The sequence below is a fragment of the Chamaea fasciata genome, unplaced genomic scaffold (genome assembly GCF_029207755.1).
Source record: "Chamaea fasciata isolate MVZ Bird 193981 ecotype frontalis unplaced genomic scaffold, bChaFas1.0.hap1 SCAF_6, whole genome shotgun sequence".
Classification (NCBI taxonomy): domain Eukaryota; kingdom Metazoa; phylum Chordata; class Aves; order Passeriformes; family Sylviidae; genus Chamaea; species Chamaea fasciata.
In genome coordinates, this window is record NW_027094091.1 from 7,996,820 (window position 1) to 8,060,121 (window position 63,302).

At 47.2% G+C, this 63,302-nt stretch overlaps 1 protein-coding gene and 1 long non-coding RNA gene across 2 annotated transcripts; one reads left to right on the plus strand and one right to left on the minus strand.

Moving 5' to 3' along the window:
• Window positions 1-13,241: 13,241 nt before the first annotated feature.
• Window positions 13,242-16,734, minus strand: FOXI3 (forkhead box I3). Its single transcript, XM_066184928.1, has 2 exons — window positions 15,951-16,734; window positions 13,242-14,756 (listed from the first exon to the last, which is right to left on the minus strand). The coding sequence occupies exons 1-2, from the start codon at window positions 16,651-16,653 to the stop codon at window positions 14,167-14,169; spliced, it is 1,293 nt and encodes a 430-aa protein (XP_066041025.1). The 5' UTR covers window positions 16,654-16,734; the 3' UTR covers window positions 13,242-14,166.
• Window positions 16,735-19,192: 2,458 nt separating this feature from the next.
• On the plus strand, window positions 19,193-20,680 carry LOC136290520 (uncharacterized). Its single transcript, XR_010721171.1, has 3 exons — window positions 19,193-19,274; window positions 20,044-20,183; window positions 20,547-20,680. It is a non-coding gene; the product is annotated as an uncharacterized lncRNA (long non-coding RNA).
• Window positions 20,681-63,302: the final 42,622 nt, after the last annotated feature.

Consider the following 63,302-nt stretch of genomic DNA (forward strand, 5'->3'; position numbering starts at 1 on the left):
ACTAACCATTTAATTGAGTGATAGAAAAAGCCCACATGTATCAATTCTGCCTCCATGTATTATGATTACTGGGGCTTTGCAAGGATTGTGCTCCCTCGGTCATAAAGCAGAGCTTAAATTCAAGCCCATGAAGTGGTTTCAGAAGAACTGATTGAGCATGAGCTGGGGATTATCTGTGTTTATGGTGGCAGGACATGGGAGAAGGGGAAGATGTGGGTACCCAGCCACTGTGGCGCATGTTCAGGTTATGTCCAGGTTATGTCACATGTCCCTGTGGAAATTGACAGTGGCCAGGTGTTATCCAGCCACAGGACATTTGGGATGCTGATGGCACTACATTGCCACCTTGCCATGACCTCAGACCACAGCTAACTGGGATATTCCACAATAAGGACTACGCCTAATATGAATAGGACAGAGTCACTATTCAGGGAACCCACCAAAAAGAAATGTCCCAGATGAATTTCAGTTAAATTGAGAGAGAGTCTAGAGGTAGCAGTGGCTCCTCTAGCAGTCTTGCGAAAGGCAGGTCCTGCTTGAATAACCTGATGTCCTTCTCTGACAAGGTGACACACTAAGGATGAGGAGAAGGCTGTGAATGTTGTCTATCTGGACTTTAGGAAAGCCTTTGACACCCTTTCCCACCATGTTCTCCTGGAGAAACTGGCTGCTCATGCCTTGGATGGGTGCAGAGTTTGCTGGGTGAAAAACTGGCTGGATGGCCAGACCCAGGGAGCAGTGGGGACTGGAGTCACATCCGGCTGGTGGAGTGTCACAGCTGCTGTTCTCCTGGGGAACAGTTCTGGGGCCAGTTCTTCATTGTTAATCTGGATGAGGGGGGGAAGGTACCCTCAGTCAGTTTGGAGATGACACCAAGCTGGGTGGGAGTGTTGATCTGCCAGAGGGCAGGAAGGCTCTGCAAGGATCTGGACAGGGATCTGGATGGATGGACCAAGGCCCATGGTCTGAGGTTCAACAAGGGCAAGTGCTGGATCTGCACTTTGGCCACAACAACCCCCTGCAGAACTCCAGGCCAGGGGCTGAGTGGGTGGAAAGAAGCCCAAAGGAAAGGGACCTGAGGGTGCTGGTCAAGGGCAGCCAATCTTTCCCATGAAGGCCAGTGGCACCTGGCTTGTGCCAGCAATAGTGTGGCCAGCAGGACCAGAGCAGTGATTGTCCCCCTGTGCTGGGCACTGCGGAGGCCAAACTCTGACTGCTGTGTCCAGCTCTGGGCCCCTCAATTCAGGAAGAACTTGGAGGTGCTGGAACCACTCCAGCTGATGAAGACACGACCCTACAGGATCCCTGCCAGTAATTTCAATGCAAGTCCTTCTTGCTTCCTCAAGAATTTACCCCTTTAATGTAGAGGGGAAATATTGTCCTTCCCCATAGTCTGAAGAGCCCTGATAAAGCCAGAAAAACACTTGGTGAGACAAATGGGTCAATAATCATGAAGCACATTACCAGGCTTTAGCAGACACACCAATTTGGTGGAGAAAGGACTCCTGTGCTCACTGTGAGTGCAGCAGAGGAGAGTGAAACAGCCACAGACCCTCAGAAAGCTGGAGACACATGGCAGGCTGTTTGTCACTGAGGTGGTGTCGAATGCCAAATGATTAGGAGAGGTAGGAGCAGGTGCAGAAACCACTCTTCCTCAGAAACCTTCGGTGTTCTCCCAGTGGGCCATTTTGTGTCTAGCAAATACTGTCTTTAAAGTTATCACAAATAGTGGCAATGGAGGAGCTGGAGAGCAATCATTCTACTTCAGATGATTGTATTTATTTGTATTTATTTTCATAGCTACTAACACAATCCCCTGTATTTCATCCCTGTCCTTTGACTCTTCACACCTCTAGGTATTGGTCATGTTTCTGGCTTGTCTGCCATGCTATTCACACTGAATCACTCTCTCTGTGTCTCACTCACTCCCTGATCTTTTTTAATGGAGTTCAATGATTTTTTTCTTACAGCTGTCCATGTCTTTTCCATGCCCAAGTAAGCCAGTCCAACCTGCAGGAGAAGGAGAGACTGAAGAAGCACTGATCTCTGGGTGTTCTCCAAGGGTGGTGGTGGTACCTGTGGCCACAGGAACCAAAATTTGGTTCCTCCATTGGCAAATGAACAGCCCACGAAACAGCACAGAAGAAGCTTCAACTGGGAACCTGTTCAAAGGAAAGCTTGAAGGCACTACACAGACCAGACCTAGGACAGGTTGCTCCAGATACCACACCTGTGGTCAGATGGGGCTGGGTGACCTCTTCATGCCTTGGGAACAGACATGACCCTTCCTGCTTTCCCTGCTATAGATACTGCCCATAAAGTGACCCTCTACAGGCAGGGGCTTTTACCTCTCTTCTACTTAAAATCTGAAATTCTTTACTGTGAGCGTGGTGGGACGCACTAGGAATGGATTGCCCAGAGAAGCTGTGGCTGCCCCATCCCTGGAAGTGTTCCAGGCCAGGCTGGATGGGGCTCTGATCAACCTGGTCTAGTGGAAGATGTCTCTGTCTATGACAGGGGCTGGAACTGGATAATCTTTAAGGTCCCTTCCAACCCAAACCATTCTGTGATTCCTTGATCCATTCCCAGCGTGGACATGCCATGTAAAGAGCATTCCAAGGTTTGCTGCTCCCAGCCTTTCCTCCTCTGAGCTGCTGGCTCCTCCATCACGGGGCAAGTGCCCAGAAGTCCTGTGGGAGACCTTATTGAGACAGGGTTGTGCTTTCCCTGGAGATGTCTGCAGTAGGGCAGCTTGCCTGACTGGGCTAGGTGTCCCTGTGAGCTCCTGGAGGTGAGAACTGAGCTAATAAATGACCAGGCATAGAGAAGGGCAGCAGAAAAGAGGCCTGAAGTGCTGTTTCCATCTAGTGACATTCAAAACATTTTGTGAGGAAACTATTCAGTGTTTGTAACACTACAGTGACACAGAGGAAGGATTTGCTTAGATCCCAGTGAGTGCAGCAGTGACAATCCTGCAGCCTGCCTGCCAGCTCAGGGAGCGCATGCTCCTCACACCTGAGTCATCTTTGTGAGTCCCTAACATACAGCAAGGTCCTCTGCTTTATGTAATCAGTCACTGCATAACTCCCATTCATTTGCATTTGGGAAGACAAAAGGCTGCAGATTAAGGTGCTCTTTAATTCTGTCGTCGTAGGAATAGAGACAACACAGGCAGTTCCAAGGTGCTCCTCAGAGAGTGTATCCTGTGTATTTTTTCACAGGCAAAATCCTGGCTATGGTGATGTTTCATCCTCAGCTGGAGCCAGAATATGCTTTGAGGCATGAACTCTCTACAGGCAGTGCCATCACGTTCACCTTTATTTTGGAGGAGGCTACAGATTTCATGCCCTGTGGGGATGGCAGCCTGCTGGAGGACTGATCCTGCCAGCCCTGCTTACAACAGGTATTGCCTTACCCTGCCTGCTGGCTCCCGCAGAGCACTGACAGAGCAGGATGCCCTTCAAGGTGAAGGTGTGCGTGGGGGGATCAGCCCTCGATGGAAGAGTTTTAATGTGAAATAAGATCAAACATCACTGCCACACCTCTACCTCCAGCAGTTTCAGCCTACACAAGAAAGGGGAACGTGCAGAGGAGCAGAGTCCAGGTACCGGTGTAACTTCTGTAAAGGATTAGAGAGGGAAGGAAAGGAAAGGAATATGAAGGAGAAAAAAGATGAAGATGAAAGAAAAACGACAGAAAAAAAAAATGAAAAAAAAGGAAAAAATTAAAATATAAAAATAAAGAAAAAAAAAGAAAGAGAAATAAGGAAAATAATGTCTGGAGCTGAAAATTAAATTTGGCTCTCTACTAACATCCATGGACCTAATTGGATTTATTACCTGAGTTCAGGAGAAGTGGAAAAAGAAAATATTTTGATTAACGCATACAGTACATTTCAATAGAGGTGTCAGGACTAGAAATGCAGTTAAGATTTGGAAATCTTTGTAAACGCAGAAGAGTTTTAAGTCCAAACGTGATTTGGTAGGCCCAGTCCTGATTTTTCTGCCCCAGGCAGGTTTTGAAAATGTAATGTGACGGGATAGTTTGGGAGAGTCTTCTTCCCCTTGATTGAAAACCTCGAGGAGAGTGGAGGAAAACACAGAGTTTCCCCACTGGCCCCTGGCACGGAAGAAGGGGGATTTTCCCTTCACTTCTTTGGACTGGTGTTAACAGACTCCAAGCAGCAATGCCAGTGGAAAACCCGCACTGGGCAAATTTGCCTGCATCCTTCCAGTGTAAAACAACCAGAGCAACTCACTGGTTAGGAGGGTCCATGTGGGCTGTTCCTCTTCACTGCTTGAGCAGCATTTCACAATCAGAGCCATTGAATTCCATTTCTCGGTGTCACTCAGTCACCCTGGGCCCAGCGTGGCTCCCTGTGCTGCTTTCAGAGAAAATGAAGTTGTCCATACCGTGAATGGCAGGATGCATCCCAAGGAATTTGCATCAGAAGAGGGACTTGGCCTCATTCCTTCAACAATTGGAGAAACACAGTGGCTCCTGTAGGTGTTGGAGCCAAGGGAAAAAAGGACCTTTTCCATGGACAGTGAAATGAATGAATGGTTCCTGATGAGTTTGTCTTATCCTGTTTAACCCCTCCTTCCCTCCACCCCTCCCAGCTTGCAGCAGCGCGGTCTGAAGTCTGAAGGCCAGGCCTGGTGAAGTACAGCTGTTTCCCGGCCCTTCATGCCCTTGATTACTTTAATCACACTTATGTCACTATGGAGAGGGAACTGAGCCAACTAAAGGAAATGTCTCCATTGGCAGTAGGGATCTAGGGACAAATAAATCCATTCCTGAAGAAAACCTAAAAAAAAAAAAAAAACAACTAAAAAAATAAAAGCAGGTGCATCACCCCAATTTCTCTAGCAGTTCAAAGGGTGGTTAGCTCAGTTGTAGACATCTGACATTCTGTGCTGGAAACACCTGAAACTGGTGAAACCAATCCCACTGTTAGAAAGAGTTGGGGAGTTTTGGTGAGGATCTGAGAGCCAGGCATGTAGGTGGGCAGGGAGGGCAGGATGCAGCTTGCAGGTAAGACACTGGATCACACATGTCTGCAGGTGGGTGTCTACATCAGAGGTGGCCAGGCCCTGTCAGCAGCAGGGGAAATGGGCTGTGCACAGTCAGGGGAGCTCAGGAAGTGAGACACACCTGAATGTCAGACATGAAGGGAGCTGGGGCAGTTCCTCTGCTGAAAATTGAAATCCTTTCCTAGATTTGTTGAGCCAACACCTCCTAGCAGCTGAGGATACAGTCACGGTGACTTGGCCAGGAAAAGAGATCAGCTCATCCTTCCTCCTGCTTCCAGCACCCTCCTCACAAAAACTCTGGGCATCCTTTTACTTCTAGCAGAAACAGACTGCTAGTGGCAAGGAGGAATGCAGCGTTCCTGCATCCAAAGCATTTCACCAGAGTCCAGGAGCTCATCTGTCCACCAGAAACTGAGGGAAAAATATTCCTCCACCCTCGGGAACAGGAAGAATTGATGGTCTTAGAGCATTGCAGTGTCTTCATGGAGCTGCACAAGTGCATGCAAGGCTGGTGCTTGAAGAGAACTCCAACTGGGTGGAATCAGATTGGTATCACTCCTGGATGCAAAGAGGTTCACACTGGGGGTAGAGAAGGGACCCGAACTGCTGTAATTAGATTATCAGATCTCCAGAGCAGGATTCAGCTCATAAGGCTTTTTAACCCTTTCTTCTAATATTGTGGTGTGCAAACTAAATGTTCTCACTGCAAAACCTGGGAAGATTTGTAATGCGTGGAAAGGGATCACAAGTTTCTGGTCACTGCAGCTCATAGCTACTGGTGTTATTTTGTGGCAGGTTTAGCACTTTTCCAGTTGTCCTGTGGTTAAGATCAGGTCTTACATCCTATGAGAATCCCTTGGGAGAGAACCAGTGCCTGGATGTGCAGGCCACCTGTGAGGTTTAGAGGGAGGAAGATTAAATGCTGCAGGATTTCCTAGGCAGGACCAATGTTTCCCCAGAAGCACCCATGCCTCTGTGTAAAGCTGCAACAGATAAGATTTAGGCAAGAAATATTGGGATTCGTTGTGCTTTCCTGTAACAGCACAAAAGAGGGATGGTTTTGGAGCCATGCCAGAGGGTTTCAGGCTGACTCAGCAGGGGCAGTTTAGTGATGGAGGCATTGCAAAGTCTGGACGTGACACCCAACTCTGCCACAGCACTGTGTGACCTTTAACAAATCAATTTCCCGTGATGTCCCTTGACCCCTTGCAGTAAAACAGGGCCTGTATCACTTCCTCAGTCATACTTGTCTCTTCAGATTGTCACCTTTTCAGGGTAGGGAATGAGGTTTCACACTGTGACAAGCAGCTGCTGTCTGGAATAAAACAACATTCTGAGTTATGCTAAATGACCTTAACATTCATGACATGTTCATTGCTGTGGTTTTCCCACTGCTCACATATTCCCTGCCCGGGACAGTGAAAATAAATATTGTCCCTTGTTCCATTTTGATAAACACATTCCCTGACTCCTTGAAGGGTCTTCTTGGTTTCTTGTCAGGTCTGCTCCCCCACCATGCTGCCATGGATAAGGGACACATGTTGGAGAGGAGGAAGACAATAATTTTTTCTCTACCAAAGTATGACAGCTCTTACTATCTTTTGACAACCTCTGCCCACGTTTAGTCACACACTGCCTCAGCTACAGAGCCCAGCTGCTCCCCATCAGCTCACATGAGTTTATGTTCAAGCAAGGACAAAGACCCACCCCCCACACACACACACATTTTCCATGAGCTGAGAGCTCTGTTTGAAGAGACTGAAGAGATTGTGGTTTATTTTCACTTTGCTTGTGAAAGCCACAAACTCACATTGTCTTAACCAGAATGTAAATCTGTTTCACTGAACTTGAATATGATGTCTGGTCCAAATGGGGGCCCTAATGAAGCTTCAGCAGTACAAGGCTGGGGCATCTCACCACAGCTCTCAAGAGTCTTCCTCTCCTGTTGCCCACCAAAGGTTATCCAACCTTCTGCCACTGAGACATCTGATGATTTTTATGCTACTGACCACATAATGATTTGAGCTCAGTTTCAAAACTGCTCCTCCAGGTGCTGCGGACAGTGGAGCTCCAAATTTCAGTGCACCACAGCTCTCACCTCCTGCCATCTCCAGCCAGGCTGCCCTTCACAAACAACTTGTTCTAGGACAATAGGAGAGCAGACTGGATAAATAAGAAACAGTATTTTCCTGAAAACACAGTCACAGAAACAATTAGGTTGGAAAAGACCTCTGAGATCATCAAGCTATGACTGAACACCACCATATGAACCAGACCATGGCACAGGGTGCCACATCCAGTCTTTCCTTAAACACCTCCAGGGACAGTGACTCTGCCACCTCCCTGGGCACCTGACCAAGCCGTGGGCTGTCAGATTTTCCAGGAATGTGCTGTGGAGACTGTGTCACAGGCTTTTCTCAAGCCCAGGTAGACACATCCACAGCCTTTCCCTCATCCACTACGCAGGTCACCTGGCCATAAAAAGAGATCAGGTTGGTCAGGCAGGACCTGTCTTTCCAAAACCTTTGCTGGCTGGGTCTGATCCCTTGCCTGTCCTGTGTGTACTGTGTGATCACACTCAAGATGACCTGTTCCATAACCTTCCTGGGCACTGAGGTCAGGCTGACAGGCCTGTACTTCCCTGGATCCTCCTTCCAGCCCTTTTTGTGGATTGGTGTCACTTTGGCACCTCCAGCTGGGACCTCTCCAGTTAGCCAGGATTGATGATAAATGATGGAGAGGGGCTTGGTGAGCTCTTCCGCGAGCTTCCTCAGTACCCTTGGATGAATCCCATTCCATCCCATCAACTTCTGAGCATCCAAGTGGCTCAGCAGGTCACTAAATGCAAAAGCTTTACACTTCATGAGCAGTTCTAGCAGCAGGCAACAGAGAACACACTGATCATGTTGCATTGCTGGAAGGTGCTTCCACAGTTTACAGCAGTGCATAAACAGGAATAAAGTAAGTAGAACAAAAAAGCTCATCAAAACTTCCTATCCCACCTCAAAAAAAAAATCCCTGGCAGGAGCTTTCTTCTCCCATGAGAAAGGATGCTCATCTATGGATTAGGGCTGTGTCTTGCTTTGAAACCTCCATCTCTGGTGGTCATGGTAGTATTTGCAACCAGATACACAACCCCACATGACAAATGTCCCATATCTGCAGATATCCATGAATTACTGCCCTGGGGGAGTCTAGAAGCTTGGCCTAAATTAGCTCTTCCAGCACCTACACCTGCAGAGAGCAACTTGTCTGTCCTTACTTAGCCAGCTTTTTTTTTAGGATGAGACCAAATCTCCTGAAACAAGGAGATCCCAGGGTATCTCCATCACGTGTAAGACACCTCCTCCTCTGCTCTGCTTTGAACTCACTGCCCGACAGCTTCATTAGATGTCCATTGTCTAGACTAGAACACTTACAGGAGTGTAAATGCCTTTTCCACACATGGGGAATGTAATTTATCCCCATTTGAGTATCATTCACTCTGCTGAAGGAAGGCCAAGCTTGGTTCTGCTCCGTGTTCACTTTGACTCCCTGCACTGTTTTGGATTTGAGGCACTACCCCGTGTCTTCTAGGATCACACTTTGTGGTGGCCCTGAAGTGGTGGGGTGAGGTGTGAGTTCTGTCACCCTCCAAACTGGCCTAGGAGGGAAATGGCCCAGCTCAGCTCTGCTACTTGTTTTAATTAGATATAAAATCAGCACCCCCTCAAGGTTTTGAAGGCAGGTTACCTATCAGTCCTGACCTGATTTGTCACTGTTAGTGAAAACATGGATCAGCTGCACGGCAAGAGCTTTGCTTTGTCAATAAATCCCAGACACAATGGGCTGCAGGAAAGGGGAAATGATCCAAGGAGCTGGGGCAGATGGGGAGACAGCTTCTGCTCTCCTAGGGCAACCAATTGCCTGGATCAGGCCTACAGCTTTCATTTCACAAATGTGCAATCTTTAGCTCCTTTTACGTGTCCCCGGGCAGTCTCATAGACACCACCTGAAGTATATGAGAGCCTGGCTGATTATGGGTCTGCTCCAAAGCCCTCTGAAGTCAGTGGGAGTCTTTCCCCTGACTTCACTGTGTTTGGGGCAGGACGTGGATGACTATCCCTCAGGTTAGACAGTTTAATCATCCATTCAGCAGTACACAAAGCAGATCACATACACTTTCAGCCTGCATTGTATGGTGTTATGAAACGAGATGATTATTTGATATGATTCAGAGATAGCTCAGGTATAAGGTTAAAAAAAATAACACCTTTGATGTTTTACATTACACTTCAGTTATTCCTTGAGGGGCAAATTCTCGTCACCTTACCCAGGTGAATATTGCGCTCAGTAATTTTGGTCAAAAACATTCCATCAACCTTCTTTTTAATAGAAAATGTTGAGGGGGAGAACAGGGGCGGAAATTCAGCTTGGTGGAGATTTCTGCCAAACAGGACAAAAAAGAAAAGGCAAATCCATGTTTTCATTCTTTCAGCAATCAGAAGAAAAAAAAAAGAAAAAAATAATTTGGAACAAAAATTAGTTTTGAAGGGATTTTCTAACAGGGCAATAAAACTAGTCTTTTTACTCTCTAAAAGCTAAGGAGAAATAACAATTTCCCAATGACTGCAGTCTCCATCTGGCACAACTATTTCTAGCTGAGGTGTCAGCCACCCATGGACTATCAGCCAAGCCTGAATCTCATCTTGACTCTCTTTGGTCAAGCTACAAAATGAGCCTTTGTCCTTCTTATTTTGTGTGCTACCAGAACCAGACTGACAGGACCAGCTTCCATTTTTGAGCTGGGCAGAATTCAGGTACATCACACTCAGAGTCAGGTGAGATCTGCAGGGTCTGTAGAGCCTTTTCTCAAGAAGTCTGATGAAGAATTTTTTTTATCTCTAAAAATACAGAGAGGGGAAGGGCAGGGATACTTGTAGTTTCCTAGAACACTGTTGTATCATTTGAACTGTTCCCAAAAGTTTTTTGGGAAAAAACACCCTTCATCAGCATTTAAAAAAAAAAAAAAAAAAAAAAAAGAAAAAAAGGCAATAAAACCTTCTGTACAGGCACAACACAGTGTGGCCGAATTCCACGGACTTGGTGAGCGACAGGGCAAATCAAAGCCTCCACCTTCAGAGGAGAAGCAAACCACAACCCATGGCCAGTGGCAGTAATTGAAGCCCCACTTCTAAAGGAGTTGGCGGGCGATGAAACCCAGCGCGGATGGCTCAGTTCTGCCTCTGGAATCCCCTCCCACCGCCCCGCAACACCGCTGCTGCTGCTGGGGGTGGGGGGTTCGACTTCACTGGCACAAGAGTTCCCTTTGTTGATGGGAGCTGGGTCTCCTCTAGGGGACTGGGCTGATCCAGCTGTACTGGCAGAGCCTTTGTACTGCGGAGCAGCTCAAGTGCAGACCTGCCGTGGGTGCCTGCCCGAACCTTTGCTGGCAGGTCGATAAGGCCAGCGCCGAGCAGAGTTAAACGACCCCGTGCTGGAGAAATGCCACACGTAGGAGCCAGCAAGCATCTGTGTTACTGATCCAACGCATCTCTCGAAATGCTTCTGGACTGTGCTTCTTTTCAAGCAGGGAATGCCCTTTTTCAGGAGGTGTGTGTGCTGGGAGTGTTGCAGAGGTACCAGGCAGCTGTATTTGCAGTCATCAGCACAACCGTGGTTTCAAAGCGAGTACCACAGTTGGGGAGGCACCTCTCTGGACGCCTAAAATGAGTTGAGAATTCTCAACTAAATGAGTGAGAGAAAACTAAAGAAAGACTAAAAGAGTGGAGAAGGCAAAGATGAGACTTCTTGTGATGCATAACTTTAGTGACCAGCAGCTGGGATCCGTGGGCCACCAGCTAATCTGCATGAAATCACTGATCCCCTAAAGCCAGAAGTCCTGTGAAGGACATATTTTACGGGGTGATCCCCAGAGCTGCCATGGCAGAGAGAATGAAGGCGTGAAGTTTGAGCCTTTTTTCCTAAGGAAGGACAATTCTCGGCTGACTTCCCTGGGTCTGGGCTATGTCCTGGGCTTCTGGACCATCACCTGACCCGGGTTGGGGGAGGCTCATTGTCATGGAGAGCTGCCCAACCCAGGCATGGCCTTGGCATTTATAGGGGAGTGGGGACTCTCAGGGTGGGACAGCAGGCTAATTGCCTTTGTCTTCCCCCTCCTTCAATCGGGGAGCCTCGTAAATCCCTAAACGCATGACAAAAGCCCTGCTGCTTTTGAGTGCCTTTCATTAAACTCAATCCTCTTGCCCTCCCTCTTCCAAGATTTGCTGAAAAGAAGTCTCTTTCAAAGGCAAAAGGAAACCTAAAAGACTGCCATTAGCTCATTCACTGTCTCCTCTGCAGACTGGGTGCCTATTTGCTGAAATCTCCTCCCAAGTGTCCCTTGAGCGCACCGGGGGTAGCTCCTCTGTAGGAGGGGCCACATTCCCTGGTTCCAGCTAAGGATGTATTTTCCCTGGAAGAAGCAGGGTTTGGTGCTTATGGCTGGACAGGTGCACTGGGGACACCAGACCTGCCAAAGTCTCTCTTGAGCCCACCACCATCCCTCAGGACCAGGGCTGGAACACTGTGGTGGGTGAATCCTTATCTGATTCTGCTCTGGCAGGTTCTGGCTATGCCCCTGCCAATTGAAGTGGCACAAACCCTGTTGAAAGCCATGGCATATTGCTGAGGGCATACTGCCAGGTGCAGGCCACCCTGCAATACAAATCTGTCAGATTTGGGATCCTCAGGAGCAAAAGTTTATGGGTACTGTGCAGAAACATACCGCGGATGAAAGTGGCAACTTTGAATTCGCCATTGGTTCTGCATCCTGAAACATTTATGGGTGATGTCTGCAGAGACACAGCTGATGGAAGAGGGTAAATTTAAAAAATCTGAGTGGAAGAACATAAGCTGGACAGACACAAGTGTCCTGCATTGGCTCAAAGCTTGCTAAGGTCTGAGAGCAGGCTGGCAGAGTGGAGAAGGGGTGCAATGGTCACTTAGATACACAAGTATGCAGTTCCTGGCTTACTTAGGACTGGATCTTTATCTTTCAGAGGTGTTGGGAATCCCTCCACTGCTCTTAGATCAAACTCAGCAGCCCAAACTCCATATAAAGCCATTCCACACCTGGCGGGATTGGAGCAGGACAAGACTGACCACCTTGTCCTTTTCCTGGTGTTAGCCTGCCCTTTCCCTCCCATTATCGCTGCCACTGCGTCACCTGAGATGGAATTAAAACCAGGAGGAATTACCCCTAAAGCCAGGAAGATGGTATCTGTGCTGGGAAGGGGCCAGGGGGAGGGGGGAGAGGCAGGTTGCCACCCACCCTCTGGTCACAGTTGCACAAAGGGCGGCTGGCCAGTGCCAGGGCAAGTACTTGGTCCCAATCCCAAGCACATGGAAGTCATCTGATGTTTCATCATGGCTTCATTATATTTTGGATCAGGCCAGCGGTTTGTCTTGCATCACTGCCCTGTATGTTCTGCAGGTAGCCCAGTGCAGAGGCTGCCAACTATTTTGTTTTCTGAATAGCCTGCAGGGATGGCCTTAAATCACAGCAGAATGCCTGTATGTTAAACAGCTGCAATTTCATGCTTAACTTCATTGTGGATGCTACATTCCTCATGAAGACACTTACATTTATGCTCTAGCTGCACATAGCCCCCAACAAACAGCTCGTGGAAACGGCAGGAATTAGGGGTTTTTTTAGCATAATGGATACTGGATGATGCATTCTCCTTTCCCAGCAGCAGGAAATCAGGAAGGATTCCCAGAAGCGCTGTGTGGCCCTCTGGCTGACTGGTCCCAACTCTTCACTGTCCAACAGTGCAAGCAGGTGCAATCCCATTAGAGAAACTGATTTGCAAAACGGACTGAGCCTCCTGCTAGCTGGCACCGTGCTGGAACCAGTCCCGCCTCTTTTACTGTTGCAGGTTTTTATTTTTTTTACTAAACTGGGCAGACAAGGACAGTTGAGATTCAGACCATTGAGAAAAACAAAACCGTAAGAGTGCCCACACTGCACAGCGAGACTCCAAGAAACTGCAAACCAGCTCAGATGCTTCTCCTTTGGGAGCAAAGCAGGTTTCTTTCTACCCTACTATGCAGATGAAATTGTTCATAAATTTTTACACCTTTTATCCCAAATGGTGTGAAAGAAAAACCTGCCTCCCATAGAGTTTTAAAATACTTCAAATATACTAATGAACAACAAGGCCAGTATCTAACAATTGTTACTATTTTATTCCCAACAGCTGTTCAGCCTGAAAAGTTTCAGTAATACACTAAAAACAAAAATGAAACCAACAAAAAATTCAAAACAAATAAAACAACAAAAAGGGGGGGAACAAAGTAAAATAAACTTTAACAAAGTTTAAAACACATTATAAATAAGTACAGCTCCAGAGCATAATTTACAAATATAAAACCACATAGAAATGTATGTACAGAAGAGTTACATTACGTACAAATATGTATAAAAATACCCCAGTGTTTATTCTTGTGCTAAAGCTGCGTGGCTAAAGTTATCTTTGGTACTAAGCTCAGGGAAAGAAGATGGTTTTACAAGACAGGGCCCTGCTGTACAATATGCCAGACACAGGAAGACCCTCTGTGGGTTTGAGGAGGTTTTGGGTGGGTGTTTATAAAGGGTATTCCCCTGTGCATTGCATATTGCAGGATCAGGGCATCAAGCAAGGGCATACAGAGGCAATTGCTGGCAGAAGAGTCCTTTTAATACATTGTACAAGGCACTTCATAAGAAATCTCTTCATTTATTTTTTCCTGTTCTCTTCTAAGACTCACTGGATGTCTACATTTGGCTCTTGCCAATACCACTTTATGGCTATGGTTTTTAAACTTCTTGTTCTACATTCAGGATTAGAAACCTCTGAAAACATTAATTCAGTTCATGCCTGCAGAATTTAGATGGCAAACCATCTACATCACCTAAAATTTTCCTGGATGGGAAAAAAAACTTTGCATCTGCCTTCTGCTGGTGCTCAAGGGGTGTCCTTATTTTGAAAGGTGAGAAGATCAGTCTTCCTTGGAAGAACTCCTGGGAAGTGCCCACGTTGAAATGCTGTTTGCAAAAGCGCATGGTCCAACTCCCATTCCCTTTGCAGCACTGGCTGGCTGCCCCAGCACCCTACACCTCTGTCCCATCCCGTGTGTAGATGAGGCTGTTGACTGTGAAGTTGTAGTAGTGGTTGTACTGGGCTCCCTGGCTGCCGCTGCTGGGGTGGAAGGAGCTGTAGTAGGCAGGGGAAGGTCCCGCGACCCGCTGCAGCTGTTCTGGGGAAGGCACCTCCTGAGAAGAGCTGCTGGAAGGGGTGAAAGTGCCACTGCTCAGCTGTCCTGCAGAGAAGTTCCTGTGATGCAGGTCACTGCTGAGACCCCCTGCCAGCCGGCTGCCCCCGCCGCTCAGGGAGCTCATGCCGCTGAAGAAGGTGCTGAGACAGCTAGGGGTGGATGAAATGATACTGGAGGGAGAGGAGCTTTTGGGATGGTCCCTGGCAGAGGGTGAGGGCTCCAGCTCTGGGGGTGGGCTGTTTCCACATGGTTTGCCTGTGGCTGGGATGGGTCTCTCTTCCTCAGCCTTCAGGCCCCCCAGAGAGGAGGCCGCAGAGGCAGTGGCGGGGGCGTTGGGCTCAGAGCGCCGCTTGCGTTTGCGACGGAAGTTCCCGTTGTCAAACATCTTCTCACAGTTGGGATCTAAGGTCCAGTAGTTTCCCTTGCCTGGTGGAAAACAGGAGACACAAGAGAGAAAGTCAACTTAAGTCACCTTCTGTAAAAATCAAGCCCTGCTGCTGACAGAAAAGCAGCATCCCTGTCTTATTCAACTAGCACAGAATCCACATCTCTCCTGCACCTGTTCCTCCTCCCTCTATTGTCCAGTACATGGGATCCAAAACCTGTGTCCAGGACATTTCCACCTCCCTCCCTCCAGTGCCCTAGTGAACCTTAAAGGTATAGGATAGGAGATAGAGGAGGAGAACCTCCACATCCCAAAGCAGAAACAGATCTGCACCTCTGCCTCAGACTTGGCCAAAGAGAATGTGAAGAGGGGCTCCCCTTGCTCTGGCTGCCTCACAGAGGCTGGAGCACTTACAGCCATCTCAGCAGTGGGTGACAAGGCAGTGTCCGGGCCATGGCTCACAGAAAAGCTGATGGAGAGGTGGGCTGGCACACTCAGGCACACCGAGGGGACGGCAGGTTAGCAGCACTGAGCTGCGGGGGCTGCAGACAAGCTGCCTCTCGCACAAGCCGCGGTGCAAAGTGCTGTGCTGGCATCAGCTGTCCCCACTCGCCTCCTCCCCACGGCCGGGACGGGCGCAGTGACCCCACAACGTCCCGAGAGGTTCCAGCCCGGCACGTCTCGGCCCCGCCGAGCCGGACCAGCGCTGTCCGGGCGTGCCTCCGCCCACTCCCGGGCACCGGCTGTGCCCCGGGGCCGGTCCGGACAGCGGCGGGCAGGGAGGGGAGCCGTGAATCACGGGCCGAAGGAGCTGGGCCTTGCACAACCGGCGCCCCCGGGCTGCTCGGGGAGAGGGAGAGGGCTGGGACCGGCCCCCGCCTACACCTCCCGCGGGGCAGCGCCGGGCCGGGCTGGGGCCAAAGGGGATGGTCACACCGCAGCGCCCAGGACGGGGGACGGGGGAACGCGGTCACCTCACTGCCCCGACCCCGAGCGGACGGGGAGCGCGCTCTCATCACAGCATCCGACTAGAAGGGAAGGAGAAACCCGGTCCCAACATAGCGCTAGCCCCGAGGGGACGGGGAGCGCGGTGTCGGGACAGCGCCCGACCGTAAGAGGACAGGGGACCCGCCGGCCACGGGGACGGTGCCGCCCCTCTCTCACGGTAGTGCCGGTGCCCGCACCCGCCGTTCCCCCCTGCCCAGCCACCCCTCCCGCCCGGCGCGGCACCTCACCAGGGTCGTCCTCGTCGCGGGGCACCTTGCGGAAGCAGTCGTTGAGGCTGAGGTTGTGGCGGATGCTATTCTGCCACCCGGCCTTGCTGCGCTTGTAGAAGGGGAAGTTCTCGGCCACGTACTGGTAGATGTGGCTGAGGGTGAGCTTCCTCTCGGGCGCACTCTGGATGGCCATGGCGATCAGCGCCGAGTACGAGTAGGGCGGCCGCACCAGCTTCAGCAGCTCCTCCTGGCTGGCCAGGCTCAGCCAGCTCAGCTCCGCGCCCCCCGCCGACGGCGAGCCGGGCGCCGGGGGCGAGCCCACCAGCTGCCCGCCCCGGGAGCAGCCGTACGAGGCGGGCGGCAGGAAGGGAGCGGCGGCGGCGGCCGCGGCGGCGCCGGGCGGGCCCTGCAGGTAGGGCGCGGGGCTGTTCATGCCCCACAGGTACCCGGCGTTGGCGGGCGCTCCGTAGTCCCCCAGCGCGTACCCGCCCGCCCGCTGCCCCGAGGAGGCGGCGGCGGCGGCAGCGGCGGCGGCGGCCGCGGCGGCGGCGGCGGCGGCGCCGGGCGGGTGAAGGCTGGGCTGGGGGTAGACGCTGAAGTTCTCGCTGCAGTACACGGCCATGTCGGGGGCTTCCTGGGCGCTGCGGGGCTGCGGGGGCGCGGGGGCGGCCGCCGGCGCCGAGGCTCTGGGCTGCGCCTGCTGCAACTCACCGGCGCTCATAATCCCTGGCCATGCAGGGCGGCCGGCGCTCCCCCCCGCTCCCGTCCTCTCCCGGCGACACCCCCCGCCCCGCGGCCCCGGTGGCCCTAGACCAAAAACTCCCGGGGGGCTGCGGCGCGGCGCCCTTATAGGCGCTGCCGTGCGCCCGGACTCCCCGCCCGCGGCCGGGGCCGGGGCTGGGCGGGCGGCGGCGGCGCGCAGGGAGCAGCCAGTAGCGCGGCTCGGCGGCGGGCAGGGAGGCGGAGGGGGGCAAGGCCGGGCCCCGAGAGCGGCGATGGGGGAGGGACCGGCGGGGGAGCTGCGGGAGGCGCCAGGGATTTGGCTCCCGGCAGCGCGGGGGCAGCATCCCCGAGCCGGACCCACCCCCCGTGCTGTGCCCGTCCCCCCCCTCCCCGACCTGGGGGTCTCTCCCGGGGCTGCCCGGTCGCCCCCGCAGCGGCCGCCCCCCTCCCCCCCCCCCCCCCTCCGGAGCTGTCCGCGCCGCCGGGATGGTCGGGGATGCCATCCGGCTTTCCCACGGATGCGATCGCCCCCGATCCCTTCGGCCGCGACGCTGAGATCGGAGGGGGATGAGCATCCCTGCGGCTCCCCCGACGGGAACGCCAAGGGAGGAATTCTCTTCAACTCTGTTCTTGAAGTGTAGTTTTGCCGCCCGTCTCCCAACAGCCGGGACTGAGATCGCAGTTCGTTAGCTTTGGATAAGGAATTTCTTTGGATAAGGAATTGCCCGAAATTAAACAAACACCACCGGCGTCTTAGCTCGTTCCGAGGCCGGAATGAGTTGGAGGGCGCGGGGCGAGATTTAGTGAATAAAAGTTATTTTCGCCTTAGTGCTCCGGGGCAGCCTGACGGAAAGAGCATCCTTTTGCAGAGGAAAAGCTCTCGGTATTCCTAACGATCCCGACACCCGGGATCGACACAGGGGCCAGCTCCGGCAAATCTTCTGGTCTAGGGCAAAGCACACGTGTAACAACAAAAATACGGTCAATGCTGCGGGAGGATTTAGAGACTTTTTCTAATTACCACATACATGAGATGCACATTTCATCCCCCGTTCTTAAATGGAGTTGTTATTCAGTTTTCTGCTGGTAAAAATGACCCAAAAATGCCCTTTCCTGGTGTATACACGAAGCACTCTCTGCAAGTGCCGAGTGTCTTGGTCTGACAATAGGATTTGGGGCAGAGAGGAGCGTTTGGGAAAAGTCTTTGCATTTTATGCCTTCCATAAAACAGTTATAAAAGTGCGTGTAAACCAGTGAAGCTTTCCCGAGCTGACTCCAATCCGAAATTTTCATCCCCTGTGTGATTTGAGCAGGTATATAATAGCTGAAGGATTTTCAACTTTGTATTTCGTTTTAAAACAAGTGAATAAACATTTTTTGAGACAGAAAATAACTTTAAAGTGACTGGATTACAGAATTAGGATTTGGGGCTTTCTCTTTTAATCATGAAGAGAGGTGTTTAGGGAGGTTGTTGGGGTTTGTTTTTTTTTGTTTTCTTGGGGTTTTGTGTGCATGTGCGTATGTGTTTTTTTCTTTTTCTGTTGTTATTTTGTTGCCGTCACTGTTGCTGTTGCTGATTTTATTTTGCATCCCTTGGGGAAAGAGCTTCCCGTGTATGTTTGGATACGCAGAGCAGCAGGACAAAAGTTTACATTACGTTTCACAAGGTGCCTTTTCCCTTCTCAGCTTCCTTCTCTTTAAGATCTATAACAGCTCCTCATCTTTTTTATAGTAGGGTCGTGCTGGAAAATGCCGGTTTGAAGTCTGACGGGACAACAGGCAGTTTACGGGGAAATCACAGCTAGAAAGGACATTTAAAAGACAAGAAACAGGTAGACTTTTAAAAAGCAATTTCTGTCGGAGTCTGAAGAGCTAAGCCGAAAATGTTACTCTTTACAATTACAACACATCTGTGTTTATCCGTTTGGCCAAAACCCCCGCGATCGTTGCAGGAGGGAGAGGAGCAGTCAGTGGTATCGCCGTATCGCTCGAAACTGAGGTTTTTGCTCCAGGGATTTGATGTTTTTGGGCAAAGGCAGAGCCATCTAGAGGAACAGCCCGGCTATGGCCAGGCGGGGAAGGCAGTTTCCCTCACAGGCATGTGGTGCTGCCTTCGAGCTTCCCTTACCTGATTTCTCTGCCTCCAACAAAGGAAGCGGGTTAGAAAATAGTGCTGAATTAGCTCTAATAAAAATGCGTGTCCTCAGAAAACTCCAGCTTGCTTTACCAAATAGTAAGGAATGTGAAACAAAAATAGCTTTAGAGAGGTTATTACATAGCTGGGATGTCATGGATATGCAAACCAACACTTAATTTAAAGAGTGGAGGGAATAAAGCTTTGATGGTGTGACGGCTGTAAAAACATTTAATTTTCTTAATGCATTTATCTTTCAAGTAGCATGCAGTGTTGCCTCGAAACATCATCAGCTCTCAGTACAAACCTGTTGCTGCTCCCTTCTGCCAAGGCATGAGGAGAGCATGAAGAGATCCAGCACTCTGCCTCTCTGCTTTCTAAATGCTGCTCTTTTTCCAGAGACCTCTGGGAGACGTTTGCCTTGCAGAAACGCACCGGGGAGCTGGCAAGAGATGACGAAACACAAAACTGAAATCAGTTTCAAGGTAAGAGTCTGAGGCTACTGTCCATAACTGGGAGCAGATTTGGGGCTGGGTTTCAGCAGCAGCTTTGTTGACTCTGTGAGTGGGCAGTGAGGTGTGCTGGGTAGAGGAGCCTGTGGCACCTCGAGGTGGGCTGAGCTGTATCCCCAGCCAGCTGGGATTAAGTGCAAACCACTCCAGCCAGCTGCCTTGGGAAGTGTTTCAGGGCTTCCCAAGTGCTGCAGGAGAGCAAGATCCTCCCCGTCCTTGCCTGGTGCTGTCCCCACTGTTGGCTTGGGTGCTGTGCCTGTCCTTGTCGTGCACGCAGCAGACACCTTTTCCCTGCAGGAAGACACTGGCTGTGCCTCTGAGGCCCTGCTCCTCTGAACATGTAGGTACAGGCTCCCCTTTCCTGGTGTGGATCTCAGGTGTGTGTGCAGCTGAGCACAGAAGCCTGAAAATGCTTCAGACCTGAGCACCCAGCCCAGCAGTGGGAACAGATACCTGCACCCCCTGGACCTCTCTCCATTTTCCAAGGATGCTGAGCTCTAGGCACAGGGTATGTGTTGGGGGACAGAACACAATAGCCCATATTGGCTTCTGTTGGCTTTACCAGGAGGATAAAGAAACCAGGATCCCTTCAATGGCTCCAGATTTCTGCAGGTTTGTTTTGTTTTGGCTGCGTTTGCAATCTAAGTCTTGCTTTTTCCCCAGGGTTGGCAAGGAGCAAGGTGCTAGCTCCATGGTCCACATAAAATCTGCTCAGTAAAGAGTCTTTTATATCTTTCTCCAGAGTGATCAGTGAAATTTGGAATGAGTTCTTCATCCTCAGAGGCAAGATGGGAAAATTATCTTTTCTCTTGAAGTACTCCAGTGTCTCCACCCTCAAGAACAATATGGAATTGACTAAGAGCAGCTCAAATTAAATTTAAGGTATAGTATCCCTCCCTTCCTTAGATCCAAGCATATTCCTCTCTTTTCCTCCCTATTAATATGCTATAAGAACATCTCTTTTTTTCATTCAACCCCTGATTTGTCCTGCAAATGGCTAACAGAGAATATCTGATGGTGTGGAACTGATTTGTGCAACTGTTTCACTGCTGTGAATTTGGGAAGGGTGTTCTGAGTACGTGTGCACAGGTTAAAGTAATTTTTATCCCTCATCTAAGGAGAATGATGCATATTCCTCCCTTTCTGTATCCAGTCATCTCCTGGACTGAAGTTCTGGCGATCTAATTTTGCCAAGCTACCTTAAGATAAGATCAGAAGTTTTCAAACCCTTTTTTGATTTTTCAGACTCTACAATGTTTCCTGGGGAGGTGTCCTCATCCCACGATGTTCAGGCTAGCAGCAAACAAACAGCCTTGGTTTGGTTTGGAGTTCACGGTCTCTGTTAAACTCTGCAGGCTGCAAACTGAGGGTTAACATTTTGGATTATTTATATTAATATTTTCTCAATACAATTCTATGCTGCTGAGTGTCATGGAGCCCCTGGAGCTGGCCACAAAGCAAGGAGTAAACCATAGTTCATCACAAGCTGTAGTTGCTGCTGCACTTTAGGCTGCTGGGAGCAAACACCCTGGCTGAAAGGAGCAGTGTCTGCCCTGTGTCCACTTCTTGCTGGTTTTTTATGGTGCTGTGCTGGCACAAGTGTTTCTGTGGCTGACTGGGGCACTAATCCGGTTTAAGGAGAACACCCTCTTCGCAATCCTTTTTTTCTCCCCTTTTTCTTATCCCCTCAGGTTAGCTTTAGCCTGGGCCTGCCTAGCCCCTTCCTGAGTGAGAGCTTGTTAGCAACTGATTAGCTGAAGTTTTGATAAAAGCTTCATTGTTTGTAACCCCTGTAAACTACCAGGAGCTGTGCTTTCAATAAAAGTGGGATTAAATAGACACCTTGGGAGTGAGATAGTTGCAAGTGGGAATTTCAGAGTTTTGAGGGACTGAGGGATGTGGCCAGGCTTCAGTAACTCTGTGTGTCAGAAGTGATTCTAGCAAAACTGGGAAAGAAGCCTGACTTTTGTGATTTTTGGGGGAAAAGGAGCCTCATAGGAGACAGAAAGAAGTCACCTGTTTGTGGCTGGATTAAGAACATGTGCCAGGGGTTTGGAAACATGTTTGCAGAAGTTCTCAGCAACCTGCATTCCTCGAGCCTCTCCTCAGGTTTAAGATTCATAAAAACTGTTTTAAAATCCTCACTCTGATTGCATGAATTTAATCCTTCCTCGTTTTATTTTTCAGCAGTAAAAAAGTCCATTTGGCAATGATGTGTGCCTGACTTGGTACTATTGGGTTGTGTCTTTTCTGGAAGGAATGTTAAGCAAAGGGCTTCTTCCCTCCTGCCTAAAGCAAGACATTGACCTGGGCTGAAATAAAGCGTCTCCATGCTTTATTAATTTTTTTTTGTGTGTGTGTGTGTGTAATGGGATATTTGAAATAGAGCCTGGTGCTCTGGGCTGATTGTTTCATAGTGATCACACCTATAGGATAAGGTAAAGGCCAAAATATTTTGGTCCTAATTCATCTGAATAAGCCACCTCCACTCTGGAACGAGTAATAGAAAAGCATAAATTTATGGTCAGCTAAGGTAAAAATAATTGAAACTATCAGTAGATAAGGCAGCGGCTGCCATCACCACCACCACAAGGAAACGGAGGAGTATTAAATTAGTATTTCTTTTCCATGTTTGTCTGGGGCAGAAAAAATCAGATAGTGTGTTAGTTTCAAGTGCTGGCAAAAGAGCATTTTGGGCTCCATTAATAACTAGGGATTATATTAAATAGCAACCACATAAATGAAATATTTTATATCATCCAGTCCCGGTAATTTACAGCCCAGGGTTTCAGAACTCTCTGAACCAGGAACATATTGTGTGGGCCATTAATGCTGGCTTTTTATTTTGGAGCACTGGGAGGATTTTAGAGCACTAAGAAAGCTGATATTGGCACACTGTTTAAAAGCTTTGGGCAAAGAATTCAGTAATGCTCAGACTTTCAGCCCTTCATTGTTAAAGGCAAGAAATGTATAAGTGCATCTCTTAATTAATGATTAATTTACTTCTTAAAGGAAGGCCATGAAACTGATGCCAACAAGTTTATGTAGATAGAAAATAGACCTTGTCAAATTAATTCGCTGTTGTTCTCCAGCAAGAGGGAGCAACTCTTGATGTAGCTGGTTTCTAAAGTGTTTGATTTGTTCTGCCTTGGAGGTGGATTTTATAAAATAGTATAAAATCACCATGGTGCAAATTAAGTGGATCCAACTGGTTAAACCAAGTTCTCAGAATTTCACTATGAAAAATGAATCCTTGAGTCTCTTCTCAGGGAAATTTGGTGGAAATTGGTTCATTATTCTGCTTCTGTCATTGTTTTAGGGGAAAAATAAAGGATCATTGTCTACCAAATGTGAAAGAGTCTAAAATTGAGGCTATGGAGTGTTAAATAAGGAAGAGAATGGTTCACTGACACAGAGCTATCCCTGCCTGGGAATGGGGGGCAACTTGGCAGGGTGTCTTTTGATATGGAAAAACAAAAAGACACATTTAGGAAAAAAAGCTAATATTGAAGAGACTGATGGAGACTGTATCAAAAATTAATAATTTTTTTAAAGGTTCTTGTGGTTCTTGAGAACAATCAGCTGTTCCTTGTTGTGCTTTTGGGGTGAATGAGGCACACGAATAAGAAATTATAATAACTCCATATTGATGCTGTACGAAGTTGTGATGGCACCTATTAAATCATGAGTAGCAGGGTAAAATAACAGGGATGAAGTTGTTTATTATCCAGTTAAATACAATACAAATACCCTACGGGATTTCAACTAAATCTGGGACCACGTTTGTGAGCAGATACCACCATTCAATGTGCAAAGCTATGCCTTGAAGCTTCTCAAGGAACTCTCTTCAATTACTTACAGGAAGGGAGTATTATGGGTGCTTGTTTGTAGTCCATAAATATCTGGGAAGAGCTGGAGCTTGAGGATAAAGGACAAAGTCAGAGCAGGAATCAGAGGCCAGAACTGAAGCAGGACAAAGAGAAGGGGCTCAATTCAGCTTGTCACACAGAGATAGCTGACCACAGTGACACTATAAAGGTTACTGTAAATAAACATTTTGCAGTTTGTTCACTCTTCTTGGGTGTCTGGTGTCTCCAACTTGTTCAGTTTCTGATGAGGGGAAGTGGTCCAGCAAAAGGATTGCTGCTAATGAAAGCTTTGGCCAGCAGAAACAGGAGTCTGAGATCAGTTTGGGTAAAATCTCACTGCTAATGAGCCAGTTTAAAATGTTCCAGCACAATCCTGTGTGCCTTTGAAAATCAGGTGGACAGGCAAGGGAGTGACACCACATGGAAAAACCTTGTTTTAAGGCAGTGACGCAAAACACAAGAGAGGCGTCAGCAGGAATCGTACTCATAAAAAACACAAACCCAGTAAATTAAAGATTTGTCACCTCACAGAAATCAGCCTTTCTGTTCAGGGCTGTGCAGCAGCCTGATGCTCACAGCTTTGTGGGCTCCTACTACTGATGCCGAGGAAGAACCTCCTTGATTTCTTTGAAGAATTTCTGGGGATTTTGCTACCAGTCGAGACGCGCCTAAGCCTGACCTTGAGAGTGAACCACTCATGTGCCCAGTGACTCACATTTGTGACTGACTGGCGCATGTCAAAAACTGGCAAAGGCAATACTAACCAGGACAGAAATGGCAAAGGCCTGCAGGCTGTCATGTGGCTCTACAGGCTGTACATAAGCAAAAAGAAGTGCAAGTGCAAAGACTAAACAGTCAACAGAGCTGAAGAACTCTGTCTGGCATTTAGGAAGACCAAAATTAGCAAGGAGAGGAAGAGCAAGACCTGGGTTTCCCCTGGGGTCTTCTGCATTAATGTTGAAGAGATCTCCCTGCTTTCAGAGGAGGACAGGTTGAAGAGATGGGGAAAATATTACCAGAGTTTTTAAAGATCAAGAGATTTAGAGATTCTCAGTGTTTGGGAGATTATAATGCTTCAGAAGCAGGCTGACGAAAAAAATCTTGCTAGCAAAGGTGCAAAGAAGACTGAGAGAACTGGAATTGTTTGTCCTGGAGAAAAGAAGGCTCTGAAGTGAACTTATTGCAGCTTTTCAGTACCTGAAGGGAGCCTGCAAGAAAGTTGGAGAGGGACTTTTCACAGGGGCATGTCATGACAGGACGAGGGGGAACGGCTTTAAACTGACAGGAGGCAGGTTTGGATTGGATATTAGGAAGAAATCCTTTGTGAGGGTGGTGAGGCTCTGGCAGAGGTTGACTGGAGAACGTGCCTCATCCCTGGAAGTGTTCAAGTCCAGGTTGGATGGGACTGAGAACAATCAGGTCTAGTAGAAAATGTTCTTGCCCATGCTAGGGGTGTTGAAACTGGATGATCTCTAGGGTTTCTTCCAACCCAAACCATTCTATAATTCTATTAAAGGTCAAGACACTGAAGAATTCTGAGGGGCTGAGAATGGATTGCTGTGGCTGCGGCATGGGTCACCAGCCCAACCAGGCACCTGTATGTTGTCAGGAAAGAAAAGATCCCTTGAACAAGGGAAAGGGTTCCTAGTAGGTGAGTTCCAACAAAGGACCTTTCAAACTCTGTATGTTTCCAGATACCCAAGCAAATTTCTCACTGTGCTCCTTGCTGGAGGAGTCAGAAGGTAGATTCATTTCCACAAAGCAAGAGGGACAGTATAGCAAAACCAGTGCAAGAGGCTGATCCCTGGCAAGTTCAGAGATATCAAGAAGCACTTCGTCTCTTCAGTTGCACAATTTCAAAAAAGTCATTTGACCCGATGTGTTGCAAGAGGTGTGTGGAGTGTCCTTGGGCTATATGATATGTGTAAGAAGCTGCTGAAGAACATTATGAAGAGGTGAGGTCAGCAGTGCTGGTCAAGAACAAGCTGAACAACTGGTTCAACACAACGACTGCTAGCAGACAGGGTGACTTGATAATTCACAGTAACTTCTGGAGCTGCCTGTAGAAAGCGAAGGACAGAGTTACAGCCACCAAAGACTTTGGGCAAAGACAGAAGATCAAAAACCTGAAGATGATCACATCTCCAGTGGTGGTGCTGGTTCATCGGACGTGCAGAGTCAGGTTGCTGTGTCTCGTGATGAATGATGCAGGTCAAACCTTGGCATGAGCCAGGCAAAGACCAGGAGGAAAGGGAGAAAGGATGAGAACTCCACGGACAGGCAGCAGCCGGGTGGACAAGATGGACAGCCCCGTTTGTCTGAGACATTTCACCACGCAGTTCAGCAGCAGATCCTTCACAGAGATGCGACGGAGGATGTAGCTGGCACATGTGGGCGTAGATCAACTGAAACAGACATGAAAAGACACAGAAAAATTATGGAAGCAAAAAGTCAGGCTGCTCAGTTGGTCCCTGTCCATGCTTTGTGTGCAAAGAAATGAATGGTTGGGAAGGCAAAACAAAAAAGGACAGCTGGTGTTTGCAATGAAGTGATACCAATTTTGGGAGTGTGCCAGGACTGGGATGGACAGCAGGAGGATGTGCAAAAAGTCATCTCTGTGAGGAAGGTCTGACTGCTGCATGGATGGATAATCTCTCTGAACATAGCCTGTCCTTTATTCTGGTAAAGGGAAGAGGATTAAGATTCAGATGTTAACAGAAATTAGTTTATTGCTTTTCATGTGGGTTTTTTGCTGTTAGTTTACAATTTTCTCAAGAGAGGTGTAGACCCTTATGCCCTGCATTTACACCTGCCTCTTAATATTCCCCCACAGACCCTGTGGGTCCACAATCTGTGGATGGAAGGGGTGGAAGACATAAAAAAAAAAGAACCTGCACTTGCTGAGCACAGAGGAGCACTTGAGAATGACTTGCAACTGCCCTTTATGGTCATTAGTCTGTGGGACAAAAAATAAAGGGCAAACGTCTCTGAAAATGGAGATGGCAAAGACAAGGGAACTGGGAGGGAAAAGGGACAAAGAGCAGATTTTTGCATGCAGGAGTTCCAATTCATCCGTGAGCAGTGAAGCCACTTTGAGTTTCCAAACGTGGGACCTGTGTCACCAAGTCATTCTAATGGGCCAAGCAGACAGAGCCCTGACAGACAGCAACCAACACCAAGGGTGTGGAAGAGGCAAAATCAAATTTCCACACTCTCCTCTTGACAAGGAGAGTGTAATCTGGCTCTTTACAAGTCAGGAGATTCCTGCAGAGCAGTGAATTCACATCGCATAGTCCCAAAGTTTTGGATGGGATCCCTTATAAAAAAAAAAAAAAATGTTCAGGATGGAGAGAACCAGATGATTTAATCTGGGTTGTAGGAAGGGTGAGTGAGATAGAGGTGATTGAGCAGCATCAAAGGGTGACAATCAATTTGAATTTCCCCAGAAGTGATGTTGATGCCTGTGCTGCTTCTCCCCGTGCTTTTTCTTTAATTAAATACCGAATGTTCCATTAGTAGTTGGAATAACATGCTGTTCTTGGGGAAAAGAAAACCCAAGTAATCCCTTTATCTGCTAAAATAGATGATTTCTAGTAGATTAAACAATGGCCTTTCAGCTACCAGAGCATAGTTCAGGCCATAATTGAAGTCCTCTCCTTGGCCTCTCCTGGGTCCCTGGCAGCCAGCAGCCCGTGGAGCCCCATCATCAGAGATAACCTCAGTGACTCTTGTCTGCAGTGAGTGTTTCTCCAGATGAGGAGATTAGTCGGAGATAAAGCATATTACCTGAAAATAATAAGTGATTACAGTCCTGGACTGTCTCTCCACATTCATTTCATGCTGATTAACCCTTGCAAAACTGGCTGCTGGTTGGGTTTAGGTCTGTAAAGAAGAGGGAGGGTGAAGGAAGATTTCCAGTGCCTGACTGGAAAAGGAGAAATTTTGCCCTTTGTTGTCTGTTTCATAGTCTGGGTGGAATTTCTGGGAATGGCAGGAGGCCTGGCTGCAGCCCACAGTCCATGGAGGAGTTGGAGCTGTGCCTTGTGGGGTTTTAGTGTGATGCTATCACTCCCTCCTCTCCATGCTGGTCAGCTGGAAGCTGTGAGGACTAAAGACTCCCTGGCAAGTCATCTTCCATTTACCTGATAGCAGCACAGGAGAGAACACTGGATGCCCAGAACACACTCAGTGGCTGTATTTTCACCTCTGCATTGAGCAGGACTGTGCCATGGGCCCAGGCAGTGATGTGCAGGACTCCATGCTGTCTAGTTATTAGCAGGGGCCAGGCATGTTTTGGGATTTACAGAACTTTCCCATCCCCAGGCACGTCTCAGAGGCTATGAACTTCCCCAGTGGGCAGTTTCCATGGGACCAGTCTGTTACTGGGAGTGCTGACTGGGCTGTGAACACAGAACAGTCCCTGGTATTTTTTCAAGCATGGATGTAGCTACTCTAACTTGACAATACAGAACGATTTATAGCTTCTCTATTCATTCAACAGCAAGAGATCCAGAGAAATACAGAAACCTTGCAAGGTTTTTATAGCAAATTTTCAACATGTCCAGAAGGAAAAGAAATATAATATAGCGGTTTTCTAGAAATTCAGGTTGGTTGCCTAGGGAGGACGGAGAGAAGAAATGTTAAAGAAAAAGGTTGAAAAAATGCCTTGAAATCTGCCTAAGGGGCTCTCTGTTGTTAGCAATGCTGGGAGTGAGCTCCTGTGCTACAGAGAGTGTCCTGGTGGGAAGATAATTTCCTTGGGCTCCCTGCAAATATTACAGATGGAGTCCTGGCCTCGTTCAAGTCCCTGGGAGTTTTGGGAGCGACTTCATTAGCACCATGGCTATTTCATTCATAAAAGGCTCCTTCCCAGCTCCTGTGCCATTACAGCATCCCCTGTCTGTCATCAGGCTGGTCTCTGTGAGTGAGGGGAGAGCAGGTTCATCCTTCTTCCTCTAAATGCTTCATCAGCCGCTCCCTTGAAAACTGTAAATAAAGGCCGCTGGGGATAGCTTTTCTGCTTGACCCCTCACCTGAAATGAAAATAAAGGTGACTGAATTTCATCCTGACGTGGAGCTCCTTCCCAGGCTGGCTCTTTCCCGTGGCTGTTGACAGTTACCTGCCAAGCCCCATGGTTACCTTTGATTTTGCCGTAATGACATCTCTGTGCTTAGGATGGCTCTGGGACTGTAATCCCCTCTGCAGCCTTAACCAATTTATGGGGTAACCTGAGACCAGGCTCTCTTTTCCCCGCGATTTTTCCACTTGTTAACACTCACTGAAGGCATCAACAAACTAAATGCAGAGAGTTTATTTTGTTGCATGCCCGGGGTTGGCAAATGTCTGCATTCACACCTGATATGAATCTTGGCCATCAGAAAGATGCTGCATGCTCTTGCCACACGAAAATGGCACAGTGTTTTATTTCCCCAAATAAAACTGTGCTGCTAAAACAAATGCTTTGTTAGCAAAACCCAGGCAGTGCTCCAAGGAGCTGTTAAGAGCAGAAGTGAGGATTCAGCAAAGTAGGATTTGTCCACAATTTTGCCACAGATTTTCCATGTGATCTGTAGCTTACTTTGTCTCAAAGTGCTTCATCTTTAAAATCCTTTCAGTCAAAGTCTTGATGTGTCTCATGCGTTTGGACTGTAAGTTTTTCAGGGACAAGGCTTTTTTATTTGCATAGCAGCTTTTATAACAAGTCCCTGATCTCTAGAGAACAAACCTGTGTATGTGTAATACAGTTTTAAAAGAGAGGACTCAACTTCATCACAGTGAATGATCCTAGCGTTAGGGGAGGACACAAGTCCTGCTCCCTGCTCCCTGCTTCCTAACCTGTACTATTTAGTTTTTCTAAAGGAAATCTTAAGGCAGATGATTTACACGGTGACGGAAGTAGAAGGAGGATCCCTGGGGAAAGCAAACACTTGAGACTTCAAGGTGGGATGGCTTTGGTGGCACACTTCTCCACTGGCCATCTGATCCAGGAGGTGCCCGCTTCCTAAGCACAGATCAAAGGCAAAAGGTGACTTCTGAAATGACATGCAGCCACCTCTTGCATTGCTTAAATTCTCTCCTCCTGCTTCTGTTTGATCTCACTTTACTTTTCCTGTCACTGGAAGCAGATGGTTTCTTTATTCTCCCCGACAAGTTTAGATCAGCTGAACGGCTCTAATGGCCGCAGTGAGAGGATCTCCCAGTGGCATAGCCAGCCTAAACCTTGGACCAGTCAATGGAAAAGCTCCTCTTCACTGCAGTCAGGTGTGGACGGGATCTGGATGAGCAGATTCGGAGTGGTCATTATCCTGCCAGACTTGCCTTTAAGAAGCAGATGGGGTTGTAATGCGAGGTGACACTCAAGGAAAGCCCAGGAGCTCCCCCAGACCTGTGGGCATACAGCTGGAGGGTTTTTATGATGTGCTAAAGACGCACATTCCCTCTTTATGTCTTGTTAGCAAAGGCTCCTGCTTGTTACCCTGGGCTCTTGGCTCCATAGGGTGGCTCTGCCGGCTGCTGGTGAAAATGTCCAGCACAGACCATGAGATCCCTGATGAATGTGATCACAAGTGACAGGCAGAAGTCAAGCCAATGTCATAATTGTAACCAGAGTTACATTAGATCGAGAGACTCCCCAGACTTGGGTCACTTGTGTGCACTGCTCTGAATTTTTTCCTATTCCTCTGTAACGCTGCTCTGCTTAACTCATGTGAGCCTGTCTCTAATTTTAACCTGCTTCTTCCAAGGAGAAAGAGAAGCAGAATTTACCTAACAGGCAAACTCTTAACAAAGCCTCGGATACCTGATACACATAATGGTCCCAGAGGCATGTTTACTTTGGACTGAGTGAGTGAGTGAAAACCATTTTGGAAGGACTTTTTCACCTCCAGCAACTTAACCTAACGAGGAGAAAAGTGATGTGGTTAAAGGGCTGTTTAAACAACGGCATTAGGGAGCAGATTTAGGCTCTCTGACAATACCTATATGTATTTGCCTTACACAGGTGCAAAAATATGCCATGATTTATATCCCAGGACACATCACACAGGCATTGATGAGATTTCAGCCTTCCTCTGCTGATGGATGATTTTTGGGGGATTATCAGGGACAAACAATTGATTGTTTTAGCAGGTTACAGCAGAATTGCCCAAACATTTGAAACACCACGACTGAGTGCACCAGCTGCCCTTGTCTTCTGAACAGAGGTGTGTCTGTGCAACAAGGAGTTTGACTTTGAGGGCTCAGTCCTGTAAGTGCTTTAGGTGGCTGGAAGAGAGCAACAGGGGCCTCAGATTTAGGTTGAAGGATGCTGCTTGTTTCTGCTCACAAGAAGTCACAAATGCCCCACCAATTTATCAAAAGAGCAGGAGAGAAGGATGAAAAAAATAACTCCATGGGAAATGTGCCCATGCTGGACTGCTGCATGGCCATGAAAGTTCATGTTTTTACACCCAAATGGCTGGCTGACCTCCTGCTGACAGAATGGGCTGTCAACACTTGTCCCTTGAAGAAGAGTCCCCTCTTTGCACTTTGTCTCCTGGTGGTGATAACCTGAATGGAGATTCCCAGATTACACCCTGCCTCTTCCACCAGCTGGGGCTCCTGCTTACCCATCACTTCCCTCTTTCAACATCCTCACAGGGGCAATGGATCTTATTCCTGGCCCAAGGAGCACTTGTCAGGGGTTGGGTTGACAGGGAGGTATGTCCTCCTTGGCCATGTTTTTGTGCATGCAATTGTTAATAGCTGAGATGGTTCCCCCAAATCTTGCCAGTGCCCAGAGCAGTGCCTTGCACAAGGGCAGTACAGACCTAGAGAGAACTCTTGTGTTTCACAGGTGGAAAAAGACAGCAAAAAGGTAAGTTAGGGCCAAACTGAGGTGAAATTTATGTCTGCATCATGTCCTATGTGCAACTGCAGACTTACTGAGACTACAAGATTGGCTTTCCAGAGGGACATAAGTACCTCAGAACACAGGGGGAATGACCAGCAGGATGCCAGGAAGGATCTGCATAGGTCAGGTACACAAATTTCATTGTCTTACATTATAGGTGAGGTCCTTGGCTCTAACTTAAACTCTTCCTATGTGATTTTAAAGGATCTGAGCTCAGCTATCACACATTTGGGCTCACTGGCAAATTCTCCCAAGGTGCTACTCAAACACATAAATGTCTGCCTTTGACTTTCTCGTCCTGGCTGACATGTACTTTGCTTTTGTGAACCCATGTAGCACAATGTGGAGGGGCCAAAAGCACCAGCACTCTCTGAATACCTTCCTGGATATTTGGAGTTGTCATTGCCCTGAGAAACAGGGGCATTGCTGTTCAGGTGAATGGCTTAAGCTCCTAACTCTGGGAGCCTGAGCCATTGTCTCCCTGGAATATTGTGAAAATAAACCAATTATTTAAGAGTAATTTCCTCCTGCAGGTGTTTGTTTGGTCTTCAGCACTTATCTTCTGTCTCAGGGATGTGCAGACACCTATACAGAGAGCAGCCATGCAGGGCACAGCTTTCTCCATATCTGCATTAGCAAAGAGGAGGCAAATAAGTCCTCTTGGAGGCAGAGGAAAGTGAGAGCTGTGAGTTTGGTTCTTATCCACTTCTAGTTGGGATTATGCTAGCAACTATCAGCCCCATCTTTTGATATTTGGGAGGAAGAAAAGGGAAACTGAACAGCAATAGTGGGCTGCTCCTGCATAAACTATTCTGGCAAAATGCCTTTTAATTTCGTGTGAACTGTGCCTGCGAGAAGACGGAAGGATCAAGCTATCATCAAGAAGATTAGGATTTGGAGCCAGGTTTTGGAAATTGTCTCCTATCTCAGTAATGAATCAGACACCTTAGGTTAAATTCGGATCCTACTGAATAAGCATTTTCTTTTTTTGTGTTTACCAGGGCCAAGATTTCACCCCTAACTTCAAATATTCCCAAACACTGCTATGCCTGCAGCTTGGAACTGGTTACCAATGTTACATCCTAAAATTGTATCTCATTTATATTATCCTTGTAGGGCCTGATTTTGCTCCCCATTATGGGCATTCCAATGCTGAGTTCAGGATGATGGGACTATCCTTTTTTTACTCTGCTGTGTTACAGAATAGTGATATTTTGAAAGTGATTCTTCTTAATTTTTATTATTCCTGGTAATTCTAGATTGCAGACTTGGTTTAATTTACATCAGAAATAGGATCCCTTTTCTCTGCCCTGGAAGGAAGACACTCTCAAGGGCTTACTGATATTTGTGTGTTTGACTTTAAGGCAGAAGTTTGTTCCTAATTAATTGAATAAGTGCTTTAATCCCTGGCCTGAGGGCTTCCCATAGAGCATTAGCTGTATTAAGAAGGAAATGGAGTGTAATCCCTTTAATATAAGCACAGGAGAACATGAGAGTTTCCCATTTCTGGAAATAGTTTCTTTCCTTGTTGCGTTATTTATTCTAATATTAATTTACATAGAAGGCAGTGAGGACAAAGAGCTTCCCCTCTTTCCTGACACCAGTGCAGAGCTGTCAGCAGCACACAGCCCTTGCAAGAGTATCCTTAGGCTGCAGATGCACACTGGTATGTAACAGTGTGCAGAGGGAAATAACTTGTGGAATTCAGCTCATTCAGACAGTGCCTGTGAACACAGGTCCATGACTGGTTCTCCTCCTGGAGCTGAAAGCTCATCTTCCTGGCTCATCACCAGCATTTACTACTATTTGCATCACTGTAGAGGCAGAAAAATCTCATTTCTGAACCAATGGCTGCACTAGGCTCATGTGCAGCTACAGAAATTGGACTCTTGTATGAGATTCAGCTCACCAAACCCAAGTTTCTGGATTTGTTTCAGCCCCAACAATGTACCTGCTTTGGTCACATGAATTGTCCTAAATAAGCCAGGAAGTCAGGAAGGATCAGCTCAGAGGGAGATGTCCTCCTTGTGTGCACCCAAAATTAGGCAAGATTAGTCTTTTGGTGAAATGCATCCAAACCTGGTCAAGGCTGGGTGTTTTTTTAGACTAAATACTGCTCTGTGTATATCCAGTGTGGTGTTCCTCTTATTCACGGGACAGAGGACTCCATTTGAGCATCCCCTGCTGCCTCATCAGAGGAAGAGGATGGCAGCATTTGAAGGGGACAGTTCAAGTGTCCTCAGCCACCCTCTGAGTCCAAGTGCAGATCCCTTCCTGCCCTAATTCTGCAGCACTCCCCATCCTTCCGTGCAGGGAGGTAAGGATGCTGTTTCCTTCTGCTCAGCACACCCACAAAGGATGTCCTTTTCTCCTCAGTTTCCCCAGCTTTTGCTCACCTCTTTAGCAGGATTTGGGGGGACTTCAAGAGCACACAAAGGGTAAACTTTGTTCCTCACCTGGCCATGTGTCCCTAGCATGGCTGGCTGCAGCTGAAAAAGTGGGTAACAGCTCCCCAGCATGACTGCTGGGTGCCTTTGCCTCCAAGAAACAACACAACCCCCTCAGGCTCCCCTTCCTCCACCAAGGCCTCCAGGGTTCTGAAGTTCAGTGGTGTCACAATGGAGATTTCCCTCGACCCTGGAAACAGTGACCACATAGGCATTGTTAGATCTCATCACTGATGTTCCCTGTCCCCAGGAGGGGTCATACCCATTCAGCCTCTGGGCGACTTTGGGGTTCCTGGTGCTGGGATGCCTCCATCTTGTCCCTTCTGGGTTCCAACAGACCGTATCCGCTGAGGTGTCCATCTCTGTACATCCTGGTTGGGTATATTTTACTTTGCTGAAGATGGGTGAAATCAGTCAGACTCTGCCAATTTGAGCATTTCAGCCCCATCTAAATCCCCCTCCTCCTGCCAGTAGTCAGCTTCAGGTCTCCAGTTCCCTTATCCCTTGAGGTGGGATGGAGGAGAAGATCTGGTCTGCTGGTTTTTAACTGAGTGATTTTTCTGGTCCAGGTTCCTGGTTCACCATGGAGATAGTAAGAGATGCAAAGCCATGGAAGGTGGAGTACACACAAGACTCTCATCCTCACTGGTGTTTAAGTAAGGGGTTTGGCTGGGAAGATAATAGGAACTGGTGACAGTGGAATTCTGCATCCTAGCCAAAAGCAAACACTGGTCTGGGAAGCCCAGAGGGGGAAAAGGGTGAAATGTTAGAAAAAAAAGACTGAGAATATAAAATATATCCTTGCCCAAGGTGGGTGACTGTTGGCAAGGCACACGAAGCCCTTCCTGAGGTGCTGTGTGCTGCTGCAATGTCCCTAATCACAGGGACATGGCAGTGCAGCTCCTGCCTGGGCCAGCCAAGCCACTCCTGTGTGGGGGAAGAGTTTGTGTAACAGTGGAGGTCACAGTAACTCCTGCAACCGGAGCTCACCTCCCCCAGCCCTTGCCATGCATTGCTGAGTTACCATGTTCATTGCTTCAGCATAGAAACAGCACTGGAGCCAGCCTGAAGGCTCATCTCACCAGCTTTCCTGGCTCCAGCAGTGCTCATGGTGCATGCTGAGGGACAAAACACACAGATAGTGCTCTCTCCCTAAAATCCTCCCCCTGTCTCTAGAAATTTGCACTCCAAGGATTTCTGGTGTTAGTGCAGGTGTCACTGGCTTTATATGCCCTGGCGGAGTTTTCCTCCATAGTTTCTCCAATGCCTTTGCAGAATGAGTACTGACATTAGCCAGCTCTTTAAATATGTGATAAGCACATGGCAAATGTTACTGAAATAGAAGATGGAAGCATATGCTGATTTAACCTGAGTGACACCGGACCTCAGCAGCTGATCAAAGTATTTCGGCAGCTCTGTATTAGTGCTCTGCCTGGGGCAATTTGGGCACTCAGAGGAAGTTTGAGGAAGGCAGGAGGAAGGTGTTGCAAGGGAAATCCTGGGACAAGAAGAGCCCCAGAAACCATTGCCAAAAGAGTGCAGGGCCTTCCCAACCGCCCTGCCTGGGGCTGAACTGAGCAAGGAATCGCCCTGTTGGGACTAGCCCCAGGTGGCCCAGGAGAGCAGCTCATTCTCTCCTGAGCAATGAGGGAGCATTTTGGGTTTGTATCACCACGTTTGAAGGCTTCCCCCGAGGCTTAGCGCTTCCTTGCATTTGCCTTCTCTCCCTTCCAGCTACCCCCCACACTGGACACATACAAGAGCATTTACCGGAAGGATTACTGCTGGCACGACGATCGTCACTCACCCACCCAGGCACACATACCGGTACCGTACTCTTTTCCTGCCTTGCATCCCCAGCCCAAGCTGCCAGCTCCCCTCCGGGCTCAGCTGGGACTGAGGCGGTGCCGAAGGGGAAGCAGAAGCAGAAGCAGCAGTGGGTGCTGTCTGGTCCCCAGCTGTGACCCACCAGCAGGTCCCATCACCTCCAAAATGCCCTCGCCTTGTGCCCTCATCCCTCCTGCGGGAAATCCCCCTTGCACCCTCCGGTAAAGCTGTTGGTGGGGAGTGATGCTAATTACGCTCATTAAGTCAGGGCACTAGCTTGCTGAAGCGGTGCCTGAGCCTTGGACTCCGCTTGCTCCCCGTGGGGCTGCTGGGTGCGCCAGGATTAGACCCATCCCGGGACCGCCTTGCGGAGGGGGGATTGCTTTTGGGATGGAGATGGCTCCTTGCCCTGACACGGGCTTGAGAAGACTTCTGTGGGGAAGCTGGGGTTGTTTTTTCTCTAATCTCCTCGCGGTGCGAGCGACCCCCTGAGCTATTTAATCTGATTTGCCTCGCTCCGCCTGCCCGGGTTTAATTGCTTGTGGCAGCCTGGCGGGGACAGCTGCGGTTTGCACTGGGCCACTGCGGAGAAGTGGTGGGGGGCATGTTCGGCTGCCGGAGCGCTTTGGGCTCATACGCTCACGAGAGAGGGGGGGAAAGAAAAAATGAGGCTGGGGAGGAAAAGAAGGGGGGACAACAACAGAGAAATCATTGTGTGAGGGTGCCCGCCGGGGCAGAGGGGCTGACTGCGGGCACCGCTGCCGTCCCCGCCCGGGCAGCAGCCTGGGGAGTCTCCTCTCCTCTCCTCTCCTCTCCTCTCCTCTCCCGGGGAGCCCTCCCGCTGCCAGCAGCCTTCATTAGCGCTGCTGCTCGGGGCTCCCGCTGTTCTCCGGGCTGGCCAGGGCTTCCCGGGCAGCCCCAGCCTTAGGTGGCTGCTCCGCTTCCAGGAGCCCGGCTGGCAGTGCAGGGTTTAACCCCTGTATGCTGGAGTGCAGTTTCCAAGCCATCCATCTCAGTTTCTTTTTCTTTTCTCCTTGTCCTTTATTTGTTTCGTTTAAATTTTACTTTTGGAAGGCTCCACGCTTCCTGTGGGGGTGCTGGTGTAGCTTGGGAGATAGGAAGGGAGGAAGCTGTGTCTAATTCTCTTGGGTTGCAGCTCCCTTTGGCTCCTTATTAATTCCCAAGGCCTGCCGAAGAAAGCTGTCCCACTTGGTAGCGTGATGATGAGGTACTCGGGAGGCTCAGGTTTCCCTCTTGCCCCTAAAAGGATTTGTTCTTGTTTAAGAGGGTAAACCAACTGTGATATTTTTATCTGTGAAATTTTGGGCACCAACCTACTCCCAAGGGGAAGGGGAACTCCTTGGGTTAAGGAAGAAAGCACTGGCTGGTGAGCCATCCCCACCAGAGTCTCCTGGAGGCCCTTGTGCCTCTGGAGATACCTCAGGAGAAGAAGCTCTGGCTATCCTCAGTAGGGGAAGCCTCCAGACAGAGGTAGTTTCAGCAGCTCTGCAGCCTCCACCTGCCCTACTGTCAGCATGGCAAAGGAAAAATATTAGGGGATTGCCCTGGGAGCCCTGGAGTCTGAGGCACAAACAGAAACCCACAGAGATCCAAAACAATAGGCAAACCCTGTGAGGATGGTCCTTGCTGGCCCAGCAGCCTGGAGGAGCTCACAGCAGGAGAATCCTTTTCTGAGCCCCTAAAAAGCATCTGGAGCTGCAGTGTGCCACTGGAGAGGCTGGAGGCAGCAGCCACACCAGAATCCTCTTTAGCTTTTCCCTGACATGAACCCTGGAGCCATTCCCTCACCCACTGCATTTGCCAGGGCTCCCTCCTTCCCACTGCCCACCCAGGGCCCAGCAGAGTCCCAAGCTGTAAGATGGGCAGACAGAGGAAGCTGTGAAGGCTCCTGGACTTCAATGAGAGCCACAGTTGCTGCTCTGTGGCCACTGTATCCCCAGGGATGCTGACCCCAAGCCCAGGCTTTGCTGCAGGCAGGTGTTTGACAATGCTTTTAGCAACTGCCCTCCCCAATTGCTGCCTCTCCATTCACACAGGACTTTTTTTTTTTTTTTTTTTTTTTTTTTTTTTTTTTTTTTTTTTTTTTTCCCTGCAGAAACCTTCATTCCCTACTTTTGGAGAACCACCCAAGTGCTACCTGCCAGGGTGCCGCCCCTCTGACCTGTCACCGAGATGGGCGGGGAAACAGGAGATTCTCGCCGAGCCGATGCACGACCTGTCTTGTTGCCTGCCCCTTCCAGCTCCCGCTGCCACAGCTGAGACTGAGGGTAACCCCTGATGCTGGCACTGCTGCTGAGCAGCTGACTGGCCATGTCCAGCTGCCTGAGGGACTGTCTGCCTGGGCCTTTGCCAGCCCCCCAGCCCCTGGTCCGTGCTGGCTGGACACACATGGATGGCAGCATCCTGATGATGGCTTGGTGCTGGCCTGAGCCTGGCAAGGATTCCCACATGGGCACAGCACCCTGGCACCACGAATGTGCAGCTCCCAGGCAGCTCAAAGCACGGGTGTAGGGAGCTGGGGTTTTAGAAACATCTTGGTGCATGAAGAGCCACTTCTAGCAAGGGTCTCTAAGGGTTTTATCTTCACAGCTCTGCAGGATAGAGGGATTCTCAAACCCCATGTTGGAGAATTGCAGGGAGGGAAAAGGACTCTGGTTGGGTGTGAGGGGTTTGGGTGGTTCCAACGCCTTCTGCTAAGGGTATCTCTCTGACAGCAAATTCAGCAAAGGTGCTGGCAGCCAGCCCTCATCCACACCATTTAAAGCTTGCTTGCATGGATTAAAACACTCATGGAAGTCAAGAAGACAAAAGGAGTGGTCACCAAATATCACTCAGCCATGCTAAACCATCCTAAAGCAGTGGGGATTTTTCTCTGAGCTCCTGCTTGATAGTGAAGAGGGTGTCATTGCTCAGCAGTGTTCTAGAAGCAAACAGGAGACATGGCCAGGGATGTCCTCTCTGTTCCCTGAACTGATCTCTCCCAGTGTGGGATGCCTGTGTCTGGATCCTACAATGCTCAGAGGGGAGCAAAGACACAGCCATCTCCTGTAGCTTAATGCCACCCTGCCAATGAGGTGAAGTAAGCCCTGGTGGGTTTTTTCTCTCCACTCTAAAGAAGGAGAGTCTACACAAGCAGCTCAGACACATGTGTCTCCATATGGACTCCACTTACATCTGAGGCCTTCAAAGATCGCCTTGCCAAGCCCATCTGGAGCTCTTATACTAATGACAGAAGTCCTGTGGGCTTTTCCCTTCCTGCTCTGCCCCTGTGTATCCTAGCAATGCAGTTTTTCTCCCTTTCACACACAGACCTGCTGCAGAGGGTCTCTTGTTAGTGCTCCAGGGCAACGTGGAGACAGCAGGCTTCTTCCACTTGCTTTGCACCAACATAAATCCTTCCCCTCCTTGTGTCATGAACCACCAAAACTGATGCACCTCAGCAAAACTCTGCTGAAGTGACTGGGTCTCCCCTGATATTTGCCAGCTGGACTGCAATTTACCCTTTCCAAAGGGTAGGATTTGGGCGAGTAATTGATGGTGATTCCTGACTAACTGACCTTCTTCTCCTCCCAAGTCTCAGAGCCGTTGGTGTCGAGGTCACCTGCAGCTTTGGTCAACTACCAGCAACTGGCCCGGGATCTGTACCAGGAAGGGCTGAATGATGCTGATAAAAACAGAACCAAGTCCCGGAGCTCGTCTATTTTAATGAATGGTTAGTGGATGGAGGCTGTGGCAGCTGCCCCATGAGGATGGCTGGTGGCCTTCAGCCTCGTTTTATGCTTTTCAATATAACTCCAGGAGAGACTGAGGAGGGTGAAGTGAAAGTGAGTGACACAGGAAGGGTTCACAAAGCCCCTGTAACCATTTGCCCATCAGTGGGGAGAAGCAGGGCAGAGAAAACCAGTTTTCTTCTAGAAGAGATGGGAGTGTTGTAAATGGTGTTTCTTTCACCCCAGTTTCCAGACAGCCCATCCCATGGACCACAGCCCTGCATGATGTGGTCTCCCTGGAAATAATGCCATAAGACGGGAACTGCTGCTGGGTTGCATTAACAGCCTGACATGGCCATGCATGTGTGAGACACGTGTAACTTCAGCCCCAGTGAAAACAACAAAAATACTCTACCCATAACTCACTATAGGAATGTGTCATTCTTAAAATACCCTGAAAATCTGCCTACAATGGGTGGCTCTTCTTTGTGTGCCATACCTGCATGTTTATCCCCAGTTAGATCTGCTTGATCAGAAGGACACACACCAAGTTGTTAACACACAGATAAGACATCTCTGGAGAGTCAGATGGGAGATGGAACCTCTTCAAACCAGCTCCCACAGGGTTTTTTTGGGAAGATACTACATGATATCACAACAGATGTGGTGGACCTCAATTAGGGGTTAAATGAGCCGTGAATCTCCTCCTTGGTTTAGTCCCTGATGAGTGGCATGCTGGAAAAGAAAATAGACAGTATGGGAAAATTTATACCAGGTGACAAGTCAATATCCAGACAGGAAGATCGCAAGATATCATTTCCAGCTCTGCCTTGTGTGGCTTCCCTTATAGAAAATAAGGGCTGAATAATCTCATCTAAATGACCTTATCTATACCAGGGAAGCAATTCCTGCATTTTCCCTTGCTTAATCCCTTCATCATGGTTACTCCAACAGCAGTGCTGGAAGCACAAAGAGCCATTGGAGCTCAAGGGAAGGGGGAACATTCAGACTGTGCAATATAGGAGGCAGAGACCCAAAAAAGTCTTTAAATTATTTGGACTCTCTTTCACTAGACTACTCTGACCCTGAGTGGAAAACTATCTACCAGCAAGATTACAAGGGCCGGAAAGGAATCTTGGCTGGATTGTACACAGAGGACATAAGGCCTTCTCCCATTTTCCCTGAAGATAACCGCTTCAACACGTAAGAGACAAGTGGGATAGGGAGGAGAGGGAGGAGTTGGTGGCTGCTGGGAGTGGGGGACAGGGTAGGAGTAAGTCAGGGAGGTTCTGGAATTGGAAGGTGTTTCTCAAGCATATTTTTCCTTGTCCATGTTATGCAATGAGCCCAAAGAAATTCCCTCAGGGACAAATTCACTCCCAAAGGCTGATCAGCCTTTTCATGAAAAGTTTTGCAGCGGGGTTGATAGGAGTGGGGAGACAATTTCTGGGACAGTCTCATCCCTGTGGAAAGAAGATCCCCATGGGGCTAGGGCAGGAGGCATGTCTCATAATTTCCATGCCCAGGTTTCCCCTAGGAAAGGGCTTTCTAAAATCAAACAGGGCAGGAGCTGTTTGCAATGTGACTCATCTGCACACTATGAACCAAACAGGCATAAACTGCTCCTGAGCTCTCATTTCTCACTGGAAAGGCAATTTCTCCCCGCTGCCTCATGCCCCCCACCTTCCCCTCACACACATGTATTTCAGCTCTGTATTGCAGATTTTAATCTGGAGTTACATGTGGAGTGGAGACTGTGCCTGTGTAATGGTTGGTCCAGGTGGGAGATGGATCCCAGTGGCAGCCATGTATGTTGCAGCATCTGCCCTGTTCCTTATGGAGACAGGCTGTTTCCCCTCTCCCCCATCCCATCTGAATGGCTTTTGTTTGCCCTACACCAATTTGTTTGCCCTACAGCTACAGGCTTGGTGGTTGAACGCTGCAGAAGGGGAGGCAGGTCCCTTGTCCTGGTGCACAAAGCACAGGGTGGTGGTCCTCTCCTTATCCCCTTCTCCATGTTGTCTGCAGGAGCCGCTGGGTTACTGAGTATGCGGACAGCTACAACATCTTCCTGAAGAGGCTGGACTGGTCATCTCCCATCTCTGCACAGTGGCTGCCCTTTGGGAAGGATGCACGGTGGACGCCGCGATGGAGAGTGCCGCTGCAGTGCTAAGGTGGCTGTGGTAGGCACCAGGATCATCATTTTGGCCCTGAGAGCTGGGATTCCAGGGACTGAGGCAGTGGGGAAAAGTATGAACAGCTGTGGGACCTGGTACAAACTACCATGAGACCTGAGTTTGGCTGCTGGAATGTTCTTCTGAGTAGCAGCATTTGTCCCAGCTCAGTGCAGGGGGGTTGGATGAGATGATCTTCAAAGGTCCCTTCCAACCAAAACCATTCTATGATTCTATGACTTTCTGGGCTCCTAGAAAGTGATTTCCCAACCAGATCTAATTAGGAGAATACTTTTTACTGTGATGGTGGTCAGACACTGTCTGGAGCCTGACAAGGTGGGGGAGTGGCATGGAGATGCTCACTGGGTGGCAGTGCTGGGTCTGAGGAGGCTCATCTAGGCTGGCCCTCTTGGACCAGGACACCTACACTGTTCCACGTTTTTCTGATTTCTTTTAGGTTGTGTTACCTATGTTGTTCTGTGATTACAGCTCTTTGGCCCTCCAAGCTGCCTGTGTGATATTACTCATCAGAGACCCTGAAAACCTTGGAAACCTTGTCTCTACAAAACCCACCACCATGTCTGTCAGAAAGGTTTGACAAAGACCTCTTTAAGTGCAAATTAGGATTAAAATCTCCCAAGAACCTCAGCTTTTGTCAGAAAAGGGTTTTTTTGATGGACGGAGTGGGAAGTGAGGCCACAGAGCTAAAATCATTCGGGTAATTTCAATTTATGTACTTAAAAAAAAAAAACTTGATGATAAAACTTTGACTCTCAGCAAGAAGTAGTGCATGTTAAACAGCCTTTTTGGTGTTAATTTACTCTCTAAAACCTTGTACACTTACAGGGAGGGAAATATCCATGTTATCCAGGGCAGCTGCGTACCGGCCTTGCAGAGCTCCTTCCTCTCCTTTACATTTAGCAACTAATTCCATGTTTCGGCCATCAATTTCAGGTAACGGTGGGTAAACCAGAACTGAGCTATGCCATGTCCGTTTGGGATTCCTAGGAAGGATCAAGGCTGCTCGCAGCCTGAAGATGGCAATGGAGAGCCGCCGAACCCAGACCTGGAAAGGGCTGACAGCCCTTCAGCTGTGGCTTCAGTGATCTGACTGGGTCTTCTAAATTGATGCCAAAATTATCCCAGAGTAGGTGGTGTAGAGAAACCTCTCCTTGACTCCTAAAAGGTATTCCTTTTAAAGGACATCTTGCAGTATTGAGGGATAAGCAAGACATTTTTAACAGATGCAGCTAAAATGTTGAAAATAATGAGAACAAATAACTCATTTGACAGTAATGTCAACTATCCCCAGACCTCTTGGTGACAGGACCTGTGTAGACACAGCAGCACACTGGTCCCTGCCCCAAGGAGTTCATCCTCAGAGCTCTGTGGGATTTAGCAAAATGATGTCTGGCAGGGCCAAGCTCCAAGCAGATAATGCAGGGAAGTAGAATGGGCCAGTGTGTCTGCCAAGCTGCTCTGGTGTGGGGTATTGCTGACCGCAGCTCATGCAGTATTTGGGATTTCCACTGCACCTAAGTGTAGTAGACTAGTGGCAATTTTAGAGGACAGAAACAATGAAACTACCTTTAACTTAAAAATTAGGGAAAAAATACTTGCTTACATCAGAGAGGAGACAGATTTTGATTTCTTTGAGGAAAACAACACCATAAAGAATTGAGATGTTCTTAAGGGAAATGTGTGCTTTTACACCACTTAAAATAAACCCCGTGGTCTTACTGATAATTTTCTCTTATGAAAAGAGCAACATTTTCCTGTCTCCCCATGCTGGAGTTGGGCTCCTCAAACTGATTTCCACAGTGCTCTGCTGTGTTTTGCTGCACTGATGGGGCCTGTGTCTGGGTGAGTTCTCAGAGCACATTTAGAAGGTAATATCATTGGAAGAAGCATATTGCTAAATTCTAATCACAATCATGGTGGAAAAAATGCCTGGATAAGAATCTTGGGTTTGTGCTGCACCCTGTCAGGAGCACTAATGAGGATACTCAATCAGGCAGATGGATGCTGGGTTTGCTAAAGGGGTCCTTAAGTTTGTGCCAGGGAGAAGGAAGGAAGCTGCTGATGTTGGAGATAAATGTCCTTCCTGGTTTTTCTGGCAGCATCCTTGCTCAGGCACTTCCCAGACTTGGAGTCCAAGCTTAGAAATGCAGCTTTTGGAACCTGCACTCATAGGTCCAGCCTGTTGCATCCCCAGATCCTGCCATTTCTCTTCCCAAAATTTTCTTTCAAACCTTTGTTTCTCCAGCCCTCATTTCCCCTTCCAAATACAGGTCTGTGTGTCATGGCGCATGACACATGGCAGTGATTGCTGTTAGTGCTTTTTCCCCCATCCCAGCTCCCTGGGGATGGAAATTATGATGGTCCCAAGGCAGTTCAAACACACCAAAAGGCTCTCACACCTCCCCAGGAGTCACTGCTTCATGCAGGGGACATTCAGGTTGTATGCAAATATATCCAGATGGCAGAAGGGAACAGACACAGAAAGAGGTTTTCAATTTTCCTGGTGCCTCCAACAATGGAGGCTTTTCAGTGGAAGAATCCTGTTCATGTGAGTGACACAAGGTTAGCACTGAAGAGCACTGGGGTCAAGAAGAGGTGAGAAGCTCTAGATAATACTGGCTTTACCTCAACACCATCCATTTTCAGTCCTTTTTCTGCAGCACCAAGATGACACCAGCTATGAGCTCAACAGGGTTCAAAAGGGAATGCAACCAGGTTTCACAGTAGTATCAATGTCCAGGAGAAAACCCCTGAAATGACACAGAGAAACAAGCTGGGTACGCGTCAGGAAGTGGCTGGTAGGGATTAGGAGATGTTTTCCAGGATCGTGTTGCCTTGTTACTGCTATGGTTGAGCCATAGGCATATTTCTTCATATTATTTGGTGCTTCCCTGTGTCCAAAAGAGAGGAACATCTGTGGCTGGAGGCTGCTCTGATTTGATGAGAACTCACTGGGGCCATGAGAAGGACAATCAGAAACATGTTCCCTCTCAGGACATTCAGTGGGTCCCATCACAAGAAGCACAACCCAGCAAATGTAAAATTTGCACCCCACAACATACGACTTCAGAAAAATTAGGTTTTTAGTAAGGCTGAAGTGATGCTTTTTGCCTGAGTGCCTTAGTGCCATCTCCTGGGTAGAAGGGGAAATTCTCATTTTGGAAGTGGAACACTCGGTGTGGACACCCTTGGCTGTTCAGTCATTAGAATCCTGATTGGCATCAGGATCCCACACTCTGCCTGGTCCTGCTAAGATGCTAAAGAACTGTCTTCCTTGGGATTCATCATGGAGGTGTTTGTTCAGGGAAGAGGGTGCTCTGGGTTCACCCCTCATCTTCACCACGTATGTTGAAGTAACCTTTTTCATCTTTAATTTTGTCTTTTCTATTTCCCAGCATGGAAGCAGTGACTGAACTCTAAATTTACTTCATTCGTCCTTTATGGAAAAATTAATTCAAAATTATCATGGGTTAATCCATTTATGACTTTCTTTACTTTGAGTCTTTCTAGAACTCTCCATAAATTATCACACTGTACATCAGAGGTGCAAAACATCCTTATTGAATGGTTCGATGAATTTCACAGTCCTGAAAGACAGGCTAAAATATGTCTGTGGTCATTCTGGCCACCACTACAGAGCATTGACTTCACCAAGGAATGACTGAACCCTCAAATGTGTTTGATGCTGCCTGCACCTTGCATGGGAACAGGCAGAAATCCTACAACAGCATTCTTGGAAGAGCATTCTTGGGAAGAACTGGTGATTAGTGTCGTAACAGGCACAAGTTTTCAGAGGTGTTTTTACAAATGTAATTAGAGGATTAATTTAGCCCAGCAGAACAAAACATTGATGGTTGGGGTTTCAGTGGTGTGATGAGACATTTATAAAAGAGAAGCACCTGCAGTAAATGCTTGGGCACCGTCACTGCTCTGCAAACAGCACTGCCCACGAATGCCACCACATCTTTGAAGGTTGCAAGGACACTCAAGGGCTGATCCTCAGCCCCATCACTGAACAATCAGCTTTTCCTCCTATTTTGGACAAAACTCTTCCCATGGCTGCCACCCAACTCACAACTGTGCAATAAATCATTCAGCATATGCTTAATGTGAACAGAGCAGGAGTTGATGATGCAAATCCAACATCTGCTGCAGCCAGGTCAGCCCTGCCCTTGGCTCAGCCACCAACCTGAGCAGAAATTATAAGCAAAGAACTTGCCAATTAACACATTTTGCCAAACTGATTTTTGTCAAGGGATGGTGGTCAAACAACTCTTTTTGAGTGGTGTAGTTTTAATGGCACTTTCTTGGGCAAATGATGGGGTTCAAAAGAGATGGAGAGAAACAGAGAGAAGTGTGAAAGGTTTACTGTGATGGCTTGGAAGTCCAGAACAAAAGCAATTGCCAAACATTCCTCCCAATTTCCCTAAAATCAGGTATTTTGCTTTCCAACCAGACTCAACTGGCCTCATGCCTGTTTCCATGCTGTTTCCATGCTGTTTCTGTGGCAGCTCAGGTGCTGTTAGTGTTCGGGAACAGTCTGCTGGGATGTGGGATGTGACCTTCACAGAAGTTCATGAACACTAAAAAGTTCTTCACTGCCTTCGTTTGAGCTCGCTTGGATGAAGAGGTTTTGTGGTTTGGTTAAAAGCTACGTGAATCACGCAATAGAAAATGAAAGGGGATGCATTGGTGAGATGTGATGACTCCAGTTATGGTGCACAGATCCGTCTGATGCTGCTGCAAGATAAAAGTGAGTTTACAGCTATAAATGACTGCAGCTGTAAATGACTATGTGATGATGACAAGTCCTCTGCATGCACCTGCCTGGCCCGTGCTCAGCTCAGAGTAGGGTTCCAAGTGCTTTGCCTCAGATCTCCTTCTGGAAGGAAACACACAGCCTGCTGTCAGGACCCAAGGAATGGCCTGAAGTTGTGTCAGGGGAGGTTTAGATTGGATATTAGGAAAAGGTTCTTCCCCCAGAGGGTGGCTGGGCACTGAACAGGCTCCCCAGGGCAGTGGTCACAGCTCCAGCCTGGCAGAGCTCAGGGAGTGTTTGGACAATGCTCTGGGGCACAGGGTGTGACTCTGGGGGATGGTGCTGTGCAGGGCCAGGAGCTGGGCTGGATGATCCTGGTGGGCCCCTTCCAACTCAGCTTGTTCTGTGATTCTGTGGTCAGCTTGAAAGCTGCTTGATAGATTTGCTTCCATCAAATATAAACCATGCTGGTAAAACTGTTCAAATTTCCCACTGGTACTACTTTATTTTTATTTTTAAATTACAAGCAACATATTCTGTAATGCGTTTTGGTTTTTCCCATATTTTTCAGTTCTCCTTCCATGAGTTCAAAACAAAACGTTTCGACCCAGGGTCATGCTGACCCACACTTTTAATTTCCTCTTCATCTCCTTGGTCACTGGACCTTGAAAAAAATTATATTTTGGGTGGCCTGAACCTTGCAGGTCATTCTTGGTGCAGTGGACACATCTCAGGTATTCTGGGATCATGTGGCCCTTGTAGACCTGAGCTTTGCTGCTTTCCCTGTGAACAGTGGTGATATACAGACAGACCTGTCTCCCTTAGGAGGAGCCACTCTTACATCAAACTAAACCTAAATATAAAATATCTCCCTTTTAAAAAACCAATTGTTAAATAGAAACATGCTCTAATATTTGCAAATTCAGTTCTCACCCTTCCATGGCCAACTGGAAACATCCAGCTGTATGTGTTACTCAGCAGGAAAATGATATGCCAGAGAATTATGAAAAAAATAAGTGGATTTTATTTCTCTATGGGATGGATATCAAGGGAAAACATTCTCATGGGTGATGTTTGATGGCTCGTGGGTGAGTTGCTGATAATGAATCAATTAATTAAGCAGGTCAGCAGGGCAAACAGTCCCATCAGGAAGCTCCTGCTCTAATCAACATGTGAGGGTCTTCCAGCCTGGGAGCTGCTCCTGCTTTCCATCACGGCTCACACTGTGAGATTTCACTATATTTATCCAAGGGATGTGTGAATGAAAGACATAAATAATGACAAAAAGAGAAAACAAGCACTTCAGTGTTTTATTTCAATCAAACTGCCTCAAAAGCAGATACAGGTTATGATTGATGTGACAGCTTTACAATCACCTACACCTTCTTCAATTCAGCTGTGGCAAAAAAATACCTTACCTGGAGAGCCAGATCAGCTGAATTGCACTGCAGGTGACAGAGCTCCCAAAATCCCATTTCATTTCTCACTCTGGTGGTGGGTTCACACACCCTGAAAACTGCATCCAAAGGCTACTGGGTTCCTTGGAAAATTTTCCACTTATTTCAAGAGGCTCAGACTTTGTAAAAAAAAAAATAAGGAAAAAAAATTCGAAGTAAATTTAATAAAAATCAGAGAGGAGACCCCTGATGTGACTCTTTGCAGTCCCACAGCTGAAAGTTCTCACTTTCCCCATTGCCTCCCCTGCAGTATTTCTGGCAGTGGTCACAGGTTCCTGCAATAAAATCAATGAACCCAATCTTGCTGCTACAAATACCAGCCTGCAGGTTTTAACTCTGTCTTACCCTGGCCTTGCAAGATGCCGGTGCTGAGTTAGGCTTGTTCAGGATGCTGCTGCCCAGACTGGTGCTGAGTGCCAGGTGTGACAGGGCAGTAAAGATGGCACAATAACAGAACCCTCAAAAATTGGGGCACTGGCTCAAAACAGAGCCCCAGACCTTTGCACACCCCACTGAGGCTTTTGGAGGGGTGGGGAAAATTGCTTCAAGACTAGCAAAGAAATCAAGAAGCGGTGCAAAGCAGAAGGAGAAGAGTTGAACAGCAGCTGATGTGCTTGGGGAATTAAGTGCCCTCTGAGCCTGTGCCTGTTCACTGCTGCCTTGAAACCCAGCTAGTGCACATATAAGAAGTGGTAGGTGTTGCTTTGTACCGGTTTCCTGTTTGCCTAATACAAAATAAATGGGCTTTTTAAATCCAAATGGAGCTGTGCAAGCCAGATGGAGAAATGCCAGCTCTGATGCCTTGGTTTTTCATACAATTCTTTCTGATCCCAATATCGTGTTTGCAGGAAAAACATCCAAGCAGCATTTCTGCAATCCTTGGAAGTTATCTAACTCCAGTCCTCTCTGGAGGTCGCCCTGGTGAGGCAGGAAGACCTTTGGTGCTGTGGCTCTGTGGGATGGAGAACAACTTGGAAATGCCCAGGCAGAAGGGAAGGACTGCAGGGTGTGGGAACCAACCCATCCTGGTTGGGAGTGAGGTGTGGGGTGTCAGGTGAGTGCAAGGTTGGGGTGTTTTGTGGTTTCAGGAGCAAGTTGCTCTAGGTTAAAAGAAGTGTGGGAGTAGTCTTTGAACTGGAGTCAGGCCTTTTCCTTTCACTGGCACATTTCTAGCTTTTGAAGAAGATTGGAAAACAGAGAAACTGGAGACAAGACAATACTTGGGCTTTTAGAAAATTGTAGCCCATTTTTAATTTTTGACCTAGCTTGATTATCCACTTTTTCAGGGCAGAGTCAGCTGTCCCTTTAATCAACATAACCCTAACCATGCTAGGAGGGAGTGTTTGGTGAAACCCACCTGAATTTTTGTAGAGTTTTTTGACCAAAATAGTTTTTAATCCTGAATGAAAACTGCACTCAAGGGGGCCCTCTCTTCCCCAGAAATTTCACCCCTTGGAAGGAAAAGTTCCTGAGTGTGTGAGCCCCAAACTCCCAGGCTGCAGCTGGTAGGGAAAGACAGACTGGATGGATTTGGGATGCTCCAAATTTTGATTTGGGATGGGACTTGCATGACAGGACAGAAATCTGCGAGGCTGGAGAGGAAACTCTCAGCTGAGTCACATCAGCACTGCAATGCAGGTGCTTTCCTGTCACTCTCTTCCTCGCTGTTTTGCCTGCTCTTTGGGGATGACCAATGTCTGAGTCACCCCTCATAAAGCTGCTCCTGGATTCACATTTTCCATGGTTGCTGCACATCCTTGTAATAGATGTTTTCCTCTTCAAACAGTGTTTGTTGGGGTGCTTTTCCCTCAGAGAAGGCAGCAGCTCACTCCTTCATCCCTTGATCACTCAAAACTTTGACCAATATGAATAATAAATAGTCTTGTCTGAGGGGTAGCACTGAAAGTTGTTTTCTGGGGGATTGTTTCATTTTTTGGGTTGGGGTTTTTTTGTTTGTTTGGGGGTTTTTAAATTTTTTTAAAATTTTTATTATTATCTTTATTATTGTCTTATTTCCATATTTAACCAGACCATGAAGAATGGGTTTGAAAGGAATCCTGAAAGCACTTCTGTGATACTAAATCAGAGGGTCAGGGAAATCAGCTAAAGCACTGGAGCAGGGTAGTCCATGTAACTGAATTCTTGCTTAGTCCATGACTCACCAAGACAAAGCTGCTGTAGAGGATTAGTGACAATTCATGAGGATGAAATCCAGATCTGGCTGCCCAGCCTTGTGGCTGGGGTTTGGGTTTGACCATTTTTTATTTAGCACTGTGTGGATGTACCTGTGTGTTTGTGTACACGTGTGTGTCTCAACCTCATTGCAGGCACAACTCTGTGTTTGCAGGAAAAAGAGCTCGTGCACCCCACATGCCAGAAATCCAGCATCCCAAGGGACAGCTCCTCCTAATCAATCCCTTGTGCATCATACCAGACCTCCTGCACCCTGCCACTATCAGCCATTCTTCTATCACAAGTCATTCATTAATTCAAGTTTTTTATCTCCTTGCTGAACACCCAAGCAAGCTCCTGGAAGCGCTCTGCTTTGGGAGTTCAGGTTTTAACAGCTGCAACCTTTTGGCTGCACACCTTAATCTGTACAGTACCTCTTACTGTGAGCCAACCTTTGCTCATCTTATGATACTCTCTAGATATTTATTCAGAAATATTTAACAACAATAAACGTCCATCTCTTCCAGCCTGCGTCAGGCACTGTCATTGTGAAGTTTTTCTGGCAGCAGAGATTGCAGAGAGCTGAGAAAGGATGGTCATATGTATGACACAGCATGGGATGGAGCATATTTAACTGCTGGATTCCCAAGTGGGGAGTGGTGAGATCCATTAATGCCAGAAGCATCCCAGCAGTGCCTGCATGCCCTTCACCTCCAGGTCAGCAGGAATTGTTTTGCCAGCCTTGGCCACACAGCACAGCACGCTGTGACAACCAGCAGCACTTTTGTGGTGCAAAAAGCTCAGAGATTTAACCAGCTGAACACAAATCTCCACTGGCAACACGTGAAATCTGCATTTTCCCTCCCATTCTGTGTCCAGGGATACTGCATCCAGACGCTGCAGAAGCCTCTTAGGGGTCACTGGGCACTCTGCAGTTATAAAGCACTTTCTTCAGTCAGTCCATTTATTGTGCCAAGGGCAAGATGAAGCTCCAGCTTTCCATATTGAGCATAAAATATTAAACTCAGCAGGTTTTGGGTTGTTTTGTGAGGCTGCCATATGTTGGTAGTTTCATCTAATGCTGAGCTGGGAACTCCAGTGCAGCTCAGACAACTTTATTCTCAGGCTTTTTCTGGCCTTCATTTTTTACTGCAGAAGCACTTGCTCCCAGGTGTGGACCACTGATGGCCACCAACACAAGTGTGTTTCACTGCTGGAAGGGTTTTGCCTTGGGATTGTGTTGTACAATGGATAGAATTTGGCACAGCAGCAGCAGGTCTCCAGCTGGAGCCTCACGGGACAGTGTAAGGAACAGTAGGGTCAGGGGTTTCACTGGGGACTTTGACTCTTGTCAGGAGTTTCAAGAACACCTTCAGGACAAGTGAGAGCAGTGTAGGAAGGTTTAAATGCTTGATGCATCCCTACTCAGACACATGGCTTGCTTCTTCTGGGTATTTCCAGGATGCTGTGGGTGCTTCAGCCATTGCCTTTATGGCTGGGTAAAAAACCAAAAAACCCCAACCAAACAAAAAACCCTCAAAACAAACAAAAAAACCCTCTATCTATCTATCTATCTATCTATCTATCTATCTATCTATCTATCATCTATCTATCATCTATCTATCTATCTAATATGTATGCAAAAATATATATTAAATACATACATACATACATACATATATATATATATGGATGTGCCTATTACACAGGCAGACCCTAAGTGCCACAGAGGAGTGCGGTCAGAGAGCTGTAGGTTAGTCCTGCTGCACAGTTTCCTGTTGTTTTTATGAACAGCTCCCTGAGTGCCTACAGGAGCTCTGCAAGCTCCAGCAGTTTTCTCCCCTGTGTTTGTTCATCCTTGGCTGACCACGCTTGGCAGGCAATGTCAGATGCATTTGCTAAAGGATTCCTGCAGGCAAAAAAAAAACCCCAAACAAACCAAAACTTTTAATCTTTTCTAATAACTGAAAATGTGTTTTTTGAATGTGGGTCTGTTTCCAAAGTGTCCCTGTGACTTATGTCCTTTATGCCGTATAGGGATTTAAGTGCACAAATCCAAATTATGGTTTGGAAATCCATGTGTTCCCTGTGGTTTTGGTAGGAAGGGTTTTACGGGAGCTGATCATCTGACAAAGAAAAAGGATTCTGATTGTTCTCCAGGGATGACCTAATTCCATCTATAATTCACATTTGATACTGATGACTTTCCAAACAGGACCTGGCCTTAACCAGAGACTGGGAACCAGGCTTGGATAGGGGATGCTCTCCAAACCCTTCTGATCCTCTTCACACTGAGTTCCCCCCACAATCCAGGGCTGGCAGAGACTGCTGGGGCCAGGAGCTTGCAAAGCACTGGAAAATTGCTGCATGTGGCAGCAAGGTGCTCTTTGGGAAAGATGGCCAGAAATACTCAGAGCATCCATTTTCCAACAGCATTATTGTGTTTTAGGCACTCATCTTCATGGATTTGGTGCCTTCAGCCCCACCATAAGGCAAAGGGAGAATTGGGCATGTTGGAAACATGATCCAGACAGTGGGAAGAGGAAAGAGCTGAACATCTCCACAGGGTGATGCTGAGTTCAGCCCTTCCCTGGGAAATCAGGCAGCTCCCCCCATTTTCATAGGCATGAGGAAATTTCTTGTTCTATTCATGACCTTCCCTTGTGGCTCAGCCAGGGCTGACTCCTGATGCTGGGATCTGGTGATGAGGGTCTGGGAGGAGATGACACTTGGATAGTTGTGGAAGTGCATCTGAAAAGTTAACTCTGTTCAACAAAACAAGTTTCTAGCTGCTATCAGATTAAAAAAAAAAAAAATTGAAACATTTGTTTCTCAATTTAGAAATAAAAATTTCTTTGGGTTTTCTATTTCTCAGTGTTCTTGCCAACTTGAGAAAGGTACCAATGAGCCCCCATTTAAAGGGACAAAGGATGGTGAACAACTTGAAACTAAATATTTAAAAAGCAAACAGGCTTTTTTTTTTTTTTTTTTTTGCCTAAACACAGAGCTGGAAGAGTAAATTTAAAACCTGAGCACTGAGTTGAAACAGGTTCTGTTTCATGTGTCAGAGTATGAAATGAAAAATATAGGTTGCCTCTCTCCACAGTTTTTTTTTTTTTTTATTCCACATTTATCCCTGAAAGGGATGAGGGTGAATCATGGGAGAAGGATGCCAAGGCTGACACTGTCACTGGTAATCTGCAAATTATACATGGAGCATTGCTGCTTGTTTAATCGTAGGCTCAAAGCCAATCAGTACATTTTCTGTTTTGATGGAAGTTCACAGGCTCTCCTGAGCCCCTTGGGGGTGGTGTTTTGGGTGGGCATTGGCTCTGCTGCCCATTCCCCACTCCACAGGTCACATATTTGACTCTGCAGTGAAATATTTTCATTACTTTATGTTAAACCATCAGCCAGTGAAGAAGTGTTGCCAGGTGCCTCCATCTGAGGAGTCTAGAAAATGTTCAAATACAGACATTTTTCTCCTTCGAGAAGATTTGAGCCCTGAATTTTCTCTTTATTTTTGTTCTTATAGTCCTTACAGAAAAAATTTCACCTGAGATTAATGTACCTTTATAACATATTCCCATCTTTACTTTGGAGATGGTTGTTTTTCACTGCACACAATTTGTTTTCCAACCAAACGAAAAGCTTTTTTGTCTTTTAGTGGCATTTTTCATTTTCTATCAAAATACATCAGCAGCCCAACATGAAATCAAGTTTATGAAGACTGCAAATAAGTTTTCCTATCTCTAATAACAAGTATGAAAAACTGGATTTCAGACTCATCCCACTAATGGCAATATTTTCTGTATCCTGCTGTCCCAGTGGTATGGGATTTTGTGTGTTTTGGGTAAGCACAAAACAATAAGAAGACTGAAGATTCATTTTGTTTAAAACCAACATCATCAGTCACCTCTTCTAGACACCCCATAGCTAAGTCCACTTCCAAGACCTTGCACAGAGGAGGCTCTGTAAAAGTTTATTTTATCATATCTTTCTTTATTGGCTCTCTCCAGGCTTTTTTTTTTTTTTTTTTTTTTTTTTTTTTTCTTTTTTTTTTTTTTCCTTTTTTTTTCTGGGCTCGCTGTAGTTTTTTAGACTATTTTGTTTAAAACATGGATTTATCATTCAAGTGGTGGTGGCTGCTGGCACAGATCAATTACTGCAGCAGCTCCTACATTAACAGAATTGCAGATATTGGCCTTGCAATCCACAGAAGCACGATGCCCACAGATGAAACGCTGCTTGTTTTTAAAATGACAGCATTTCTGTCACAGGAAGCTGGGGAATATGGTCAATACATAAATCAGCACATTGAGTGGAATTGCAAGGTTCTGCTCCGTGAGCTTCAATTCTGTGAGTCATGCAATTCACAAGTGAAGGTTAAAAATGTTCTTAGGCTTCAACTTGTTGTAATGCAGGGGCTGCCAAACTCTTCTGATTGCTGTGTGTCTTCAAAAAAAAAAAAAAAAGGAGAAAATTAATATGCAAGATTCTCCTTCTAATGCATTTTAATTAAAAACTTAATGGGTTTGAGCAGAGTCTTTCTGAACTCTGGTAAAGTAAATGAATATTTAAAGCTCCCTTGGGGCCATCGTGACATGCACAAGCCAGAAAAACAGGATTTCCTTTTACCAAAAAATAAAGGCTTTTAACAGAACACCATGTCGTACCAACAGGCAAAAGTCTGAACAGGGCAGTGGTGAGGAATCTGATCTTGCATGGGGGTCTTTTCTCTTGCCAGAAACTCTTTTGTTTTCTGTTCCCCAACAACTGTTTGTATATTTCATTTGGGGTTTCTGGGGGGTGGGTGGTGTTCTGTGTGATATTTTTTGTTCTATTTAATGGAGTAGCATTTCCCAAGCAGTGGCCTCACTAGAAAGCACTAAAATTGCTCTAATTAGAGCAGCCTTTTGGCACACCCTGGGTGTTCATTAAAAAAGGGACAGGATGCACTACTCTCCATCAATGCTCTGTGCAACATGAACTATATATTATTTAAAAAAAATAAAAAACCAAATTATCAGAAAAAACCTATCTTCATGTGCATCTTAATATTCTGCAATAATGTACATAAAATCTGATTAATTTTTTCAGAACTGTGGCTGCTCCAACCCTGGAAGTGTCCAAGGACAGATTGGATGGGGCTTGGAGCAACCTGGGATAGTGGAAAGTGCCCCTGCCTTCATGCATCACCCATCACCTTGTCTGCTTCTGCAGAATCATCCCCAGGCTGCAGGAAGATACTTACTCCTCAGAGTTAATGTAGCAGAGAATGTAAAATGCTTTAAATTCAGTCTCACACGAGCAGCGCTCAGATCCTCCCCAGGACGTGCCCATCACTGAGAGCATCAGACCCAAAACTGGCATCACCTGGGTTCTGCTGCTTGGGGAAGGCTTTACTGTCCGTGGTGATGGCTTCAGGTCAGGTTATTTTCCTCATTTTATTCCTGGAATAATGTGGGATTCAGCCTTCACAGCCAAAGGACTCTGCTTCAGCCACAGTTTTAATAGATAAGCTCTAATTTTTGACTACGAATTTCTGTAAAATGCAGCCGCTTCCAGCTCATTGCCCAAATACTCCTGGAGATCCTCTGCCAGCTGTGATTTCTTTGTGCTGCCTCTCCTGATTTTGGAAGGGGAGATTTGCAAAGGCTGAATGATCAAAAGCAAGGAGAAAAGCTTTGCTCCAGGTACTGCTCACAGTCAGACCCAAACATGACAGTGCCTCCCCCAGGTGAGCCTGAAGGTCACTCTGACCTTCATCTGCTTTTGTGGATGTCCCTGATCTGGGAAATGCCAGTTTTGTGACTATGGATGGTGTCAGATCTAAAGGGGGTGAGTGGCAACTTCATCATAAAGGTCAGAAAAATATAGTTTTGCAAAGAGAAAAAAAAATACATGAAAGCAACTTATAACCTGTGTTCTTGTTTATTACCTGGTTCCTTTTCTATATTCAGATATTTCTTCCTTACCTTGATTAAAACTGATTCAGTCAAGCTGCTAACATAAATAGCCTGGATACCAATTCTTTTAATCCAACCTATATTTATCTGGCATAGGTCATATTTCTCTTGCACAAGTCAGTGTCAAATAAACAAACATAGCCTGGCTTGTGTGGAGCCAGACATGAAAAACAAAACAACCAAAAATGATCTTGGGTATTACAGAGTAGGCAGTGGAAAGCAGACAGATTATTATTGGGAGGGGAGGAGTTTGGTGGTCCTTAGGAATCAGTCTGACGCAGTTGTCAATGGAAATACATTTTTGGATTTTGTTCCTAAGCTGTTGGCTAGGGACAGCTCCTGGTGCACCATTTTATGTGAATTCCTGGGAAAGAATTACTGAGCTGGGAGAACAGGGGGAAAGGGGCATAAAAGCAAATATTAGAAAGCAGTGAGATGATACAGAGATCTGCTGGGGGGCATGGTTTTCTGGCAGGATAATGTGCACACACTCTCACCCTCCACCCCAGTTTCTGTTGTCCTTATCAATGATGAGGATTTTCATTCCCTTCCCCACTTTCTTTATATCTGTTCCTAGAAAAGATGAGGTTTTGATGAGATGGATTTTTGTCCTTCCCCTGAAGAGCTGCATAACCCAGCTCAAAGGAGTTCATCATCACAGCAGACAAGATGTATTTTCCTCTATTCAGCCTCTTCTATATCACAACCCACCAAACGAGTTTCCCTCTCTCCTGTTTTTTCAGAGACGCAGCAGATGCAATTGTGGGGTGGCAAAGCGCACAGCTGGGCATCCCCAGCAGAGGTGCCAGCATGAACACATGCCCTTAAAAACCTATCAACATGTGCAGGGATTCTTGCTGCCCCCCAAACCATTCCATTTTTTCATCTGCCTTCCCCGGCCTTGCTTTCATATTCTATCCCTTCTCTTGCTATCCAGATTTAGTGACCAAGTAATATTCACACATCATGCCAAAAGAAAACTCCTTGGAGAGTAAGACCTAATTTCCAACACATGCTTCTTTAATCTCCCCGGGGCTTGCTTATCTTCGGAGCAAAGCACCATTTCCAGAGAGTGATTTCCCATCACAGAGGAGCAGCATGCTCCTCCTCCTGCCGGTTCAAACACGTCCTCGTTTCTACAAACACTCCCATAGACATTCAGATCAGGTGTGTGCTCTCAGCACAAGCGTGGGCAATTATCCCGCCATTCCCCGTGGAGCAGCAAGGCTTTGGCTGCTCCGATCAACTTTTTCCACCCATGGAGCTGTGAGGTATTTTGCAGCTTTGGTTAAGCTTTAGAAGACAAGCAGTGAGATTTTTTTACATGCAAATGCACATTGCTTAACTTAGTAGAAGTATAGCGGTGAGGGATGCTTTGTTTTACAGCTCTAAAGTATTTTGTAGCTGTAATTATGATTTCGCATGGAAAGTTTTTGATAAGTAAAGTAATAGGAGGTATGGGGGAAGGGCAATCATGCTCTAAAAAAAACATTTTCCACTAGACCAGGTTGCACAAAGCCCCATCCAGCCTGGCCTTGAGTACTGCCAGGGATAAGGCAGCCACAATTTGCTGCAAAAAAAGAGTGTTTAGTTCAAGCTTTAAGTCTTGTAAATAATTTTTAGATCCTCAAGTGAAAATCCATAATAAAATGTGAAATATTAACCTTGCCAGAAAACATTTTATTCTTCAACTAATGAATCACATCAGTAAACAAGTCCTCTCCTGGCTTCAAGGAGAAATGCCTGGGAAAAAGATTATTAATTTGTTGTTGCTGTGCTCTTCAGCATAAGTTACTCTACATCATGTCTGTATTTATGCCAGTCCACTTGCTCTGGGTGGGCAGTGGTAAGATTTGAAAGAATACCTAATTGAAGCTAAAAATAAACTACAGATATACTTGGCAAATGAAAAAAGCACAATGCAGATTTTTGTAGAAAAAGGCAGAATTTCCCAATGCAACATATGATGGTCCCACATTTAAACAGACAGAGCATAATGCTTTTCCTGTCCAGAATCTCCCTGTCCACACCATCATTTCTTCCTGATTTGTCTCTTTTTTAATGTGAAACTTCTCAAAAGATCAGGCATCACCGCCCTGATGTCACCCAGCGAGATAAAATCTGTGCTCCAGGCACGTCAAAGGAGCCGGGAATGCACACAGTTCATTTCACACATTGCACACATTTCATATATTTCAAACATTTCACAGCTCAGGAGCTGTCCCTGGCCCAGCCAGGGCAGGAAATGCTGTGCATGTGAATGGGACTGAGTTCTGTGCTTCAGGGATTAAACAGTGAGGGGATGCATTTTCAAACGGGATTGTAAAATTGAAATGAACCCGGCTCTTGTTTGGCCAGGTCCTGGTGTCAGTGCCATGGAAGTTGAGGAAGAGCATTTAAGAAACTCTGTGTTTTACAAATTCACTGCCTATCTCACTGTGAAAGGATGAATTTCTTCAGAGTTCTCCAGGGTTTCAGAAGTAACTTTGATCTTAAAAAAAAGTTACCTACTTATTAAAGCCTATCTATAGCAGATCCACCATGTCTGATGTTCGGAGACTGAGACTTACTCATATGATCTCATCTTCCACTTAGCCCAGGGCACTCCTCTGTGGCTCTGCTCTGCCCTGACACGCATAGAACCACAGACCCATTAAACGGTTTGGGTTGCAAGGGACCTTAAAGACCAGCCAATTTCAACACCCATGCCATGGGCAGAGACACCTTTCACTAAAACCAGGTTGCTCAGAGTATCATCCAACCCAGTCTTGAACACTTCCAGGGTTGGGACAGGCACAACATCTCCATTAAACCTGTGCCAGGGCCTCACAGCCCTCATAGTAAAGAACTTCTTCCCAATATCCAACCTAACCCTGTCCGCTCTCAGTTTGAAGCCATTTCCCCTTGTCCTGTCACTCCATGGCCTTGTCATCTCCAGTTCTCTTGTAGCCCTTTAGGCACTGGAAGAGGTTCTAAGGCCTCCCCAGAGCCTTCTCCTCTCCAGCTGAACACGCCCAGCTCTACCAGTCTGAGTCCAGAGCAGAGGGGCTCCAGCCCTCTGAACATCTCCATGGCCTCCTCTGGGCTTGCTCCAGCAGCTCCATGTCCTGATGGAGATCCCAGAGCTGGACACAGCCCTGCAGGTGGGGTCTCAAATCCTGGTGTAGCCCCAGGGCAGAGAGGAATGGGTGCTGTAGAACCTAGAAGGACCCTGGTCTTCCAGTGGGGTTTGTGAGGAGGTAAAATGCATTTACTGCGAACCCTGGTGAGGCTGTCCAGGTTCTCACCGTGGTGTGGCAGAAACCCTCCTCCCACCACCTGGGCCAGGGCAGGGCTTTCAGGCACCAGCCTTTCTCCTGTACAGGAGGTGGCCACAAAGATATATTCCAGAGAGGGATCCCCTTTCTTTCTTTAAAAGAGGAGGCCCAAGTGAAAAATGAATAAAGGGTTTCACAGCCCTTTATTTAAAATAAAGGCTCTGTTTCTTCATCTCTTCTGGGCTGCACAAATGGTATCAGCCTGCAACAGGGATTGCCATTAAAGGCACTGGATTGTCTTTTAGTGGTTTGTCTCCTGCCATGCTCCCAGCACACAATAATCCCAGATGTCCAGTGAAATCTTCCACCCATCTTCTCCCAATTACTCAGCCTAATCCTTGCCAGCCTGTAATCGAGCCAGGCAGTCTTGTGAGACACTAATGTGTGATTGTAGTTTGCTTGCCAGCATTTATGACATTTGCAAAGAGAGTGGTGAGTCATGCGAGACAAATGGTTAGTGCTGTCTATTTTTTTATGTATGTATATAATTAGATTTTGCAGCACAAGAGAAAAGAGACCCTGTCCAGCTTGTGAGGAGAACAATAAAAAGGAAAAAGAAAATTTTCTTTGGCAACTTATTTTGGCCTGACAAGTGGTTTTGATGATAAGTTTCTCTTTTTCTTCTCAGAGTTATACAATAATTTCAGCACTGTTGCTAGAAATACACAACAGAGCCAAGAAACAGGATGGTTGGAAGCAATTAAAATATGGCAGCTATTCAAATAGATTCTGTGTCCTGATACAGCATCTAGGATATCCTGAGTTTTTTCCTCCAGTGGTTTTGTCTGTGGGTGTTTAGTGCTCTCCTCTCTCTCAGGACTCTGTTTTGTGTATCAATGGTGTCTTTTCTTCTAAGATCAACAAAAACCTTTTCAACTCCCCTTGGTGGTCTCTGCAACAGATCTCTGGTGTCTAGTCAGTGGCATTTCTGATTAGATTTATAATTTTCTCCATCCCCCACGTCCAACACGGTCTAATAGATACCACACAGAACCAGAGGTTTTGCTTCAGACCATGACGTTGAGTCATGGTGCAGCTTTTGGCAGGCAGTGAAGGCTTAAAAATGTCCACTCATTTCTGATGACTCAGTTTGAGCATTTTCATACCTCTTGGGCTTGGATTTTCCGATGGTCTTTGAGAACTCAAAGCACACACCAAGCTCAGTCGTACAACCCTGCTGCAAGCCCAGCCCCAATCTGGATGCTTAGGAATGGAGGAACCCATAATTAGAGAGCACTTTGGGGAATATTACTCACTGGGTTTCAGTTTAAGGGTAAAAATACCAAGGTTCCTTCTGGACAAAGGGTTTCTGTTGGTGAGAGTGCCGTGGTGTAAACACGGCAAGGAGTGTGACCATGGTGAAACCCTGACCACCTGATAACTGGGATGTGCCCTGTGCAGGGAAGAACATTTTGCTTAGAAGTGCCATCAAATTTCTGGGGAGATCTCCCACACAAATAAAAGTCATCTGCCCAACAGCTACAGGGAGATAAAGAAGCCACTTCAGAGATGTGAGCGGACAATTCCTTGAGAGTACATAGCAGATGTGCGCGCACTCCAGTGCAAGCTATCCAGAGTTCCCAGAGAGTCTCCTGATGTCTGACAGCTGTTCCTACTGCAAAAACCATTATTGCTTTCAAGTAAACTCAGGGACAGTTCCCTGCCAGCCTTGGATACCTCTACCTGAATTATAGGATGTCTCTCTGTTGGAATATCAGCTGGTGTGGGAGGATGGTGGTCTGGCAATATCAGATGTGATATCCCTCTTTATGGGATGAAATTGATGCCTTGGAAAGGCTGACCTGAAACAGAGACTGGACAGAGCTAGAGAATAAAGTAGGTATTTATTGAAAGGCCTTTAGGAAACACCTTGGGCAGGACAAGGGCCTGGCCAGGGCTACCCAAGGTGGACTTAGAATGGTCACAAAATGGACGACTGCTCAGTCACGAGGTCTTACACTTTTATAAGTTTTGGTCCATTTGCATGTTGGGGTTTAATTGTCCAATTACAGCTTCAGGTTGTGAGGTCTCATCCCTCCTGTTTCTCTCTTGAGTCCACTGTTGTTTATGCTTTTGGGCCTGAAAACTTGGTCTTGGTCTCCAGCAGGAAAAGGATTTGTTTTTTCTCCCTACTCTGTGAAGAGCGCTGAATGGCACTTAATATGAGGCTCAGAACTGCACCCCCAGGCAGCATAGAATCTAAAAAATATGAAAGCTAAAACTTAAGGCATCAAAATGCCAAAGGTCTCCCCAGGCAGTGATGAAGCTTCAGTTGGAATTGCTCACTCCTGTGTGGAGTGACACCAGAGTGTGGCTGAAGTGAAACTGCAAAGAATAGCTCGAACATTCAAGAGGTCTCAGGAGTTGTTGCCGTTGCAAGTCACAAGGCAGAGCTGGGCCATTTCTTTGTCTAAATGTGCTTTTAGAGCTTGTGAGCCTCAAACTCTTCCCTAGCTCAAGGGAAAATCCATGACAGAGCAGAATTTGGACACAAAACTTCACATACTAATTAACTCATTTCAGTACCTACAGCCCTGCAGTTAAGAGGTTGTCACAGAGCTCTGGGGACAGTGACCAGAGGTCCCTCTGGCAAACACACATGGCTGGCTTGTACCAATGCGAAACTCATGGAGAGTGACAGAAAAAAGATCCACACTTGGCTGGGAGATGCCTACAGCATTTTAGGGTTTGGGTTTTTAAGATTTAAAATGTGATTACTCTTCTTCCTCTCCAAGTGGAATTCATCCAATGACCCAGAATTGCCCTTAAGACCAGAACCATTGAGCATATCCATACAAAATTCCTGATATGTACGAACACCAGCTCTCATGAACCAGTTTAAATTTTGAGGATCGTTTTTCTTTTATTGTTTTCTAAAATTCTATAACTATATCCATCTTACTGCCTTGAATTAATGGGTGCAATGATAATAAATGTCTAATAAACTATCTCAGGCTCTAGTAATTCCTATGGATTTCACCAAGAATGTTTTGGGTCTCTCTAGTTCCCTTGATAACAGGGAGGATCCTGATTTTTCAGCAGCGTGACACAGGCTGCAGTTCAGCTGAGGCACACCCAGAGGCATGGAGGTATTTGCAGGGTTAAAAGTGTATCAGCATAAACATTGCTGGAAGGTAGTGGGAATACCTGGACTATTCATTTCCAGAATATAAATTGCATGCTGTAAAGACAGAAAAAATTAGGAGTTTATACCCCCTACATATCCATTGGAAAGAAGAGACCACTTTTGAGGTCTGAGGAGCAAGTGGAAACAGCACAGAACAGCTGAGCCTGCCACAGGTAACAGGAGCAATCCGTCATTTTAGGAGTGATTATGTCAAAGTAGAAAGATTACAAATCCCACCTGAAAAAGAAAATATAAATATATGAGGCCTGATGAAGGAGAGAGAAATTGTCAGGTAGAATTCATCATGCACAAGAAACACCACAGACGCTGCAGCACATAAGATATTGAAAAAGCACAATTTTTTTTTTTTTTTTTTTAGAAAAAGCACATAAGATATTGAAAAGAACAATCAGGGAGCACAGCAGAGATCATGTGTCCAAGGAGCTTCACTGCCTGGGCTGATGACTAAAGCTCTTCCACAGGGATCGAGTGTAGCATGCCAGAGCAGCCTGGCACAGAGCACATCTCACAGGCAGCTGCCTCTGGGCCCTGGGGCTGCCACAGAAGTGACCAGCAAGCACCTCTAGAGGCTTCTGCTCAGAAACCCTGTCAGTGAGCAGGGTTAGGAACGAGTTGTTTAACAGTCCAGACAACTGTTTGTATAGTTTCACACCTGGCTAAATCAAGACAGACAGGAAAGCAAATGCTCTTTTCTTCCTTCCTCTTCTCATGCTGCTGCCTTAAGAAGGGGCTGGAGAAGAGGCAGTGCTGTCAGGACAGGCTGCCCCTCAAGAGGCAAAGAAAAACACTAAAAGTGCCACTCCTATGCGCCTGTTTGCCCAATGCCACGTGATTTACAAGCCTTTTAAATCCATTTTTCTCTGTGCATTTTATAAATCTCTGTGCATGGTGGGGTTATCATCTGCCATGGCAGCGCCTCCACTGCTGAACCATGAGGTCTAAAACCCACCAGCTTTCCTTGTACCCTTCTACTTGGCAACACAACACATTAGTCTGAGCTCCATCCCTCCTTCCCAATGGATTTAACAATGCTTTCCAAGTGGCTACCAAGTGTAAATGAAGCCTCAAACCATTCCTGAGTATTCCAGCCCCTGCACCACCTTATTTGCCAGTTTCAGGAGCTGTGCCTTGGTGTCTGCATAAACAGCTCTACTGCTTCTCAGATCTTTTAAGATCAAGCTGCTTTTGATATGGAAAAAGCTCTGAAATATACATTTC

Coding starts and splice junctions, on each gene's coding strand:
- FOXI3 (XM_066184928.1), bottom strand. CDS start 16,653: ATGAGCGCCGGTGAGTTGCAGCAGGCGCAGCCCAGAGCCTCGGCGCCG. Junction 14,757..15,950: donor CCGCGACGAGGACGACCCTG/GTGAGGTGCCGC, acceptor GTTTTCCACCAG/GCAAGGGAAACTACTGGACC.